General features: G+C 45.7%; 3 protein-coding genes across 4 annotated transcripts in view; 2 read left to right on the top strand and 1 right to left on the bottom strand.

The window, feature by feature from the left end:
- Ift52 (intraflagellar transport 52) overlaps positions 1 to 20874 on the top strand; it is a 21900-nt gene extending 1026 nt beyond the window's left edge. For both annotated transcript variants that reach the window (XM_051187126.1, XM_051187134.1), the window contains exons 2-13: positions 2747 to 2871; positions 3780 to 3867; positions 4698 to 4827; positions 5270 to 5345; positions 6641 to 6712; positions 7933 to 8059; positions 9616 to 9702; positions 11249 to 11317; positions 14447 to 14601; positions 17342 to 17429; positions 19546 to 19654; positions 19980 to 20874. In XM_051187126.1, coding sequence (XP_051043083.1) covers positions 2753 to 2871; positions 3780 to 3867; positions 4698 to 4827; positions 5270 to 5345; positions 6641 to 6712; positions 7933 to 8059; positions 9616 to 9702; positions 11249 to 11317; positions 14447 to 14601; positions 17342 to 17429; positions 19546 to 19654; positions 19980 to 20137 — 1278 coding nt within the window. In that variant the 5' untranslated portion in view covers positions 2747 to 2752 and the 3' untranslated portion in view covers positions 20138 to 20874. The remainder of the gene's footprint in view (positions 1 to 2746; positions 2872 to 3779; positions 3868 to 4697; positions 4828 to 5269; positions 5346 to 6640; positions 6713 to 7932; positions 8060 to 9615; positions 9703 to 11248; positions 11318 to 14446; positions 14602 to 17341; positions 17430 to 19545; positions 19655 to 19979) is intronic.
- Positions 20875 to 30656: 9782 nt separating this feature from the next.
- Mybl2 (MYB proto-oncogene like 2) lies at positions 30657 to 61679 on the top strand. The gene is made up of 14 exons (XM_051187112.1): positions 30657 to 30894; positions 34382 to 34475; positions 36283 to 36354; positions 37482 to 37574; positions 39118 to 39338; positions 43402 to 43561; positions 51218 to 51508; positions 53054 to 53473; positions 54317 to 54456; positions 56317 to 56416; positions 57897 to 58010; positions 58816 to 58917; positions 60545 to 60694; positions 61180 to 61679. Exons 1-14 carry the CDS (start codon positions 30875 to 30877, stop codon positions 61306 to 61308), a joined length of 2106 nt encoding a protein of 701 aa, XP_051043069.1. The 5' UTR covers positions 30657 to 30874; the 3' UTR covers positions 61309 to 61679.
- A 4432-nt stretch (positions 61680 to 66111) lies between these two features.
- Positions 66112 to 66931, bottom strand: Gtsf1l (gametocyte specific factor 1 like). The gene is given in 2 exon segments (XM_051188896.1): positions 66112 to 66246; positions 66248 to 66931. Coding segments are annotated over 2 exon segments (537 nt in total). The 5' UTR covers positions 66650 to 66931.
- Positions 66932 to 70382: the final 3451 nt, after the last annotated feature.

The raw sequence follows: 70382 nt of genomic DNA, 5'->3' as shown, positions 1-70382 counted from the left end.
GGAACCTAAAGCAAGACATTAAGAGGTTCAAGTCCATTCTCCACTACATATTACATTAGAGGCTAACCTGGGCTATGAGACTCTGCCTCAAAAGAAAATAACATGTATTGAAGGTATCTCATATCAGCTCTGAAAACATGGATTGGCGTTGGGCAGTCTTCTAGTGATTTAGGGAAAAATAATGATGCTCATTTTGAGCATCAAAATAAATTTCAAATAGACCAAGAGTGTTTTAAACTTCTAATTAAGATGTGTGTGTGTGTGTGTGTGTGTGTGTGTGTGTATACATGCCATTGAGTGCTTGTAGAAGTCAAATGAAAACTTGGAGAGATCATCCTATGGGTTTTCCAGGCTTGGTGGCAAGTGCCTTTAACTACTGAGTCATCTCTTCAGTCCACAAGACCTATACGAAATTGGGCCTGTCAACATTGTCTCATGGAGGGGGAAGGGCTTAGGAGGCCTTGTCCCTCACTGAAGCTCTCAAAAGTTGCTAGGGCAGGGAAAGACATTTTCTTCAGTGATATGATATAGTCACCCATTTCTCACATTCCCATAAGCAATCCTAACTAAACTCACTACTAAAAAAAAAGACATGAAAGTAGAGGGACAACTATTGGAAAAAAGAAGGGAATTAGTGGGAGGGGACAAGGCACCAAATGGGAAGTATATGATAAAAACGCATTATGTGCATGCATGAACTTGTCAAATTAATATATGCTAATACAATTTAATAAAAAAGAACTGTATCATGAAAATTCAAGAAGAAAACATTATTGGATATACTTATAAATCTTACCACAGCAAAAGCTTTTCTAAATGTGTCATGCTGTCCTGAAGCCAGAAGGAGAAATAGTAATTTTTTTGAATCTATAAACCCTGTGACCTGCAAATTAAGCCAAAGGTTACCAGAAGCCAAGGCTAAAGGCAAATAAAAATTTGAAAGTTTGGGGACATAAAACCCAATGGAAAAATGAGCAGAGGACACAGACAAGAAAATGAGAAGAAATACAAATGGCCAGTGGTCAATACTATAGTTTCCCCTTATCTGCAGGAGCTATTCTAAGACTGTCAGTGGATGCCTGAAACCACACATAGTGTCAAACTATGCATGTGTGTGTGTGTATATATTTGTTTATGTTTATAAGAACTAATATTACTGGGCCTGGAGAGATGACACTGGATGCTCTTCTAGAGGGTCTGGGTTCAATTCCCAGCAACTACCTGGTGGCTCACAACCCTCTACAATGAGATCTGATACCTTTTTCTTGCATGCAGGCATACATGCAGACAGAACACTCCTACATAAAAAACAGAAAACAACAAACAAAAACCCAGTAAAACTTAGGTGAATATCATTTCTCTCAAAATACCTTATTGTAGACTTACCTTTGCGATTGAGATAATACTTACTTGATATCTATGAGATAGTGCCTGGGTGATGCTGTAAAGTAAGGAGAATGATACAGGCATTGTGACATACATAGCATCAGGATATTGTTGCAATTCATTCAGTAAGAGCCCTGTGATAACCAAGACCATCAATCTGATAGACAGAATTGGTTACTGAGTGACTAATAGTGTGTATAACACTGACAGGCCACACAGAGGAATGTCTCATGTCCAGGGCAAGGTATTATAGGATAGTTTTAAGATTTCATCATGCTACCCAAAATGATTCACAATTTGAAACTTATTTCTGGAACTTTCTATTTAAATTATCAGACCACATTTAACTTCTGGTAACAACCCTTAAAAAAGCAAAATCACATATAGGGATACTATTCTGTTTTGTTGATAAAGAGGACAAAAAATAGTGTTGTATGGAAACAAATTGTTAATGGAAGCATAAATTATTAATGTTTTGGAGGGCAATTTGTACACATTTAAACAGATAGGAGTCTAATGCTGCAAAATATATAAAACACCACATTCAAAATGTTTTTAAGGAGATGGAGAGATGGCCCAGCAGTTAGGGGACATACTGCTCTTGCAGAGGGCCGTGGTTTGGTTCCCAACACATCAGGTGACATAAGTATTTGTAAGTCTACCTGAAGGGGAATCTGCCTTCTGGCCCCTGTAGGCACATGTACATACACATATATACATATAAATAAAAATAAAATGGATCTAGTTGGGCATAGGGATGCACACCTTTAATCCCAGCACTTGGAGGCAGAGGCAGGTGGTTCTCTGTGAGCTTGAGGCCAGCCAGGTATACATGAGTGTTAATGTTTTTAGTATTTTACTAACAAAATTGAAAAACATGTCACTAAATTTATGATTGATTGAATATTCATATTACGTCCTTAGAATACTATGTAGTTATTTGAAGGAATTAGTCTATATGTATTGACAAGAAGGGACCGTCAAATACATGGTGTGTTTTGGAGTAGCATTTATGACAAGATCTTATTTCATAAAATTAAGTTATGCCTAAGATGATCTAGAGAGCTATACTCTACACTTGACAGTAGTGAGCAGTGAGGAATTACTTGGGAAATATGAGGGTGGTGGTAGGCAAGGTCATGAAACTAGACTGGTATGAAAGCCAGAGAGCAGCCTGAAAGCTAGCTAACGCCAGGCACAGGCTGGATTGGGTTTGGCCTCTGGTTTTTCAGCTATGATTATGCACTTCACTCTCAACCTTTGAGAGTCATTAGGGTTTTGTAGGTAGGTGCAGCTGTGTATCCTTCTCCAGTGTTATAGGGCATTTTCAAAATGCTGCTTTTCTCATTTGCTTTATAAGGTAACCATGGAGAAGGAGGTGCGGAGTACCATTCTTTTCAATGCATACAAAAAGGAGGTGTTTACCACCAACACTGGCTACAAATCTTTACAGAAAAGACTTCGGAGTAATTGGAAGATTCAGAGGTGACCAGAATCTTCGAGGCTGCTTTCTAAGTGATAATGGTTGACTGATGGTAGACTTGAAGAGTCATTTCTTAACTTTGATTGCTTAGGTGGGAGGGGCTCAATCTAAAGACTATTTGGTCAATATTTTGAAGGTCAGACTAAGTTGCCCCTCACAAAAAACAAATATTCATTATAATTATAGGTATATAGTATTTTAAGATATCTGAAGTTTTCTCCATATTTTATACTTGATCTTAGCCAAAAGGCAGAGAAGTTATTCTCCATATTTTAAGTTGGTTTAAAACTTCAGTGTAGGGAAGGAAAAGTGAGTTAAATGAGAATGTCTGTTTTTAACTGTGCTTTCTTTAAATGTCTTTTCCCACTTGCGGTCATGGAGATTGAACCTAACCCTTAGCAAAGGCTCAGCAAGTACTCTACTACTAAGTTACAGCTCCAGTCCTTAAATGGTGTTTTTGTTTTGTCTTTGTCAATGAGTGAAACTCTGTAGTCGTTTGAATTAAGATTAGAGTCAGGCTTGGTGGCATATGCCTATAATCCCAGCACTTGGGAGGTAACGGTAGGTGGAATAGGAACTTAAGGTTAGCCTTGGCTACATAGTAAGTTTGGGACCACTCTGGGCTATATGAGACACTGTCTTAAAATAGATAAACTAATGGAAGAGTTGGTTGAATTAATGTTTGGAAGGCTTCTTTATACTTTAGTGTGAGTTAACTTGAATTTCTTTGCTTCTTGGGAGTGTCTGAACAGAGGCTAGGGCACTCGTGAGAGGGGCTCTCACTTGGGGGGAGGCTGTTCTAGGACACTAACCTCTCAGCCTTTGTGGTTCCATATAGTCAAGATGCTAAAATAATTTATAAATTGGTTTAAATTATGGATCTAACTTTCTCTTAAAATCATATTTCCAGCTTAAAAGATGAAATCACATCTGAGAAGTTAATTGGAGTGAAACTATGGATTACAGCTGGACCAAGGGAAAAGTTTACTGCAGCTGAGGTAAGGAATATTCACATAGAAACCACGACAGGAGGCCAGGAGCAAGCGTGGGCCTGAAGTCGTGGATCTGAGTCTTCCTTCTACACCTACTATGTTCCTCTTTGTGGTGATGAACTGTGGTAACCCACAGAGTCCTAAACCCATGGGGAAGGTGGATAAAGGTCAGGCACACGTCTTTGCCTTAATTTTACTTTGAACATAGGAAAACTCCTGTGTAGCCTAGGCTGGCCTCAAATCTGATCTTCCTGCATCCATCTTGAGTTGCTGGAATTACAGCTGTACACCACCATGTCTAGCTTATCTTTACATTTAGACTCATAAAAACAAAGGTGGCATTTATAATACAGATGGATGCTAGTCCAAGTGCTGAGTCCTCTTATAAGTATACACCACCATGCTGTTTTATGGGCCTGGAAAATGAACCCAGGACCTAGTACCTGCTAAGGAAGTACTTTTACCACCTTAAGCTACATCCCCAGTCCCTGTTTGAGCATTTTAGAGTTTTAATGCTCAGAGCTAAACTTGGAGACAGATCTTTTTGTGTGTTTTTGGTTTTTGAGACAGAATTTCTGTACATCCTACTGGTATCCAGGAACTCACTGTGTAAACTAGTCAGACCTCTAACTCACAGAGATCCTCCTGCCTCTGCATCTACTGAAATTAAAGGCATGAACCACCACACCCAGAAGAGATAGGTTTTGTATAGTGAGAAAATTGTATAGTATTCTAGGAACACTTAAATGGTTTATAGATTTGAAGTGTTTATTTTTAGTTATTCATAGCACAGCTATTTTAAACTATATTCATTGTTTGTTTTTCCTTTCACATAGTTTGAAGTCCTGAAGAAGTACCTTGACAATGGTGGGGATATTCTTGTGATGCTGGGAGAAGGGGGAGAATCCAGATTTGATACCAATATTAACTTTCTTCTAGAAGAATATGGAATCATGGTTAATAATGGTGATTATTATCTCACTACTTTTTATTGATTTGTGTGTACATTTGTGTGCCATGATGTATATATGGAGGTCAGAGGACAACTTGGGGGGTTTGGTTCTCTCCTTCCACCATGTGTGTTTCAGGGTTCAAACTCACACTGTTAGGCTTGATGGCAAGTACCTTTACTTACTGAACTGCCATTGGTTTGGTTATTATTTTAAACAAAGGTATTGACTGCTTATTTAATGTTTGTATCATAGCCCTCTTGACCTGCTGTTGCACTCGGGGGAAACTCTCCCAAGGTGACGTGGTCACCCATTCTGAGATAACTAGTACACTGAACCTTTGGTAAAGTGGGAGGGATTTCAACAGAGGTCTAGGTTTTTCTTTTCCAAATTTGGATGAGTCTCTATGTCAAGCTTGTTTCTAATCTAAAATGTACCTTTCTCTTTTGCCCCATAAGATGCTGTGGTTAGAAATGTATATTACAAGTATTTCCATCCTAAGGAAGCTCTGGTTTCAGATGGAGTGTTGAACAGGTAAGGGTGTTGACAGCAGAATGCCCTTCTTGTGGCTTCCGTTTTTCTCACATGCGTCTTCACTGTCGCACCTCCCTCTCTTCTTGGCCTTTTGACTTTTCCTGTTTGAGCCATCCTAGGCCCCGTGCCCATCATGGACTGACCCTGACTTCACCTCATAGAGACTGAGGCTGCATCAGCTTTCGTTGCTGTGGATCCTGAGACAGATAAGGGGCTTTTAGAATTGGAAAATGAATACATGAGATGACAGTCTCAGATGCCCCATGATCTTTTTCCCATGTTGAAAATTATTCATTCTACACTTGCGCTTGCCATATGCATGTACTCTGCTGACCCTAGTTATACAGTGTAGAATGTAGATCTAGGTTATAGTCCCTTTCTTTAGGACTGAGACAGTGTGGTTGCACACACCCATAATCCCCACACTTGAGAGTCTAATACAGAAGGATTGGCTCAATTTTGAGATCAGCCTGTGCTAAATAGAGTCCCAACCATGCCAACCAGTGCTACATGGAAAGACCTCCTTCCTTCCCTCTTTCCTTCCTTTCATATGATATATTCATTCTTTGAGAATTTCAGACAATGTATTTCAATCATATTACCTCCTACTCCTCCCCCTAATTCCTCCCAGATCTACCCCATGCCCTACCCCTCCCAACTTTGTATCCTCCCTCTTTTTTAAACAACACACAAAAAAGGAACTGAACCAAATATTTGTTTGTTTGGTTTTTTTTTTTTTTTAAATCAGTCGCACATAGTCCAGACTGATTTTGAACTCCTGATCTTGCTACTTCTTCTTCCCAAGGATTGAGGAGTATACCACTAGACCCTGTTTATGTGGTCCTAGGGATTGAACTCAGGGCCTTGTGTGTGCTAGGCCAGTACTCTTCTAACTGAGCTATATCCCCAGCCCAAGCCTAAGTTTTTTTGTAGTCACTTTGTTTTTTGTTGTTGTTTTGTTTTGTTTTTAGAGTTATCCTACGTAGCCTTAGGTAGCCTGAAATTCACTCTGTAGACCAGAGTTGTCTGAAATGCAGACAGATGTATCAGCCTCTGCCTCCCTAGTGCTGGAAATAAAGGCCTACACCACCATGCCTGGTCCAAGCCTAATTTTTTAATGATAATTTTTTGCAAGCATCTAAAAAGAATGTGGGTATGTGGGTGTGTGCTTTTGTTTACTTTTGAAACCTACCAAAGTACAGAGTCGTTGTGTCTAGTTTATATTTACTGTTAATGAAGGCAATGTAAAGTCCCCCAACTTCTTTGCTTACTAGATTGTAATGTTTTCCTTTTAGGGAAATCAGCCGAGCTGCAGGAAAGGCTGTGCCTGGAATCATTGATGAGGAGAGCAATGGAAACAATGCCCAGTGAGTGTTTCTGCAGCTCCCTGAGGAGGAAGGAACTCTCACTTCCAAAAGTTGCCTTTTTTCAAGTGAAGAGTTTTCTGATTATAAAAGTAATCCCACCAAAAGAACTCTAAAACCACCACCAGCAAAAACCCAACTGGGAGCTGGGGAGATGGTTCAGTGGTTAAAAGTGCGCACTGCTCTTGTAGGACCTGAGGTCAGTTCTCAGCATCCATATCAGGCAGCTTCCAGTTACTTGTAACTCCAGCTTCAGGGAATCTGAAGCCCTGTTCTGGACTGTGGGTACTCAGGTACACATATACACATAATTAAAAAGAAAGAAAAGAAAACAAAAACCCCAACCCATGGTACAGCTTAAAAGGAAGCAAAGTAGAATTCTGTACTGTAAATCCATGCTCCTCCTCTCAAGAGAACCATTGTGTCTTAAGAGTGTGGACTTTAGAGCCGTCATCGGAGGCAGATACCATTAATCCCAGCACTCGGGAGACAGAGGCAGGCAAATCTCCGTGAGTTCGAGGCCAGCCTGGTCTCTGGTCTACAGAGCTAGTTCCAGGACAGGCTCCAAAGCAATACAGAGAAACCCTGCCTCGGGGAAAAAAAAAAACAAAAAAACAAAAAACAAAAAAAAGAGTATGGACTTTAGATTTCCAGGTTACATTTCTGCCCCCCCACACACACATACACATATACATACATATACATAATGATTTAACTAAGAACTTTATTAATTTTTTTTAAATGATTGGATCAGATTAGCTACATCCTAATTCATCTAAATAGTAGTAAATGTAATTGCCCTGCTTCACATGACTAATCTGTTGTCAGAACTTAGATTCAAACCTGTGTGGTTTGCCCCAGAGGCTACCTTTTTTTTTTTTGAGACAAACTCTCCCTATGTGTTCCAGGTTGGCTGGAACCTGCTGTGTAGTATGAGCTGGCCCCCCCAGTCTTTTTGTGTCAGGCCTTTGAGTACTAGGATTACAGATGTATGCCACATGTCCTGCCATAGACTGTACATGGTTGGTTTATTATATTTTTACTTACTGGGGGGAGGGGCTGTGTACACATGTACGACAGCACATGTGTGGAGGTTGTCCTGCTACTGTGTGCATTCTGGGAATTGAACTCAGGATTGACGGCAAGTGTTATTCCCTGCCCACCCATCTCATGGCTCCTGAAATCCATTCTATAATGTCTTGGATGTGTTTGCTTTCTTCCAGGGCTCTCACCTTTGTCTACCCTTTTGGTGCCACATTGAGCGTCATGAAACCAGCCGTGGCTGTTCTGTCTACAGGCTCTGTCTGCTTCCCACTTAACAGACCCATTCTGGCTTTCTATCACTCAAAGGTACCGACTTCTTACATATGTATTCGGGGGGGGGGGTATTTTTGTTGTTAAAGTAATAAAACTACTTTGTGATGGGCACATGCTTTTAATCCCAGCACTAGGGAGACAGAGGCAGTCAGAGCTCTGTGAGTTGAGTTCTAGGCCAACCTGGTCTACATACTGAGTTCCTGGCCTGCCAAGGCTACATAGTGATGCCCTGTTTTGAATAGAAAATAAAACACAAAAAATAGTAATATTTTTTCCTGTGAAACATTTGCTTTTTATGAGATAGAATCTGGTCTGTTTTGCAGGCATATAGGCACATCCACAAGAGCCCATTAAAGGGGTATCAAGGATTTATTAGGCTACATTCACATTACACTCACATATACACATGAAGGTAAATAGCTGCCATGGTCCTCCACTCTGCCCAGGGGGGAGAGAGAGAGAGAGAAAGAGAAAGAACCCCCTTTTATTTAATGGGGTTACCTCAGTAGACAAGAAGCTCTGCCTCTGCCCGCCAGCCCAAGGTCATGAGTGGAACATACACCCACTACACTGTTTTCCCACTGAAAATTGGATTTATTTCTAATTATCTAATTGTGGCCGTGGACAGTGTCTCTAATATTTTGGATCACTGTTTGCAAGGTTTTGTCTTATTTTGTTTCCTTTTTTTTTTTTTTTTAATTTGCCTTTAGATGTATGGTGTGTGTGCGTGTGAGTGCATGCGTGTGGTCACATGCATCTGCAGTTGTGTGTGTGAATATGGGCACATGCATTCCATGGCACACGAATGGAGGCCAGAAGACAACCTTGGAAGCTGGTCTTTATCTTCGACTGTATCTGCCAGGCTACCTGGCTCATGAAGTTCCAGGGATTTTCTTTTTCTCTGCTTCCCATAACCACACAGGAGTGCTGTGGTTAAAGACATGTGTGCTACTGCAGCTGGCTTTGTATGGGGTTTTGGGGATTCAACCTCAAGTCCCCATGCTCACAGGACAAATACTTTACCCACCAAGCTATCTCTTTAGCCTTGGCTGCAGATACAGACAATTTTAGTAGCAGTGTAGTGTAAGAACTCACTCACTGAAATCTGATCAACACTGATCATCATCTGTTTTTCATATTTATCAGAAAGGCAAAGACACTTTGTTTTTAATTTGTTGAAAAACAGTAATGTAGGGGTTAGTGAGATGGTTCAGTAGTTGAGAGCACTTGCTGCTCTTTCAGAGGCTCCAGTTTGGTTCCTACTCAGGGGCTCACGACTACCTGTAATTCTAGTTCCAGGGAATCTGATGCCCCTCTCCTGCCTGCACAGGCTGTTATTGTATGCACACAGTGCACATGAATTCGTGTAGATGAAGCACTCATATACATAAATGAAAACCAAATCCATCTTTAAAAGTAAATAACAATAGCAGGTAATTGTTTTCATAGTTGATATTTTTAAAATGTTAAGTCTTTGTGTGAATTGACATTTATGGGTGTATCAGAAAGTTGCTAATGTGATAAGTGATAAATGATACATGCATTGTGTTTTGGGCTCTAAGTATCTGACATTGATTTGTCACCAACAGAACCAAGGTGGGAAGTTGGCAGTCCTTGGCTCATGTCACATGTTCAGTGACCAATATTTGGATAAAGAAGAAAATAATAAAATTATGGTAAGCTTTTCTCTTTCATCAAATTAATGTACTATGTAAGTGTGACTTCCATGTCATTAGAAAACACTGGTAAGCCAAGTGGTGGTGGCACACGCCTTTAATCCCAGCACTTGGGAGGCAGAGGCAGGCAGATCTCTATGAGTTTGAGACCAGTCTGATCTACAGAGCTAGTTTCAGGTCAACCTCCAAAGCTACACAGAGAAACCCCATCTTGAAAAACAAAAAAAAAAAAAAAAAAAAAAAGAAATAAAATAAAATACTAATAAGTATATTTATTACTCATCTACATGAGTTGTGTTGAACATATTAGATGCCAGACACTAAAAAATACAAAGTTGAGTTGGGCATAGCCCATGCTTTACAGAAGTGTATGGTATGTCGTCAGGAGAGTGACATGCAAATTGGTGAATCTAGAAGAGTATTGGGGAAGCATGCTAACTTGGAGTGGTGGCTGACTGGAAAGGCGAAGAAAAGGGCCCCCCTTGCAAGCTTACACTGAATGCACAGGGAGCTCTTGCAGGGTTTACAGCAACCTTGGTGGTGCTCAGACACCTCCAGATTGTGTGGATGGACAGAGGGAAGGAAGAGGGCAGCCAGAGCCAGTTACCCAGGCAAGCAAGGACGATGGCGACCTGAAGGTTGTGACTTGTGAGTGGAGCAAGGGCTAGCAGCATGGGTTAGCAAGGGTTGTGTATAGGACTGGTCGATGGTGAGGAATGAAGCAGAAGCACGGCCTTTGCTCTATCTACATAGCTGAAAGAGCATGTGTCTTTTGAGGATGGTAATGGGAAACAAGCATTTTTCTAGTGCCTGCTAGACCTGAACACTGGAATTCCAGCAACTTGCCTGCCAGAGAAGGGTGTGTACACTGAGCTTCTCTGTTAGTGGAGTGAGCCCTTCTAGTCTTACATTGTAGTGGAAGGTAGACTAAGGGTCTATAGTCGGAGTTTCTTTCCCACCAGGTCCTGCTGCCCTTCAGCCCCAAATAAATACACAGAGGCATATTAATTATTAAACTCCTGGACTGGTCATCCCACCTATACTTCCTGCCTGGCTACTGGCCAATCAGTGCTGTATTCATCAGCCAGTAGAGAAACATATATACAGAAGAACATTCCCCATCAGGGGTCTACCTGGTTCCAGTGCCTCTCACTATGCTCGGAAACCTAAATGTCTGCTTTTGAAAAGCTGTTTGTTTCTTTGTATAATTATGATTTTGTCTTATTACAATAGCCCAAGTTAAAAAGGTGAGCTTTTATAGTTTAGACTGTTGTCCTAGTAAACAAAGGTTGCTTTGGGATTGTGAACAGGTTTTAGTAAGTTTTGATTTGTTACATGTTAGGATACCCTGAAGTAAATGATAATAAGCATTGCATTAGATTGAAAAGAACTTGTTAATTCCAGAGATTTTTACTGACAGAAGGCTGACCATCTTTTTTTAAAATACTAGTTGTCTTTCCTCCCCACGTTAATTAATTTGTCTAGCTTGACCTTTAGCATTCCCAAATAGCCAGGTGTCTAACTGTATTTATCATTTTAAATGCAGGATGTTGTGTTCCAGTGGCTCACGACAGGAGACATCCACCTAAACCAGATTGATGCTGAGGACCCAGAGGTAGGAGACTGTGAATCATTAGAAGACTGAAATGGAAAATGGGGCCAGCTTCTTAGAACCACTTCCAAAGCAATAGAAGTCTCTTAACTCATCCGTGAGACAGTTGGAGAGAAAGCGATGCTGCTTGGGAAAAGAAGGGCACATTATATCAGTAGGCAAAATAGATAGTTAATCATAGGATTAATTGAAGTCAGTGCTTCCATATAAATATCAAGATTTAAATTTTGCTCTCTGGAAGATTGCTGGGCTAGAGAGATGGTGCGGTGTGTAAAGGCCTTTGTTGCCAAACCTGATAGCCTGAGTTCAATCCATGGGACCTACGTGACGGAAGGAGAGAGCCAACTCCTATACACTGACCTCTTACTGCTACATGCATGCCACTGCACATGTGTCCCGCATATACAATAAATAAATAAAATGCAAAGTCAATGTAAAAAGAGAGCAAGTTAGGATAGCTAGCCATCCTGGAATCACTCTTTGTGTTTTCTTTTTGGATATCTAAGCATTGATGACTGTCTGAACTAGGATTTCATGGAAGGCCTCTGGCCAGAGAAGTAAGAACAGATATAGCTGACCTGTTTCTATCCTCCGAGTTGTGTGCTGAGATGTGTCATGGCACAGTTAGTCCCCTTGCCATTGCGCTCACCCTTAGCCCACTGTCACATTGGAGACTGAAGTTGGTAAAGCTGCGGAATGTTCCCGGGAAGGGAATTTATCTGTTTCTTGCCTGGAAAAGAAGTTTGAGGATTGGGAGAAGTTGTTGGTTTCATTTTTATTTTTCTTTCTTTTTTCTTAGGCTGGGTTTCACTGCATGGTTTTGGCTAGCCTGGAATTCAGTGTAGATGAGGCTGCCCTGAACTCACAGATAGCCGCCTACCTCCGCCTCCCAAGTACGGGGGTTAAATTGACCATAGGGTCATAGAAAAAAGTGAGTGCATTTTATTATTTCTATAATGCTCAGGCAAGTCCCCCATGTGCAAGCTAAAGCTTTTGTGAAACAGGACTGTTTGGTTTGTTTGTTTTGTGGTGGAGGTCAAATCCTGAGTTTCCCATATTGGAAGCATCCAGTGTCTGAAGCATCCCCAGCCCTTCAGATGACCAGCTTCTATTGCTATTCTTTGTTTGAGACAGTCTCCCTGTGTGGTCTGTGCTTGCCTTGAGGTCACAGCAGTCCTCCTGTCTCAGCCTTCTGAATGCTGAGATCATAGGCTGTACTGCTACATCTTGTTACATATTGGTCCTTTTTTGTTTGTTTTGAGTATTTTTTTTTTTTTAAGGTTTAGTCAGTTTTCTATTGGATAACCAGTTAGGGGGTTCATCCCTGGGACTAGCTAATTCCTCCACTCTCAGCAGTAACAGTCATTAGCTGCCTGCAGTTCTTTGTCCCTGTGAGATTTGCTCCTTCCAAATCAGCATGTCTATTGATTGGTTTTGTTTAGGCTACCACTTTGTTGAGGTACAAAGAATAGCTTTCCTGTCATTTCTGGGAGACAAGGCTTCCTGGTCCTCTGGTCTTACAGCCCTTTACAGTCTTCCACTCTCTCGTCCTCCGTGTTCCTTGGGCCTTAGTGCAATTTTAAACTATTCCAAAGTGGTGGGATTACAGGCATGGACTAATAGCTAATAGATTTGCATAGTTCTGAGTTAAAGAGTCATAAATGGTGAATAATCTTTCTTCTGTCTCTCAGCCATGCTGTTCAGTTTCCCTCCAGTGACAGCAATCACAGTGTCTCATAGGTTCTTCAGAGATAGTTTCTACCTAGATAAGGTAGTCTGGGTGGGCACTTTCCTTCCCTCGTCTTTTATGCAAATGATACTACATGCATTACCCAGCACCTTAAAAATTACCACTGGCTTGGCAGTGAAGGCGCCTACCTTTGATCCCAGCACACGGGAGACAGAGGCAGGCATATTTCTGTGAGTTCGAGACCAGCCTGGTCTACCACAGCTAGTTCCAGGACAGCCTCCAAAGCCACAGAGAAACCCTGTCTTGAAAAAAAAATAAAAAATTTCAATTGGAGCTGAGCATGATGGCACACACCTGTAGTGCCAGGATCAAAACTTCAAAGGTGAATTTGGTTAAGTAGTGAGTTCCAGGCCAACCTGTGCTACATGTGACCCCTGGGGGGAAACATCACCAGTGAAACATTTTCCGTGTTTTTTTCTTAAACAGCCTTGTATCTATTCCTTTTTCTTAAAGATTTATTTTTCTTGGTGTGTGTGTGTGTGTATGTGTGTGTGTGTATGTGTGTGTGTCTGTGTCTGCCTCTAAATGTTTATGTAACCACATACGCAGATGCCCAGGGAGGCCAGAAGAAGGCATGAGATCCTGTAAAGCTAGAGTAACAGGTAGTTGTGAGCCACCTGACATGGGTTCTGGGAGCCAAACATCTTCCTCTGAAAAGCTCTTAATGCCAAGTTGTGTTTTCCCTTTGTTTATTAAACATCTTGAGACGGACATTTAGATTCTCCTGGTCTTTTACTATTACCAGCACAGAGCACTTGTGAGCAGTGCTGGGCGATGTTCTCGGCTAGGGGAGGAGGGCTGGGACACAGTGTGCTCGGGGAGGGTCTGGTCTGTCTGCATTGGTGTCACACTTGCTCATGCATCTCACAGGAGAGAGCAGACATGACCCATATGCAGGGGGGAGGGCTGTATGTTGTAGTGGGAGTTCATAGGCTTTCTCTTATCACCTCCAGTTTCTCACTGTAATAATAAAAAAAGTTTATTAAACAACCTTAAGGAAAATTGTTTTGGACAGTTGAAGTGATAAAAGGAGAATTACCTCAGATGGTGATGTGAGTAAATTTGAGAAAAAGTTGATTACTTGGTATTCAAGGTGAACGACTATGATAGCAAAAGGAGAGCAGTTGACTCAGCGTGGTTCCAGCAAAGTTCAACCATGTGTATAATGGGAGAGTTGGACTCAGCCAGCTTTGGGGTTCAGTCCAGTAGCTTTGTTCCTCTTTCGGCTTAAAGTGTCAGGTGGAAGTTGTCAGTGATGACAAGTGGTGAGATCTCCTGGCAAGAATGTAGAAGTTTTGTAGATTGAGGCCCAAGATGGTGGATGCCTTGCAGAGTAAACTCTCCCATTCATATGCTGAAATGAACTCTCTCTTGGCTTTTAGATTTCTGACTACACGATGGTACCAGACACAGCCACCCTTTCAGAGCAGCTCCGAGTGTGTCTCCAGGAAGGCGATGAGAACCCTCGTGACTTTACCACCCTCTTTGACCTGTCCATTTACCAGCTGGATACCACCTGCCTCCCCAAAGTCATCAAGTTAGTACTGAGGCTGTCAGGCCTGCACACTGCAGCCTCCTCTGTTTGGTTTGAAAACATGAGCCCGGAGACAGTAGTTAGAGATGGTGTTACATCACAGCAGATGTATCAGAACAACGTGTTCTCAGATGTATGGAGTCAGTAGGGAGATTGGCGTGGGGTGTGTGAATGATGTAGAGGAACTGCTACTAATCACTGTACCCGAGTTCCAGGATCTACAGGCCTACTTTGCCAACAACTTTTGTGGGTTTAGCATGAGTCCTGGGTTTCAAGGACCCCTTAGTAAACAGATATGTTTGGTCCCCTTGGAAGCACTTAAACAGCAGAGCGAGCACAGCGAGCACTGAGTCTCTGGGACTCGTCCATCACAGCCACGAGGCACATCCCACAGAGTCTTTCCCATAGGCTTTAAACTTCAGCTACTATTCCCAGCTCCACTGTGCACGGTCTTCATGTGCAGTGAGTCTCCACTCTTCCTGACTCCATAGTCATTTGACAGGCTGCTGCATGCTTGTGGGTGCTGAGTACAGCTCATGGGAAAACACACGCCTAGCGTGTGAGGCTCTCAGATACTGGAGGAAAATTTTTTTGACTGTTTTTAGAAAACAGTTTGAAGTGTGTGCTTCACTAGAGGTATTTTCTAGTTTCTCACAGATTGAACCCTGGCCCCCAGTCTCAGTTGCTCCCTTGCCAGGACCTGTACAATGGGTAAATTTCCGGGGCTTTGCTCAGACAATGAACTTGCTGCAGAGTGCCCTATCCCAGTGGATTCATTTCCTAAAATCATTTTTACCCCTGAGCGCACACAGCTCAGCAGATGAAGGTTCAAGAAGAGAAATGTTTGCTGACCAGGGTGCACGGCACAACCTTGTAATATCAGCATGGGGTGCAGAGAGACTGAGGAGTACGACTGAGCTCAGACTCAGCCCAGGCTATGTCTTGCCTGTCTCTTAAAACTCAACTTTAGAAGCTGCTTCAAGTCTCCCCACCTCCGATTCCTCTTGCTTCAGTAATTATACCACAGTCTAGAGTGTTTTGAGCCTAAATGAAATGAGTTCAGTGACCCTGCACTACAGGGTCAGAAAGCACCTGCTATGTAGTGGGTAGATGCTCGCCAGGAGTTATTTGTCCTCCCTCCCTGGGATTTTGTCCTTTTGTAGTAGCTGTAATTTTGCTAGCTAATGCAACTCCTTGTCCACTTTAATTATCTCCTTACTCTGTTCATGTATTTCTGAGACAGGGTCTGGCTTGTCCTGAACCCTTAGTCCGCACTGCTAGGAAAGGTTCTTCCTGGGCACCTGCAAGAGTGCAGACAGTGATTGAGAGTAGAGGCTTGGCTGATTGCCTCTCCAAAGCCACAGACCTCACTCCTGCCTCGGGTAGTATACTCACTGGCATTTGCTTCTCTCACATAATTTTGAAAGGCCACAGATGTGTGTTAAATGTCCATGTGAAGCTAGGTACAGTGGTGTCAGGCCTGTAGTTCCCATCCACTTTTGTGGGGCTGAGGCAGGAGGATTACATGTTGAGGACAATCAACCCCTGTCTGAACAAACTAAATGAATGGAATAAGGAGAAAAGTTAAATTGGGCTAGAGGTTGTGCTAGCTTGCAGAACTACGTCCAGTACCAAAGGACAAAATGAATGCAAGGGACAGTGAAGGCAAAGCAGAAGCCACAGCAGCCACTTGAGCTTGGCACGTGAGTCTCCGATGCCCTCACCCTTCTCCCTACCTTACTGTGACAAAGAAGGAATCTTCCCTCTTTTGCCAAGTTATAATTTGGTTTCTGTGATAAACACTGTTACCAAAAGCAGCTTGGAGAGCGGAAAGGGTTTATTTTATCTTATACTTTATTAATGATGGAAGTCAGGGCACAAACTCTAGGAAGGAGCTTGAAGCAGAATTGCAGAGTTGCTGAGGAATGCTGTTTACACTTGTCCCTCTGGCTCATGTTTTTTTTTTTTTTTTTTTTTTTTTTTTTTTAAATTTGGTTTTTCGAGACAGGAGGGTGTCTCTGTATTGTTTTGGAGCCTGTCCTGCAACTTTCTCGTAGACCAGGCTGGCCTCGAACTCACTCACAGAGATCCACCTGCCTCTGCTTCCCAAGTGCTGGGATTAAAGGTGTGCTCCACAACGCCTGGCAGCAAGCTTTCTTATAACACTGCATTGTCTGTTCACAGGATGGTACTGTCCACAGTGGGCGGGGTCCTCCTATACCAATAGTTACCAAGAAAATGCCCCACAGGCCTGACTGATAGAGGCAGTTTTTCACCCAAAGCTCCACCTTCCTAGGTGTGTCAAGCTAACAACCAAGATTAGCCATCACTCGTGTGTGTGTATATGTGTGTGTGTGTCTGTGTGTGTCTGTGTGTGTGTACATGTGTGCCCATATGTGGAAGTCAAAGAATAACTTTCAGGAGTCATTGTCTCTTTAAACCGTGTGTGTTCTGGGGGTCAAACTCAGGTCATCAGGCTTGGTGGCAAGTTCTTTACCTGCTGAGCCTTCTCACCAGCCCAGAACAGACTTTTTTGTTTGTTTTGCTTTGCTTTCTGGAAGTAATGAGGCTAGAACCCAGGCCCTTGCATATGTTAGACTATGCCCTGTTCCTGAGCTAGTTCCACAGCCATTTAGAACAACACACTTTGTGTATTTTCTGAATAGTGTTGATGTGAGCAATTAGCTGTGCTTTACCACAGTGTCTTACCTTTATTCCTACGTTTTTTGTCTTATTAACCCAGGGCTCATGAGGAGCTAAATGTGAAACATGAACCACTCCAGCTTGTCCAACCTCAGTTTGAGATGCCGCTGCCAGCCCTTCAGCCTGCGGTGAGTGAGTGTGGTTAGGGAATCTTGCTGCAGAGCTCTACTGCTTGCCCTCAGTGTGGGCACCTTCATAGAGTCCCAGTGCTCTACCTCTAAGCATGTTCAGACATCACATCTGCTAGCACTCCCTAGGGACTTTTACATGGGTAAGTGCCCAAGGAGTCAGAGCATGGTCTTTCCTAGCTATTCAGCGTTTCCATCTCGGGGGAGGGGAGGTTGGAAGGCATGTATGAGACTGCCTGAGTGACCTAATTACTTTTCTATTGCTTCGATGAGACACTATGACCAAGATAATTTACAAAGAAAGCATTTAATTGGGGGATTGTTTACAGTTTGAGGAGAGTCCATAACCACCATGATGAGGGGCATGGCAGCAGGTAGACAGGCATGACATTGGAGCAGTAACTGAGAGCTTACATCTGATCCACAAGTAGGAGATGGAGAGAGCACAAGGCTGAGCCTGGTGTGGGTTTCTGAAACCACACAGCCAAACCCCAGTGACACACCTCCTCCAACAAGGCCACACTGGGTAAAGCAGTAGAAAATCTTTGAGATGCCTTCCCCCAGGCATTGGGCACTCAGATCCTTAGTTTAGTTTTAAGAGCCTGGGGGCATACAGCCACTGTATGACTTACTCAGGAGACATGAACAGACACGTTCACCCTAGAGGGCACTGATGACAGACCAAAACCGTGATCCCACCCAAGTCTGCTTTGCTAAACCAGTGAGCTTTTGCAATGGGTTACTTGCATGAACATGGGTGAGGAGCTATTCACTGGAGAGCAGGAACAGGGTTACTTCTCAGTCAGCTGCATCACTGAGGTAAATTTTCAGGAAAGCTGCATCTGGGAGTATTCTGTCCACCTTGCAGGCACTTCCACCTGAGAGGAGCACCTGCCTCTCCACTTAATTTACTGTCTATTTACCCCTACCTACATGTGGGTCTTGTAATTTTGTGAGCTGCCTGAGCCTTGTAAGTTTCCTAATTCATATGAATCTGTTTTCCCTTCTGGGGGGATATTTTCAGTTTGAAGCAGCAGCTACAGAACAGCAGCCATATGCAAGGCATCATGCAACTTTTGAATACTTCATTGTTTTAGGTTTCTATTGCTTCAAAAAAACACCATGACCAGAAAGCAAGTTGGGGAGGAAAGGGTTTATTTGGCTCACACTTCCACAGCACTGCTCATCATGGAAGGAAGTCAGGACAGGAACTCAAACTGGGCAGGAGCTGATGTGGAAGTCACAGAGGGGCGCTGCTTACTGGCTTGCTTCTCCCGGCTTGCCCAGCCTGCTTTCTTATAGAACCCAGGGATGGCCCCACCCACCATGAGCTGAGCCCTCCCCCATTGATCACTAATTGAGAAAATATCTTACAACTGGATCTCATGGAGGTATTTCCTCAACTGAAGCTCCTCTTTCTCTAATGACTCTATCTTGTGTCAAGTTGACACACAAAATTAACTGAACTTGTGTTATCTTTCCCTGTTCCCATACATTTTGCCTTCAAATTGCTACCTTGAAATTGGTGATGGTGATGTTTATATCCTGGAAGTCATCAGGGTACTTGTCATGAGAGCTGGTAGTTACGACTCACCATGGGTCCACACCTGTGAATGTTTTTAGCCCTGTCTGCACTAATCTACATCTGCTTCTCCAATGACTTCTGTTCCTAAATAATGCATAATAAGCAGCAGGGTGTAATAATGAACACCTATAATTCACGACTCAGGATGCTATGGCAAGAGGATCGCAATTGTGAAGCTGCCCTGGGCTATATAGCAAAATCCTGTCTCAGAACAAAACTAAACAAAGGCATGATTATATAGGAACAAGTGTGGCGTCAAATGTTCTACAGAAACCTAAGCTCCGGGCTTGTGCTGAACTCATGGCGCTGTTGTATTGGCTTGGTCGGTTTAGTGGTGTAGTTAAAACTGTTTCTGTTGGTTGCTCACAAGAGACTCAGCTTTACTTGACATGGGCCTTATGGATGAGGCAGCTGAAGGTAATGGAGTTGGGATTGTTCCTCCCAGGGTTAGGGCTCAGTCAGCCTCTCATTGCTTATGCTTCTTGTTGTTAGGCTCAGAGAGACTTTGCTAAAAGCCTGCATTTCCTCTAGGTCTTCCCTCCTAGTTTCCGGGAGTTGCCACCCCCTCCCCTGGAGCTGTTTGACTTAGATGAAACGTTCTCCTCTGAGAAGGCCCGTCTTGCTCAGATCACCAACAAGTGTGCGTATTAGCCCATTACATTGTTTTTCTTGTGACTTTTATTTGCCACAAAGCTCTGAGACTTGCTGTAAGAGAATGTTTAAAGGTAGTTCATGAAGAACCGAATCCAAGCACATGGATAGAGTTGAACATGTCTTTATTGCATGAGAATGTGGTCCTCTGTCGTCTGTTTATCTAGTGAGTCAGAACATGATGCTAAGCAAAAAACTTAAGTCTCACTTTAGATCCTCATAGGCCCTTGGTTTTGACAAATTGAGTGCAGACACGATGTCTGCACTCGGGGAAGAGTGGAAATGAAGGGTTAATCAAACTGTACTGTGTTTAGGTACCGATGAAGACCTGGAATTCTATGTCAGAAAGTGTGGCGACATTCTTGGAGTAACCAGTAAACTTCCAAAGGATCAGCAGGATGCCAAACACATCCTTGAGCACATCTTCTTCCAAGTGGTGGAGTTCAAGAAACTGAACCAGGAGGCCCACTGACATGGCGGCCCTTCAGGTGATAGCAGCCATGTAGACTGCTTACATCATTCATTAGTTCTGCAAGTACTTACCAAGTTGTCTACAGATGAACAACACATAATGGTCCCTTCGACAGTGGAACTTCTGTTCTAGCTGGAGGGCACCAGCAAATAGTAGCAGAGTGTATAAGCAAGCACTTAGGGGGCTAGAGAATGGTAAGTGCTGTGGTGTGGAAAAAATAGAGCTAGGCCAGAGGGATCCAGTGGGCCAGCATTCAGTAGAGGGAGCAGAGTTGACCCAATACACATGGATGCCAGGGTCTTCAGCTCTGTGGGCAGTAGGTAGAATCCCCATCCTGGAGTTGTGAAAACTGCATCCTTGGGTTAGAATCAACCATCAGGCCAGCTAATTCCTACTGGTCCCAACAAATGGTGATTCCAAATGTCAAGTTAATGTTCAAATGACCAAAGAATTCCTATTCCAGGCTCTGAACTGAAATAAAATCCTATGTTTATTGTCTTATCCTGGAGCATGATATTGATACAAGTGGAATGACATTCCAGGACTTGTGGGGCCTGTGCTCTTGAAGCACCTTCTGACTGCAGACTCACTGTGGTTTTGAATTCACCCTCCCTGCTAAAGTGTCTGTACTTTGTTTTCTCAAAGCTGTGGGAGGTTTGTTCATCCTCTGTTGCACCCAGATGGAAGAGATGATTCATTTGCTGGAATTAAATCTATAATTGAACTTTTATAATTTATGAATTGGTCTGTCATTAATATCTTTTGTTACTCCTTATTCCTGCTCAAGATTTGAGTCTTTTATTGAAGATATACCTAATAATCAAACTTGTTAAAATACAGTACAGTCTTCTGGGCTGATTCAAAGTCAGATGAAAACCTAGCAGAAAATAACTGCGTAAGCTAAAGCTAATTTTGAGAAAATATGAAACAAGCTGAACTTATGGCCCATGACTTTAATCCCAGCACTCAGGTAGAAGCAGGTGGATCTCTGTGAGTTTGAGGCCTGCCTGGTCTATAGACCAAGTTCTGTATATATTGAGACCCATCTCAAAAAGAAAGATTAAAGAAGAAGAAGAAGAGGAGGAGGAGAAGAAGAAAGAAAGAACTAGCAAATGGCTAGATGTCTGTAACAGAAGCTAAGATGTATGGTTGCAAGTTCTGAACTGTGCATATGATCGTTGAAGCCATTGGAATAGCTTGTCAAAAAATGGACAGCTTATGCCTATAATTGCAACACTCAAGAGGCAGAAACAAGAGGTATTGTACAAGTTCAAGGCCAACCTGGTCCATTCAGTGAGTTCTAGGTCAGCCAGGGGTACGTGTGAGACTATCTCAAGAAAAACTGGAGGGTGGGGAGAGGAGAACATTTGTTAGGAATTTTAAACTGGGAAAGATTGGTGGTGTGGCTCAGTGGTAGAACATTGGCCCATAATGTTCAAGACCTTATTTTCAGCCCACAGCACCTCCCAAAAGCAGTTAAGAGACAGACCAATGGTGTGTGAACCTGACTGAATCCTGGCTTGGGAAAGTATCTACAAATCACATTTTGAGAGCCAAGCATGATAGCATACACTTGTAGTCCTGGCATTTGAAAGACTGAGGCAGGAGAATTGCCACCCTGAGCTATGGAGACCTTTTCCCACAAAGAAAAAAATGTGGGGCTGGAGAGTGGTTAAAATTACTGTTCTTACCAGGATCCCATTCCCCACACTCACATGGTGGTTTACAGCCATCTATAATTCCGGTCCAGGTGATCCATCCCCCTCTTCTGGCCTTTATGGATGCCAGGCATGCACATGGTACATGTAGGAAACACACACAAACACTAAATTTAAAAAAAAGGGGGGGGGGAATTAAGCATGCAGGACAGTCTGAGTGTTCATAGGATATGAGACAGATATGATAATGACAAAAGCTAATGAAGTACTTTGGGAACAAACATTCTTTACACTGATCTGTACCCTATACTCTGTGGCTTTGAATTCAGAACACGTGTGGCTCCTGTCTACAATCAAGCACTTACAAAGCTAGGGCAAAAGAATTGTTCAGGGTTGAGACCAGCCTGACATACCGAGTCAGTTCCAGGCCAGCCTGGGATATATAACACATCCCTGTCTCAAATCAAAATGATCTATAAGCCACCTCTAAATACCAGCTAGTGCAGTGTGCACCCCTGTAATCCTAGCTACTTGGGAGACTGAAGCAACAGGGTCTAGGCCTGGTTGGGCACATAGAGGAACGCTACCCCACAATAACAAAAACACACCTAAGCATCAGAGGGCTATTTTCCTCTGTCCTTAGGGTTGTTCATGTGCCTTGCAGAAATTTAGGGAGTGTTGTTTATTTGGCTGCTCAGTTGTTCTGTTTTTGTTTTGTTTGAGACAGAATTTCTCTCTGTAGCCCAAGCTGGCTTCCAACTCCTCCTCATCATTCTGCCTCAGCCTTCTGAGTGCTAGGATTACAGGTGTGGGCCACCCTAACTAGCTTGAGGTTTAGGTTTTCTTGGTTTTTAATTTAAGATGTAATTTTTTATGCCAGGCATTATGATGCATGCCTTTTATCCTAGCACTCTGGAGTCAGAGGCAGATAGATCTCTGAGTTAGAGGCCAGCCTGGTCTACATAGCTAGCTCTAGGATGGGCCAGGGCTACATAGACGAACCCTGTCTCAGAAAAAAAAAATTATTTTTGTTTTATGTATGTGCATGTTTTGCCTGCATGTATGTGTGTGCACTATGACTCTGTCTAGTGCCAGTGGACCCAGAAGATGACACCAGTTTTCCTGAAACTGGAAATAACCATGGTGGTGAGCTGGGCACTGAATCCAGTTTAGTTTTTAATTAAAAAACAAACAAACAAACAAAAAATATTGAGCATTGAAATAAATGGTGTAAGGGGAAAGAACTCCACCCTCTTCAGCTATCCAGCTCCCCTCTTTGCAACCAGTGTTACCATAAATAGAAATCTATGTTTTAACCTTACAAGAATGCAGGGCCTGCACTCACTGTGGAGAGGGGCGCAGTTTGAGGTCTCAGCCACTAGGGGCCGCCAGCTCCATCGACCCACACCGTCCAGCTGGTGAGGTCCAAAGCTCACTCAGCTCTGGAAAAGAGCCAAGGTGCTAGCATGCAGGTCCTCAGGCTCCACACTTCTAGTGATTCGGGAGAGACCCCTAGAGTTATACAAAAAGAAAGAATTTACTGTGTGGGTATATACACTTATCTTTTGAAGATTTGATCTTATCACAGGAGTATAGTTGTAAGGCTGCTATTTCTGTTTCGGTGAGGGATTTTGCTTGGGTGCGTTTGTTTGTGCGTTTGTTTCTTTGATTTGAGGTGTTTGTTTTTTTGAGACGGTTTCACTATGTAACCCAAGCTGATCTGGAATTACCATGTAGAACAAGCAGGGCTCAAATTTGCAGGTCTCTTGCCTCTGCCTCTGGTGCTAGGTTTGCAGGTCTGGGCCACCAGGCCTGGTTTATGTGGTGCTTGAGATCACATCCCAGACTTCATGCCTGTCCAGGAAGCACTCTACCAGGCCTCTTCCCAGCCCATCTCCTACACCCAGACTATTGCTCTATAGGCCAGCCATTGGATCTGTAAAAACTTGGCCTCTAGCTCCTGACTGCTGGGATTACAGTTGTGTACTTTCTTTCATTGTCTTTTCCTTCCTTTGAGACAGGGTCATCTCATGTTGCCCAGGCTGGTCTTGAACCCCTGGACTCAGCTGATCATCTCACACCAGCTTCTCTCCTAGCTGGTATTTCCTATAGGCCTATACCATGCCTATTCTATGCATGTGTTTAAGAAAGAGCTACAGGATAATGCAGATTTAAAAGTTTAAGGCTGGTCCAGAGTGGTAATGCACACCTTGACATGCAGATCTCTGTGAGTTCAAGGCCTGGTCTACAAATCAAGTTCAGGGCAGTCAGAGCTGTTAAACAGAGAAATCCTGTCTTGAACACCCCCACCCCCACCAAAAAAAAAAAAAAAAAAAAAAAAACAGTTTAAGGCTATCTACTAAGAGTATTCCAAGCCCAGGCTAGCCTGGGTTACATGGAAAGACTACCTCCCATCTTTTTTTGTTTTTGTTTTTCCAGACAGTGTTTCTCAGTGGCTTTGGAGACTGTCCTGGAACTCAATCTATAGACCAGGCTGGTCTCGAACTCAGAGATATCAGCCTGCCTCTGCCTCCCAAGTGCTGGGATCAAAGGTGTGCACCACCACCGCCCAGGTTTGTTTTTGTTTTTCAAGATGGTTTCTTTGTGTATCTTTGGCTGTCCTGGAACTAGCTCTGTAGACCAGGTGTAAAAGTAAGGAAAACTGGAAAGGATGGACTTTACTCCATCCTCAGAAAAAGCCACCTTGAGTAATTCCATGCATGGCACAAGGCTGATTCAGCTCCAGCCAAGGAACTGTAAACGTTTCCAAGGAGCACCCAAACTGTGCCCACCCCAGTCAAAGTGAGCCCATCCGGGTGTCAGGCAATGACTAATTTTGGTAAATAACATCTTGCAACAACTGTCCATGTGGCAAATGTTAGTAACAACTTTGAAATTCCCCTAGCCCCCCCACATCAGTGAATCCAAAGGTCACATACTTTTACCCATCTTGAACAGCTAAGGCACATACCACCCTGCTTGTGTTTATTTTCCTTTAAAAACCCCTTGCAGTTTAGGCCAGGCACGGTCTTCCTGAAGCTGATGTGCCAGTTTGCAGGGCAGGGTCTCTGCCGAGGCTTACAAGCCTTGTGCATTTGCATTAGTGAGTCGGCTCCTTGGTGGTCTTTTTGGGGTCTCCCGAACTTGGCATAACACTGGCTGACCTTGAACTCACAGAGATCTGACTGCCTTTGCCTCCCACCCCACCTTCCTTACTTTTTTTTTTTTTTTTTTTTGACACAGAATTTCAATATGTAGCTCTGGGTGAATTAAAATTTACAATCCACCTGCCCCTCCTCCCACATAGGATTACATGGGTGCATCACATAGACTCTTATGTTTGAATGCTTGGTCCATAGGGAGTGACAGTATTAGGAGATGTGGCTTTGTTGGAGTAGCTGTGGCCTTGTTAAGGGAAGTGTGTCACTGTGAAGGCAGATTTAAGGTCTTATATGCTTAAGCTACACCCAGAGTAGAATATAGTTCACTTCCTGTTGCCTATAGATCAAGATGTAGAATTCTTAGCTACCTCTCCAGCATCATGTATGCCTGCATGTTGCCTTGCTTCCCACCATGATGATAATGGACTAAACCTCTGAAAGTGTAAATCAACCCCAATTAAATGTTTTTCATTGAAAGAGTTGCTATGGTCTGTGAGTTTGAGATTCCTCTAGTCTACAAAGCAAGTTCCAGGACACCCAGAGCTGTTAGGCAGAGATACTTTGTCGCAAAGAAAAGAAAGAAAAGAAAAGGCCTTGGTCATGGTGTAAAATGCCATGGTCATTGTGTCTCTTCCCAGCAATAGGACTCCCTACTAAGACAGCACATCAGTATTTCATGAACTTTTTCTGGGGAGACCAGAATGTCCACTCATCCCAGACAGGACACCAACAACAGACCACAGCAACAGTTCTCCCAAAGCCCTTTTTGGCAAACCCATGAGTTTATTGGGCTTACTTGCAGAATTCACTGTACCACTGAGTCTTACCCCACCACAGAGACCTCTTTCCCCCAATAACTGTGAAGATGGAGTTTCCCGTGAGTTAACCTCCCATGCTGCATATGGGCAGAGGTACATATAGGTGGGAGGGAGATGTAGGAATGAGGGATGAAATCTCGCGTGAGGGTCTAATGACCCTCCCTACCCCTTCTATGAAGAATGTCAACAGGCCATTGAGGGTCACTTGGAAGTAGTCACAACTGCTCTGATAAAGATATTAAGGGCTGTCAGGCTTGGAGAACTGCCTTCCACGACAGCCACCATGCTTCTTTTCAGGGTCTCATGATGTAACCTTGGCTAGCTTGGGACTCACTATGTAGATCAGGCTGTACTGGAATGCTTGCCTCTGCCTCATGAGTGCTTCCTTAAAGGTGTAGGCTACTGTGCCCAGCCTTTGTCTTGTCTTTGTTTTTCCTTTCTTTTTCCTTCCTTCCTTCCTTCCTTCCTTCCTTCCTTCCTTCCTTTTTTCCTTCCTTCCTCTGTTCTTGTTTTCATTTTGCTGCTGTTATAATGCTAGAGATTGCTACACCAGTGCTGAGCCTCTGAACTATAGTAAGTTGTCTTCTTACTCTTTGAAAGATCTCACTGAGCTGCCCAGACTGGCCTTGAACTTGTTCTCCTCCTGCCTCAGCTTCCCAAGTAGCTAGGATTATGGGACTGTGTCACAAGATCTGGGTCATGTCCAGCTTTTAAGCATCTTTTGGGCTTTTGCTATTGAATACATTTTGAAGTGTGAGTCAGTAGGATTTATAGATGATCAAGAATTGTAAATTGAAAGGCGTCAAGAATGTAACCTCCCCAGATACCTCTCCTTTTGGTCTTTTCCTTTGCCTGCCTGCCTTCCTCTCCCTCCTTCCCTCCTTCTCCCTCCTTCCCTCCTTCCCTCCTTCTCCCTCCTTCTCTCCCTTTATTCCTTCTTCCCTCCTTTCCCTTTCTTTTTCTTTTGATGTGGGGTCTCCCTATCTAGTCCATGCTAGTCTTCTCCATCCTTCTGCCTTAACCTTCTAGAATGCTGGAATTTCAGGCATGCGCCACTATTTCTGGGAGAATTTTCTTTATTCTTTTGGTTTGAGGACAGGGTCTCCTTGTATCTCAGTCTGGCCTGGAACTCACTATTATAGTGCAGGCTGGTCTTGAACTTGGGATTCTTCTGCCTTGGCCCTCCAAGTGCAGGGATTAGATTTATGACACCATGCCTTGCATAGATTTTCTAATCTTTCTCTTCTTTGAGTATTCTTTGCCATTCTTTACATTGTTCACCTTGAAAATCCCTAAATAACCCAGCTCTGAAGAGCCTAAAGTGAACTGATTAGGTAAGTTTCCTTAGCTTCATTTTACCAGCCTAATACCTATGTGATCACTCAATTTACTGAATGGCTTTTGGTTTCAGTTTTCTTGTCTTTAAAATGTGGGTTGTGGCTGGGTGATAATGGCACTTTGGAGGCCGAGGCGGATCTCTGTGAGTTTCAGGCCAGCCTGGTCTACAGAGTGAGTTCCAGGCCAGCCTGGTCTACAGAGTGAGTTCCAGGACAGACTCCAAAACCTCACAGAGAAACCTTGTCTCCAAAAAACCTAAAATAAAACAAAACTAAATAAAATGTGGGTTGTGTATGTAGCTTATTTATAGGTAGAGCCTGGCAGACTGAAGACCCAGACTTTGAAGCCCAGCACAAAGCAAAGCAAAACCAAAACTGAAGTTGCTCAGTAGATGGAAGCCATGAATCCAGACAGGAAAGCAGGCGATCCTATTTGTTATTTGTCATCAATCAGTATTTTTATGATCTACCAGTTGCTAGGTCAAGTGTGTCTAACAAGAAGAGCTGATCTTTGTCTTCCTGACACAGGAACTGCCTTGAGTTTGGAGTCTAGGGTGAAGCAGATAACTGAATGGTTAAATGGTGAGAGCCTTTCCATCCCTGGAAATCATGTCCAAAAAAAGCCTCCCAGCGTCGTTCAGAATGTATGTTATCTAGAGACCACTCCCAGGTGTGATGGCACCCTGGATGCTGGGAGTCCTCTCCCCAAGGGTTGTGTGTTGGTATGCTGATAACCAGAGGACACACTTATGGAGGTCACCAGATTCCTTGTGACACTAGAGTGATCCACAACACTGAACCTCCAGGCTCCTCTAGCTGTGGTGTAGTGTTCAACTGTCCCCAATTCCAGGTCCTAGGCGGCCTCTGCATCTACTCCCTGCCTCTTTGCCTTAAGCACATATCTTTTGCAAGTTTCCAGGTGCTGTTTTTGCCCAAAAGGAGATTGGTAATCTACATGAGAGTGTGCAGCCTGCAAAGGAGCTTCTTGGACCTTACAGGACAACTGTGGAAGGCAGCTGGAGTCAGAATAATAATCATAATACTAAAAGAAGGGGTACAGGTGTTGTGAGAAAGCATGTGGGAAGCCCTGGGTCTAATCTCAGAAACAAAAACAATAACAGCCGGATGGTGGTGGCTCACTACTGGGGAGGGAGAGGCAGGCCTCTGTGAGTCTGAGGCCAGCCTCGTCTACAGTGTGAATTCCAGGACAGGCCTCAAAGTAATACAAAGAAACCCTGTCTAGGAAAATCAAAAAAAGTAAAACCAAATCAAAACAAAAACCCCCAACCTAATAGTAATATAATAATTACTATGTGTCTTATATGCGTATTTTTGATCCTATAGCTACCATATACCAAGTAAATATCTTTGTAGTGCATGGTTTAAATACCATAGCACCCCATAACAAACTAGGAGAAAATAATCTCCCACTTCTTATATATTTGGTTGTGAGCCTAGACTTTAATGGCTGAGCCATCTCTCCAGCCCAATCTTCCACTTCTGTGGCCTGCTTTGACCTGGCTATTCTACAGAAACTGTAGACTAGGGAATTACTTTGCAAAACAGACCTTTTGTAAAAGAAATTTACATTTGTAAGGGACATCCACATTAGATGGCATTCTTTACTGGGAGCCCAGCTACTACCAATATTTTTTTTAAGTGAGAGACTTATTTGCATGACAAGAACACCTATTTGCCATACAATTCCTTTCCTTAGCCCCAAGTAACTTGCGTCACCACCACCCTGCCCTAGGATCCCATTCCTTCCTGTAGCTCAGGAAATTTCTGTCATCTGAGCCTTCATATGATGTCATTATTTTTTGGGACTTCCATGGCTATGCAATTAATTAAATATGAGGGTTTTTTCCTGTTAATCTATTTCCTATCTGTTTAATTTGTAAACAAGCCAAAGATACTAGGGGGAAAGCCATTTTTTTCCCTTTACTATACACTCTAGAATTAGAGTTTGGCGAAGTCTTTGCTAACAGGAAGTACTAGAACTGGATTGTTAGGAAGATCACATTAATTAAAATTTAGTAATGGTGACTAATACATAGTTTTTTAAAAAGTCTAAGATTTTGATGGACTTTTTGTAGACGAGAAACCTGAGATAATAGGAGTTTGACTTTTGTCTGAGATAATGCAATTAGGGAGAGGAAGGCTGGGAATCAACCCCCAGGTAATCTGGCTGTGAGCATGCTAGCAATGAAGAGCCAAGGAGATTGATGGGGGAAGCCTTGAATTAAACAAGGTGGAAACTTGTAGTCTTCATTCTGCTGTTGTTTGCAGGACTGGACTGTGTTCATGTGGCCAGCAGGGTTTTTTTTTTTTTTTTGTTTTGTTTTTTGGTTTGTTTGTTTGTTTTTCAGACAGAGTTTCTCTGTAATTTTGAAGCCTGCCTTGGCTTCTTGTAGCTCTTAGCTCTTGTAGACAGGCTGGTCTCGAACACACACAGAGATCTTACTGCTTCTGTCTTCCGAGTGCTGGAATTAATTAAGGCGTTTGCCACCACCACCCGGCCAATGTATAGCTCAGGCTGACTTGGAACTCGTGATCCTCCTGCCTTGGCCTCCTTCAGCAAATACTACCATCAGCGGCTAGCAGTTTTTGGAAGAGAGATCTGAGGCCTGAAATGGGCCTAAATAAAAGGGGTTTGGCTGGGAATCTCCCAGGCTCCTATTTTCCCAGGAAGTCCCAGTAAGGTGACACTCAGTGTCTAGGTGGTAAATGACAACCTAGGCTGGAAAGTCCTTGCCAACACAGTTTATTTAAGCCAGCGAAAATTGAACAAGTCAACAGACGTTTACTCGGAGGTTTCCCACACCTGGTAAGAGAGGCTGCTAAAATTCCTAGATGCTGTCAGTGCAGTTGAGGAAATGCATACATCAGCAGGTGGTGGGTAAGGGACCCCAGGGGTGGGAGGGGAGGGAGGTGCACTCCAGATAATGGCCCAAGCAAAACCTAGGAGACGACATTTCCCCCTCTGGGGCTGGCGTGATCTGGAAGACTTTTACAAACTTAAATATGGAGTAAAAGAATCCCGAGAGAAGAGAGTTTAAGTATGGTGAGAGAAATGTTGCCATTTATAGCTGGTTCTCTCTGAGGCAGCTGAAAAAGCAAGACTTGCAAAGCAAAAGAGGCAAACCCAGAAAAAAAGGGAGCGCGGGGGCTGGGAGCAGTGGCTTGGACTGGAGCAGTGACAATTGGGGCGGGAAGTTTCCCCCATCTGACTCTCCTTATTCGGTTCTTTGCTATGTATATTGCTCAGAGTCTACCTAAGACACGCACAAGGCCGGGCCCTGCGCCTCACTAAGTCCCAGTATCTGGAGGTTCTCGCAAACCTGGGTATTGCATCTGCACAGCCAGACCCGCAGGCTCTGTCTCTGTGCTCCCTCAGGCTACTCCCCACCCCTCCTTAGTCTCCGCCCCCCGTCCTATAGGCCCCTCCTTGGGCTCTGGCGTGCGGGCTCCGCCCTCGTCTCTTGTCCACCCCGCCCCTTCCGTACGCTCCGCCCCCGCGCTCGCGCGCCAGGTCCGGGCGGCGCCGACGCACTTGGCGGGAGATAGGAAAAGTGTTTCTGTGCACTCCCGAGGCTGCTGCAGTTCCTGAGAGCGCGCGGCCAGACCTGTAGACACGCAGACGCCTCAGAGCGCCGCCTGGGGCCGGGAGCGGCCGGAGCAGCCCGAGTCCTGACCCCGGCCCGGCTCCCGCTCCGGGCTCGGCCGGCGGGCGTGAGGGCGCGGCGCGGCCCGGGCCGGGGGGATGTCTCGGCGGACGCGCTGGTGAGCGCTGGGGTTCTCGCCCCTCCCCTTGGGTCTGTAAACATGAGGTGGGGGTTCCTCGCGGGAAATGCACCCCGCGCGGCCGCTCGGTGCAGGGGCGCCGCCCGGTGCAGGGGTGCGCGCCACGCTAAGGGGCTCTAGGGACCCCTCGTCCGGATTCCCGGGCCCAGAGGCCCGGGAACACGAAAGCGCGGGTTCCCCCAGACCCGGTCCCGGCCCTGGGTGAGGTCCATCATCTCCCGCCTAATTGCAGGGTGGGGAAGGAAGGCTGGTGTGCGCGGTGTCAGCTGGAGGCTCACTACCTGGCAGGGAGAGTGTCTCAGTAGTCGCACCGAGTGGGAGGCAGAAGTCTGGGAGACACTTGTCGTTCAAGAGTGGCTCGAATTTGCTGGCTTTCTTTTCTTGTTTGCTTTCCGGGAAGCACAAAGCCCCTGGGCCCTCTGCCGGGTGTGAGGGGATTTATTGTCCGTCTCCTGGGGATTCGGCGGCCGGTTCGGGTTGGTTTCAGAAGCCCTCTTCCTGTCCCACGCTAGTTTTGGGCAGCTGGGGCTCAGCAGAGTCTGATGATGTGTAGCGAGACTGCTCTGCCTGCAGCCGCTGGGCCAAAGGCAGGAGCCGCGTTTCCCGCTTACTAGTTCCCCAGAGGGTAAGTGGCTGGGTGAAACCTGGACCTTTCGTACACCTGTATATCTGGGACCTATTTGCGGGGTTTTCCAGGTTCTCTTAAGAGTGGGGTAATGGGGTCCTGCCGTGTTCCCTCTTGGTTTCCAATCCAGATCATCCACGGCCTCAGATGGCCGAACAGAGCATAAGATACGGAAGAGAGACGACCAGCTTGCTTATTTTTAAGAGTTCTTATGGCTGGAAAGTATTTGGTTCGTGGGTGCTGGTCAGGGTGGGTTCCCGTGCCCCAGTTTCTAAGGCAGTTCAGTGTCCAGGAAGAGCGTCTGGGGCTCATTTGGAGAGATCCTTGTGAAGCAAGGTCTCGGTGCCCCTGCCTCCTCACAAGCCCCAGCCCCTTTTCTGCCACATGTTCTAACTCCCTTGTACCCCAGTGCCCCACTTCCCTCTTGGCCTCTGACTCACCTTTCCCTGGAGCACAGCCCAGAACGTACAAGGGCAAGAGAAAGGGTATGTGTACAAAAATGTTACTTTTTTTTTTTTAAACCACACACTGGCCTCTGCTTTTCAAGCTGTGATTACTAGGGACGTGAGGGTGTAAAGGTGTGGAGTCTGACACAGCACAACCCTGGTTGGCCTCAGTGTTCACATCTGTTAAATGGAGACCTTGAGACTGAGAAGTCGTGAATGCCGTCATCTCCCATCTGCCTAATAGTGTTCTCATTACACAGCATCAGAGCTTCCCTACACAGATACCTTTTGTTCTGGGACATTAGCTGAGCTAATAGATCCTTGTGCTGGGTACTGGAGAAGCAAACTCAATTATGATTTTTGCCTTCTGCTTTACAGTGGTAGGTGGTATATGCATTGGGTCAGAAATGACAGAATAAATCTGTTTGAGATCCAGAGACATGTGTTGTTAGGTTTAGAAACCTCATTGTAATTAAATTTTAACATTCTTCAGTAGACAGCTTCTCTTTGCAAGCACTCATTCATTCATTCACAAATCCACTCATTCCTTGGGCAGATATTTCTTAAGGCTTTCTGTGCTGGATTCCAGTTTGTGATGGTGGTGCTGACCTTTGCGGGTGCTATTAAGACCAGAGGCTGGAGCTGAGGTCAGGGCCTGGTTTTCCAAAGTGCTTTGGGTGTGTAGGAGTGACTGGGAAGCTGTGCTGTCTTTGGGGGGAAGAAAAGGGAAGGGTGTGTAGACGATAGAACCTTGGTAATTGTCTGGTTTGCTTATCTGTTTTCCCAGTTACAGATAGATGACTGACCTAGGAGTATACTTAACAACCTGTGAATATCTGGTTGTTTTCCTTCCTTAATTATCCTCCTTTGCGGTTATGCGCACTTGGGTGTAGGTACCCTCAGAGGTCAGAGGCCATGGATCCACCTGGAGCAGGGAGATGGTGGTAAAGGGTTCCGGAAACTGGTCCTCATCAATTCAGTCCCTAACTAGCATTCTTAGATGTTCATAGTGTGATCTCCCTTTCCAAAGAATTACACTAGATAGTAGGATTTTGGTAGCAGTTAAATGAATTTCATGTTTGTTTGCCCCTGCAAATGTAGACAGGCCCATCTGAGTCTACAGAACTGAGTTCTAAGATAGCCAGAGCTACACAGAGAAACCCTGTCTTGAAAAACAAAACCATAACAAAACCTTCCATGTTAGTTTCTTAAAAAGCCTTCAGAATTCAAATGATTGTGTTCTGAGTTTTTTCTTTTTCCCATTAATTATGCCCACATGCAGGCAAAAATTGGAAAGGGACTGGCAAGAATGAATAAAGTTTTGGGTGTGGTGGAATATGCCTTTAATCCTAGATAAAAGGAATGGAAAACGTTAGTGATGACATTTTAGGTGGATTCCCTAAGTGATTAGGACTTTAAATTTTTTGTTTGTTTTGAGACAGGGTTTCTCTGTTTAATAGCCCTAGCTGTCTTGGAGCTAGCTCTGTAGACCAGACTGGCCTCTGCCAAATGCTAGAATTTAAGGCATAGACCACCATTGCCTGGTGGGATTTTTAAAATTTTGAATGCTTAACTCAGCTGTAAAGGTGCATGCTGTTAATACCAGCACTTGAGAAGCAGAAGCAAGTGGATCTCTGTGAGTTCGAGACCAGTCTGGTCTATAAGAGCTAGTTCCAGGACAGGCTCCAAAGCTACACAGAGAAATCCTGTCTCAAAAAAAAAAAAAAAAAAAAAAAAAAAAAATTGCAGGCTTGATGATTGCATGTCACCTTGGAAATATCCAGTGCCAGGTACTGGCAGTATAATAAGACATCCTCAGCAAATCACCAAAAAACACAAACCTGAGTAGGGCAGATGGCTTAGCAGGTAAAGGTGCTGGCACATTCACATAGGCGTACAGATGTACAGATAATAATGTAATTTTTAAAGCCCATAAACCCATTTCATTGAGATAAAACAGAAGGTTGAGTCTGGGCATTGTGGGGCACACCTTTAATATTAGCACTGGTAGGAGGATCTGAGTTTAGAAATAGCTTGGTCTATACAGCAAGTTCCAGGACAGCCAGGAAAGAAACCACATAGAGTATATCAAAATGAAACTAGTATAAAAACAGACCAGAAGGCAAAAATCTACCTATATTTTTTGGCTTTTTGAGACAAGGTTTTATGGTACCCAGACTAGGCTTAATGATGCAATTATGATGGCCAAACTCCTGATCCTCCACCCCCCCCAAGTGCTGGGATTGCCAGTGTGGCTCACCACACCCAGCCTACACCTACTTTTGTGAAAGTAGAAAAAGGCCTGCCACCCCAAACCTGACCCTGGCCGTACACTATCGTCCCCGGGTGAAGATATGTAAACATGCTCCCCATGACCTTTAGCTTGCTTCCACAGTGAGGAGCTGGATGAGTTACACTACCAGGACACAGACTCAGACCTCCTGGAACAGAGAGACAACAAGTGTAAGGTCAAATGGACACATGAGGAGGTGAGCCAGGCTACTCCGGGAACGGAGGCGCGGGACGGAGGCGCGGGAGAGGGTTAATGGCTGCTGTTGGTGTCTAATGTTCCCCCATCTGTGGACAGTGAAAAAGTTGATGGGCCATCTATTTCTCTTTAGCTCCTCAGAGCATTCTCAGACTCTCAAATCTGAGGATTGAGGGTGTTGTCCACGGACATTTCTCGTCCTTTATCTTAGTCTTCTCTCTGCTATGTCCTAATTCCGGAGAGGAGGTAGCTCCTAACAAAAGGTTTATTCACCTCACCATTCTGGGGTGCGTGTAATGGACGTTTTTTTACTGGTGGGGACTGTTCCTGGGCAGTTTAGAGCATCATCACACAACAAAGGGGATATGTAAGAGGCAGTGCCAAACTGGCTTTTATAATAGACGTAATAACCCATCCCCATCGGTCCGGGTACTAATAATCCATTTTGACAGCAGAGATTATATGACTTCAATACCTCTAATCCTCATGAGACTACCTCATCATACTGCATAGTGCAGATTAAGTTTAAACATGAGTTTGGCTTCTAGGAAGCTAAATCTGCAGCCCTTGTAAAAAATGATTATTACTTGTTTAAAAATTTAAAGCAATAATTTTATTTTATATGTATGGGTATTTTGCCTGCATGTGTATAGTTTGCACCACTCGTGTACCTGGTAGAAATAGGTCAGAAGAGGGTGCCAGGTCCATTGGACTAGAATTGCAGGGGGGCTGTGAACTGCACTGTGGGTGCTGGGAATTGAACCCAGGTCCTCTGGCAATGAGCAGCCAGTACTCCTAACCACCAAGCCATCTCTCCAGCCCCTTTTAATGTTATGTATTGTTATTTTTGTGAAAGAGGGCTGGTGTGTGCTACAGGTTTTCTTTTCCTTTGCTGTTGTGTGTGTCTATTGAGATAACTTTTGGGGGTCAGCTCTTTCCCATTGGGCCCTAGGGATTGAAGCCAGGCTTATCCACTGAGCAGTCTCTGGCACTTTTTGGTTTTGAGACAGGGTTTTTGTTTTGTTTTTAATATGTGGGATTTATCGGAGAAACAGGATTTTTAATGTATGCTGGGCGGGCCTCCCAGTTTGTTACACAGCTGAAGATAGAGTGCAGCATACGCTGGGCAAACATTGTAGCAGCACAGCTGCATCCCGGGGGATGAGTGGGAAAGTGAATTGCTGTTTGTTTGTGGAATTTTGTTGTTTTTGATTTGAGGTGGATTTCTTGTATTCCAGGCTGCTGTGGAATGCTAGCTAGCTATATACTTTAGGATGGCCTTGAACTCCTGATCCTACTGTCTATTTCAAGTGCAGAGGTTAAAATAGACACCTCCCTTTTTTCAGTTTTCTAAAATTTCCCCACAGTGGCAGCTCACCGATACTTTGTAACAAGCACGGTGGGCCTCGATCAGCTGCTGTAGTGCCTATTCATGGTAGAACTCTGAATAAATCATCCCAGCCCTCCACCACTAGGATCCTGCTTCCCCTCTTCCAGTCTCGCTCATTTTTTTTTTTTTTTCTAATTTATTTTTTAAAACCTGTCTGCCAACCATCATGAAGAGTTAATCACAGTAGCTTCCAGTATATCCCCCCAGCAGTGAGTGGCTATTCTTGTGTTTGCCTGAGGCTTTGATTACCATCTTCCTCCCTGTCAGGCAGATGTGTTGCTGCCTACTACTGTGACTAAGACTTGGCACTTAGTAGGCACTCACTTCCTGAGTGAACATGTGAATATGGCAGTATCGTGGCACCTGTAAATCTTTGCACACATGTGAGCTAAACCCTGTGTCTTTCGTACACTGGCAGGATGAACAGCTGAGGGCCCTGGTAAGGCAGTTCGGACAGCAAGACTGGAAGTTCCTGGCCAGCCACTTTCCTGTGAGTACCCTCCCCCCAGGCAAGGACCCTGAGTGGCCTGCTGCAGAGGTACTTAGAAAGCAGAAGTAAAGCCTGGAGGCTGGGCGGTGGTGGTGCGCTCGCACCTTTAATCTCAGCATGCCTGTGGGACCTGGACAAAGGGCAGAGGCAAGCTGATCTCTGAGTTCTCTGCTGAGCTAGTTCCGGAGGGTCAGGGCCACACAGAGAAAAAAAAACCTGGTCTTGAAAAGCCAAACTAAGCAAAAAACAAAGCCAGAAGGCATCCAGTGAGAAGATTCTAGGCAGCTGCTTTAGCGTAATTGGGGTCCTAGGCCCAAAGGCATGTTTGCATTTCTTCCTGCAAAGCAGGAGCACCTGGACACTGAGCTTCGGGCTATCAGCTTGACACTGAGTTGGGGGGGGGCACCCTTTGAGCAGACTTCTGGCTGAGGCCCCTGCACAGGTGGCTGGTGCTCCTCCCTCCCAGGACTGCAGGCATCTGGACAGCACAGTGCTCAGGGCTGTGACTTAACTGCTGGGGTTCCCTAGGCATCTCAGGACGAATCATCATATTTTTCTGTGCCCGCCCCCAATCCTCTTTCTCCTTTTCTTCCTTGTAATCTGCACTCTATAAAGAATAAAAATGTGGGGCTGGAGTGGTAGCTCAGTGGTTAAGAACACTGGCTACATTTCCAGAGGATCCTGGTTTGATTACCAGCACTCACAGCTCTCTGTAACTCCAGTTCCAGGGCATCCAATACCTTCACACAGACATGCATATAGGCAAAACACCAATGCACACAAACTAAAGATAAATAAGTCATTAAAAAGTAAATAAAAATGTTCTCCAAGAAGAAAGCAGGAATCACTAGTAAGTCCCACAAAGCCTTTATGGACTTTGAGACAGTGCATCCCACACACGTACTGGGTTCAGAGGGTGGGAGGTTCCTTGCCACAGGGCCTGCGTTTATCCTTTGAAGCAAAAATGATGCAACTGTGTTCTGGTAGGTCAGCCTCTAGTATGTGGTGGGTGCATGGCATAGGACACAGCTACCTGACCTGTGTATGCTTGCATTCTGGCCTCTGAGCTTAGGGTTCAACCAGACTTCAAGGTTACTGCCCCATAATTATTTCTGTTCTTGTCCCAGAACCGCACAGATCAACAATGCCAGTACCGGTGGCTGAGGGTTTTGAATCCAGACCTTGTTAAGGGACCATGGACCAAAGAGGAAGATCAGAAGGTATGTGCTGGCAAAAGGACTGTGGACACAGTGACACAGTGGACTGTCACCACTGCCAGTGAGTCAGGCACTGTGAGATGTCTAAACATCCACTCCTCTCCACTTTCTTTAGTCCTAAGTGTATTCAGGGGTGTGTGTGTGTGTGTGTGTGTGTGTGTGTGTGTGTGTGTGTGTGTGTAGGCATACACATGTGTGCATGTGTGTGCTTCTCAGACCGGAACCTTCCAAGTGCTGGGCTTACAGTTGCTGCTTCACCCCATGAATTACCCAGTTTTCAACGGTAACCTTAGCTGTCATGTAGAACCTGGAAAGGTAATGCTCAGTGCACATAAGGGGCTTGCTCAGCCAGTGGCAGCTACCACTGGTGCTATAATATGATAGATGCTTCGATAATGGTTACACCACACAACCACAGACCTTGTTTAATAGTGCTTCAGATGAAACCTATTGCATGTTGGTCAAACTCTCCATCTCCACCACTGAGCTTATTTATCTCCCCTCTAACCCCTTCCCTAGGATTTTTTTTTTTTTTTTGAGACAGGGTCTTGGGTAGCTTGGGCTGATCTTCCTGTCTCTGTCTCCCATGTGAAAGGATTATAGGTGTTTGCCACATTTGGCATTTTCATATTTTATTTCTTTAACGTATGTAGTCTTGTCAAGAGGTGGGTTATTCCCATGTTAAAGGTGGGTAAACCAAGGCACATAAAGTACTTGACATTCCCCAGACCATGATCACTCCTATGTAGAGCTCTGGTGAATCTTAGGTGGTGTTAGCCCATATGATGCCATTTCACCTTGGTAGGCACAGCACCCAAGAAAAGCAGGGGTGAAAAGCATTGTCGTGGTAGATGCATACTCCCGTTCAAATGGGATGTGACAACTGGAAAATTTTAATCACAGCAAACTGGGTGTGGTGGCACGGGTCTGTAACCCCAGCACTGGGGAGGGGGAAGCTGAAGGATCAGGCGTTAAAGGCCAACCTGGTGGACATAGTGAGACCCTGTCTCAGTTTTTTTAACTACACAGAAATGAAATAGAATATTTCCACATAAAAATTCCGTTTTTCTATAAGCATCTACTCTTCCCTGCTTGTGACAGTGTGCACATGAGGATATGTGTGTGTCAAGAATTGAGGGAGCCTGTCGATAGTGGTGCACGCCTTTAATCCCAGTACTTGGGAGGCAGAGGCAGGTGGATTTGTGAGTTCTAGGTCAGCCAGGCTACACAGAGGAACCATGCCTCCGCATAAACAAGGAATTGAGGAGGGCTTATGGGTAGATATGACTCTTAGGTTTGTGTCCTGAGCAATCTAAGAGTTGATTGAAGGCTGAAGTCTAGCTCTAGGTGCCACGCATGACCTGGGATGCTCCCCTCCTGATTTCCACAGCACTGCCCAGAGGACTTGGCATAGCCCTGTAGTGTGACGGACACACACACACACACACACACACACACACACACACACACGACTACCCACTGGATATGGCAGTTGCTGTAGTAGAGGTGTTTGAGGGGCTGCTCTGTCACTGATGTTTTCTTCAAGGTCATTGAGCTGGTCAAGAAGTATGGCACAAAGCAGTGGACGCTGATTGCTAAGCACCTGAAGGGCCGGCTGGGGAAGCAGTGCCGTGAGCGATGGCACAATCACCTCAACCCTGAGGTGAAAAAGTCCTGCTGGACCGAGGAGGAAGATCGCATTATCTGTGAGGCCCATAAAGTGCTGGGCAACCGCTGGGCTGAGATCGCCAAGATGCTGCCAGGGAGGTGAGTTGTCTTGTAGTAGGGAGGGTGCAGGTGGGGTGCTGTTCCAGGACGTGAGGCCCATGCTTGATGGAGTGACCCAGAATACCCTGATCAGTGCCTTGTCTCCAGGTCTCCCAGAGACGAGCATCAGAAGGAAGAAAGTAGGTCTAAAAAGACAGTACCAGAAAAGGCAGATTGTATCCTGTTAAAGGGGGTATAATGGAAACACTGGTTTCTATCACCATTTCCCACTTTGTACTAAATCAGATTTTAGAGACAGGGACTTACTTTACTGTGCATGCCATGCTGGTGTTGAGCCTAGGTTGACTTCAAACTTGTGACCTTGGCCTCACGAGTGCTATGGATGTAGATGTGCCCCACCATACCGAGCCAGTCTCCATCCATATTTGTGAATGATTTGTTTGGTTGGTTTTTTGAGACAGGGTTTCTCTGTATTGCTTTGGATCCTGTCCTGGAACTAGCTCTAGACTAGGCTGGCCTTGAACTCAGAGATTTGCCTGCCTCTGCCTCCCAAGTGCTGGGTTTAAATACATACAACCACCAATGCCAGGCTTGATTTGTTGTTTTTAAAGTATTACTTCTGGGTTCTTATTTTTGTTTTGTTATGTGTACAAATGTTTTGCCTGCTTATGTGTCTGTACCATGTACATGATTGATGCCAGAGGAGGCCAGAAGAGGGCGTTGGATACCCTAGGACTAGAGTTACAGTTGTGAGCTGCTCTGTGGGTACTGGGAATCAAATCAGGATCCTCTGGAGGAGTAATTGGTGCTATTAGCTTTTGGGCCATCTATCTCCTAGCTCCTGTGATGTTTTTCCGAAGATGGAGGCTTCTGTCCTACCTGGTCCCACAGCTGTTTAGCCCCAAATAAACACACAGAGGCTATATTAATTATTAAACTGTTTGGCCAATGGATTAGGCTTCTTATTGGCTAGCTCTCTCTTAATTATTACCCCATTTCTGTTAATCTATGTGTTGCCATGAGGCTGTGGCTTACACATAACCTTTGACAGCATGGCCTCTCGTTGCTCGGCATCTCCTCTCTGCCTTCCTCTTCCCAGCCTTCCCCTGGTTTTTGAGTAATAGTAACAGGATAGATCACAAATTTAGTCTTTTGGGACTCTGACACTCTTTGCTTCCCCGATGCCCTGTTATATCTAGTTTCCTTTCTGTTGGTGTGATAAAGCACTGACCTAAGCAAGTTGGGGGGAGGTAAGGGGTTTTTTGTTTTTGTTTTTTGCTTTCACTTCCAGGTCACAGCTGAGGGTAGTAAAGCAGGAATTTGAAGCCCAAACCAGGGAAGAACATTGCTTACTCACCTGTTTACTTCCCTGAGTATATTTCTAGGCATATACTCAGCAAACTTTTTTGCTTTTTGAGGCAGGGTCCTTATATAGCCCTAGCTGTCCTGAACTCTCTGTAGACCAGGTTGGCCTTGATCTCACGGAGATCCACTTGGCCTCTGCCTCCTGAATGCTGGGATTAAAGGCGTATACCTTTGCTGTAACACTAACACTGTCAGTGTTAATTAAAACTAACTAGATGCACATACCATGATGTGGTCCTACACCTTTAATCCCACCACTTGGGAGGCAGAGGAAGAGTAAGGCCAGCCTGGTCTACAGAGAGTTCCAGGACAGCCAGGGCTACACAGATAGACCTTGCCTCAGGCTAGCTAGATACCTATTAAATCCCATGACTTCAATTTTGAGTTAGGACAGTAGAGCTTTTAAATTAGGCATGGAATATAAATAGCCCGTTAAGAAAGGTAAAAGTAGCTGGGTAGTGGTGGTGCAGGCCTTTAATCCCAGCACTAGGGAGGGCAAAGCAGGTAGATCTCGAGTTCTAGGCTAGCCTGGTCTACAGAGTTAGTTCCATGACAACCAGGACTACACAGAGAAACACTGTCAGGAAAAAGAAAAAGAAACAAACAAAACCAACCAATCAAAGAAAGGCCGAGGCAGGACTGGAGAGATGGATTTCAGTTCCCAGCATTCAGAAGGTAGCTAACAGCCCTCTAACTCAGTTCCAGAGGCTATAACGCCCTCTTCTGACCGATGCATGTGTATAGTCCAGGCTGCGCATGCAAGCAGGAGTACCCATTCCCTTGTGTTCATGACTGCCACCCTGTGGTTAGAGTCCACCTGTTTATTGTTTTAGTGCCCCCCTGCCTTCATTGGCACCCTGAGCTTAGTCCTCAACTTTATTTCACATTTAATAGATGATTTTGAGTAGATGTAGAGTTTGAAAATAATTTTTGTTGGGAATATTGAGTGTCCCGTGATCTTTTCCTTTTTCTCTTTGATTTTATTTCCTGAGAAGTTTCATGGTTTTTACCTCCCAGTCCTTTGCAAATTATTTTAATTGAGAACTTTTGCTTTCTAAATTCTCTTTTTCTGGATGGGGTTCTTAACATATGTTTGCAACTACTTGTTTCACTATTGCTACTGTGTTAAAAACATCAAAAGACAAAAATCTTCCCTGCATTGTGTGTTTGCCTAAAGCAGGAGTTCTTAGCTTATGGATTGAGATCCTTTTGTTGGTCAAACAACCCTTTCACAGGGATCATCTAAGACCATTGGAAAACACAGATACTTTACAATTCATATCAGTAGCAAAGCCACAGATATGAGGTAGCAATGAAAATAATTTCATGGTTAGGTCTCACCACAACATTGAACTGTACCAAAGGGTCGTAGTATTGGGGAGGTTGAGAAGCACTGGCCTAGTGTTTCTCTTTGTTTTGCCCATCCATATTGGTTATTACAGGAGGTTTGCTTTGAAGGAGTGCCGATCTGTGGTTGGCCCTCCACAGTTAAGAAGCACTCGTGAGCATTATTGAAGCCTACTGCATACCTCTGGTGCTTACCTGCTGATGCGTTTTACTGCCAGATTTGTCCGCTGGCCCTTTGGGAGGACACTGTAAGAATTAATGCTTTTCTCTGGAGTTACTCATTTCCCCAGAGATAGATGATTCCTTTAAGGAGCTGTTGCCTGTGGTGCCCTGGCAGGGAGAAGGGGGTTGGGAATCTCACCTCCAGGTTGCAGATTTCCATGAAGCCCCAGTTTCTGCCCTGTGCACTGTTTCTGTCCACAGTTGCTGGGTTATATCTGCAGTCAAATGCTTTGGCACTGAGCTGTACCCCCAACACAGAAGCTGGGCTATTTTAAAAGAGGAAACATTGGCTCTTCCTGTCAGAAGGTCAGGGCCAGGAGCTAGAGGTTGGACAGCTGCTCTGTTTAACCTGTGCCTATCTGTGCTGCTTATTCAGTCTGGTGGCTCCAGTCCTGGGGCTGTTGGAGTTCTGGGAGGAGCCTTGGGGTGAATTGATTGTAGCTAGAATCGATTTGGTTTGGACTCCTAGTCTCCTGGCCTGGCTGTTGCTCACCTGACCTCTTTCTACCTTCTGATAACTTCTAAAATCTGATTTGCGACCAGTTGTCTCCCTATTTCCTGTCCTTACTTTACTGCTGTTTTCTTGTGTTTTGTTTTGAGTCCTCTGTCATGGCAGTGTAATCCTGGGAGGCAGAATAAAGAGGAGGCCTGTTATAAAGTGTCTTCTTGAGTTTGAACTGCCTGTTCTCATAACTTTAGTCCCCGTGTGTTGTCTTTGAGGGTCTGCCTTGTTCTTGGTTGAGGACTCAGAGCCCCTTCCCTGTGTGGCATGGTTGGCCTTCACGTGCCAGTGGCCTCACCTCCATTTGCCGTCACCTTGGTTGCTTGATCCTGATCCTGAGCTATTCTGACCCCACCCCCACACACACTGCCGCCACTCTGACAGTTTTGCATCTCTTGCTGCCCTGCCCTGTTGTGAGGCCCACTGGCATGCTGTCAGTTCTCAAAGCTGTTTCTTCAGAGACTCAGTCTTGCCTTGAGTTCTGCATTTGCTTATTTGACGGAGATAATGTGGGGATTTGCTAAGCCATCCAGGGCTACACACAGTGAGACTCATTGTAGAGCTGACCGGTGCATTCGGGGCATTCGGCCGAAACTTCACTAAGAGGCAGAGAAGCCTCCAAGAGGAGGAGGACTTTGGGTCAGAGGTCCCTGGATTTCCCCACAGAACCGACAATGCTGTTAAGAATCACTGGAACTCCACTATCAAGAGGAAAGTAGACACGGGAGGCTTCCCAAGTGAGTCCAGAGACTGCAAGCCTGTCTACCTGCTTTTGGAACTTGAGGACAAGGACCGCCACCAGAGTGCCCAGCCCCTGGAAGGCCAGGTGAGTGGCTGCCTGTGGCTCATCAGTCTCTGGGCTCCATTCCAGGGTGATTGGTTTGCTTTATTCCCTGTTACCTGACCCTATCTCCTCAATACCTTCCCCAGAGCCACTCACTCATTTCTGCCCTGGGGTCTGAGTGTGGCCATCATGTTTCTAGGTCTTTCCTTGTGATAACCTATCCCTAATTTGCCTGCAAGACAGGCAAGCAGTCACATAATTTTGAGAAGTGGTTGGAGAGTTCTCAGCCTCCTACCCCTTTCAGTAACTTTTTTCTTAAAGGTCTTTCCAGGCTACAAACTGAAATTGTGCTTGCTATTCTTAAAAATTATTTTTATAGCTGGGTGGTGATAGTGTGCACGCCTTTAATCCCAGTTCTTGGGAGGCAGAGGCAGGCAGGTCTACATGAATTCCAGGCCATCCTGGTCTACAAAGAGATACTCTGCCCTCCCCCTCCCCCAAATAAATAAGTAAGTAAATATTCAGTTGTTAGAACCCATATGGGGGACAACTTGTTCATGGTGTGTGTGGTTTTTGTTTTGTTTTGTCTTTTGAGACAGGGTCTCTGTAGCTCTGTCTGTATCAGAATTTGTTATGTAGACCCGGCTGGCCTCAGATGCATGGATCATCTGTCTCCCCAATACTAGAATGAAAGGCATGTACCGCCATGCCTGGCCTTTGGGGGCCAACTTGTAGGAGCTGGCTCTCTCCTTCTACCACCTGAGTTTCAGCTCGTTCTACCTGCCAAGCCATCTCACCAGCCTGTGTTTCCAGTCTGAGAATTCTTACATGTGCATGTAAGAGCCCACAGAGATGAGGTGAGGGCATTGGATCCTCTAAAACTGAAGTTACTGAAAGTTGTGAGCCTCCATGTAGGCTCTAGGAAGTGAACCGGGATCCTCTGCAAGAGTGGTAACCTACTCTTAACTGCTGAGTCATCTCTCTAGCCTCTTATCGGCCATTTAAAAAGGATCAGACCTATTGATAGAAAATGTTCTAGCATTCAGCATATGTTCTGAATTACGATAAAAAGCACACTGGTGTATTTGTAGCTACTTCACCACCATTCCAACCACATGCTCACACACCACCATGGCTCTCCACTGCCATCTAGAAGAGCATTGGTTCTCAACCAGTGGGTCCTGACTGATGGTATGGTGGGAGGTTGGCTGGCCATTTCACAGGGGTCACCTAAGACCATTCGAAACTCAAGCGTATTACCATCTACCCAGAATTCCTTTTTTTGGGGGGGGGGTCAGCCTTTAACCTCCCAATGTCTCTGATGTGCTTTCTTATTTCTACGGTTATAGACATTGAAACTGATATGTGCATGCACTACATCTCTGCTCCCAAAACAGATGTTTTGGGTTTTTGGGTTTTTTTTCTTAATGATTATTATTTGCACTAGGGAGGCAGAGGCAGGCAGATCTCTGAGTTCAAGGCCTAGCTGGTCAACCAGAGTGAGTTCTAGGACAGGCAAAGCTACAGAGAAACAAAACAACAAAAAGATACTTGTATTTGTGTTCGTGTATATGTGTGTGAGTCAAAGTAGGCACATGCATAGCCATCAAAGGATTACTTTTGGGGGTGTCAGTTCTCTCCTACCATGGGTTCTGGGAATTGAAGTCAAGTTGCTAGGCTTGAGTAGCAAGCACTTTTGCCCACTGAGCTAACTTGCTGCGGTCCTGACCACTCCCCCTGTGTTGCTCCTTTTGTCTGGTTTTATTTACACGTATAAAATAGTGACTTATTAGAATGGCTTACAGGTTTTCAGACTGTGGTTCACCTAGTCCAACAATGCCTGTCTACCAACAGACAGTCCAAGAATCCATCCAGTAGTTCTGTCCAGAAGACAGATGTCCCAGTTGTTCTTCAGGGTACACTGGAACCCTGAAGAAGTTGACGCTAATGCCATTGAGGGAGTGGACTTGCCGTTGAGAGTGAGAGCAAGCAGGCAAAGGGCAGAAGCTTCCTTCCGTGTCCACTGTGTAGGCTGTCACCAGAAGGGTGGTTTAGATTAAAGGTGGATTTTCCCACCACAAAAATTCTGAGTTAGGAGTGGTTCTTTCCACTTCAGATGATTTAACTAAGAAAAATCCCTCACAGTGTATCCAGCTGCTTGGGTTTCAGTTAATTCCAGCTGTAGTCAGGTTAACAACCAAGAATAGCCATCATAAGTCCACCGAATATCAACCTTACACATACCTCCTTAAGTCAGGCTTAGTTTCTAAATGAAAGCAATAGCCAGCTTATAATTACATCTAACAAGATGTAACTATCTGTTGTACAACCACAAATGCATTATATGCTTTTAGAATAGGTAGAAATGTCCCTTAATTGATGTTATATGATAAATAAAGGCATTGGTTGTGCATGCCTTTAATCCCAGCACTCAGGAGGCAGAGGCAGGCAGATTTCTGTGAGTTCAAGGCCAGTCTGGTTTACAGCATCAGTTCCAGGGCAGGCTCCAAAGCTACAGAGAAACCCTGACTCGGACCATTCTGGCCAGTCCATTGGATAGATGATAGATTGGATAGAAGTAAGTCCTGTCATTTCTCTTTCCAAACAAACTGTATGACCATGTGTACTGTTTGTTGTTCTTTAGTTACAGGTATAAGAATAAAAACTGGAGAAGGGGGGTGGAGGGTGGTAGTCCCGAGTGAGGGTCCCAAGTGAGTGGGGTCCCAAGGTAAAGGACCACGTGGGAGAGCATAGCAGGTTTCATAGCAGGTGAGGGTGACCCAGGCGGGAGGGAATAACACGCCAGGCAGATAGAGCTTAAATGAGTTTATTTAGAAAGGGGAGTGAGGGAGAAGGGAAGAGACATAAAGGCACCGGGAACAGAAGAGAAGAGAGGGGGAGAGAAGAAGAGGGAGGTAGCTGGTGGCCAACAGAAAGCAGGAGAGAGCTAAAGAGCGTAAGTGGGCAGGGGTCTGACTTTTAAAGGCTCCTGTACACCTGCCTGCAGACTAGTACTTATGGAACCCTGGGCTGACCAGAGTACTGCCTGAGTGCGTTCTGCCAGGAGACAGGGGAAGGCCAGTGTAATGCCCGAGTCCTTACATGTACTGCCCAAAGTTCTGCCCACTGTGAAGATTTCCTGTCTCTGGTGTCTTTCAGCCTTGTCCCAGAAAGGGGCTAATGCTGCAGCTATCCACTTCTGGGTGGTCCCTGCATAACGGGCAGAAAACCAGGCCCTAATCTTCCTCAGTCAACCGATCATAGGGAAACACCCCAGGAGGCTACAGGTGAATGTTTGGTAGCAGACAGCACTGTAACAGGAGTAGAGACCATAGGCACGTGGGCAACTTCGTGTAGTCTTACTTGTACCTTTGTGACTTTCTGGGGCCTAGGCATATATGAACTTTCATTTGACAATAAATTGCTGCTGTGCATGTCCAACTTTTATGACTTGGAAGGTCAGATAACACCCAGCTTGTGATGGGGCCCAATAGCAGGCCAAGAACTGTCTCTCAAAGGGAGGATACTTGTCTGCAGACAATAGAACCTTGCTCCTAAATCGCAAAGCTCTCTTCTGTGGTTCACCTATAGAGGCCTATCAAAATTCCAGATGACACCCTATCTGCCACTAACACCTCAAGTAACCATTAGGTCTGCTGGATCTGGTGGTCCAAGTGGTAGAGCAGCCCACACAGCAGCCTAGACCTATTGAAGAGCCTTCTCCTGTTCCAGGCCCCAGGCCCCAGGCAAAGCTAGCAGCTTTCAGAGTCTCTGGATGTATGGACCAAAGTGGTAGCTACCTCGTGTGATACTTTGTGGAAGAGACAAGTGATCAAGAGCCCTTCTGAGTTATGACACAGGGCTGGAAAGTTAATGTGTAAAAGCCATACTGCTGTCTTGCCTGCTGAAAGCAAATAGTTCTGAGAAAGCCAAGCCGCATACCATGTACCTCAGGAGATGTGTTAATCTGCTCAAGTAAGGACGCTACATCTGGTACAGCTGCTGCAATTGGAATCACTACTTGATTGAGTTTTGATGGTCAGCTGCCATTCTCTACTGCTGGTTTAGCAGACAATGAAGGATTAATATTCTTTCAAAGGGAAAAAGGCAATATTGGGGGGGGGTGCATCTTCTGCTGAAGGTGGAGAGACTTCCTCAGGTGAGATAAGCCCTTGAGAGTCTGAGGGTCCAAAATTGTCAGCCTCACTAGGGTCCTTCTAGACATCCCCATCCCAAATTAATGGAATTCTACCCTTTACCAATTAGTGACCTTACTTCAGCTTTGGACACCCTCCAAGGCTGGGACTTGAATTCTTGAATTTTCTTTGTAATTTAGCCATTATAGTGATGGCTTGATTTTGCTTGGTTTTCCATAGCTTGAGTTCTGTAGCTACTGGGGAGAAGATTTTCTTCAAGGCCATACTGAAAAGTCTTTAAACCTGTAGGTTGAGTACTCTTTTGGAGTAGGGAGGGTGAGCTTTCACAGGGGTTGCCTAAGACCATCAGAAGTCATAGATATTTACATTTACTATTCATAACAGTAACTAAATCACAGTTATGAAGTAGCAACGAAAATAATTTTGTCGCTGGGGGTGATCACAACATAGGAACCATATTACAGGGTTGGCGCGTTAGGAAGGTTGAAAACCACTGCTCTATAGACAGTCTGTGTATCTGGAGTTGGTCCGTTTTACCATTTAGTTCATTGTTGTCCTTCACCAAATTCTGAGATGTTAGAAGTTGTTTAATTTTTATCAATTCATCTGGAGGTGTTAAGAGCAACCAACCACCAGCACCATCATTTTCTTTATTTATAGTCTCCAAATACATTGTTTCTCACTACCGATGAATCAGTGATCAAATACATTTGTCTCCTTCCGTTTGTAAAGTCGCTCACACCACAGGCTTTCAATATGTTTCAAGCTTCCAGGAGAGATTTCAATCGTTGGAAGCCTTTAGTAGCTGCAGGTGTCAGCAAACTGGAAAGCTTGTTTTCAGATACTTAAAATTCATCCTTTTGGGGCGATGGTGGCGCAGGCCTTTAATGCTAGCACTGAGGAGGCAGAGGCAGGTGGATCTCTGAGTTCAAGGCCAGCCTGGTCTACTGAGCAAGTTCCAGGACAGACTCCAAAGCTACAGAGAAACCCTGTCTGGAAAAACAAAAAAAAGAATGCATCTGGCTTATAAGCTGTACTTCAGCTAGTCCAACAATGACTGCCAACAGAAGGGCCAAGAATCTAGCAGTTCTTCAGTTCACACGGAGGCTGGAACTGTTCATCTGGTCTTCATTTACAGCAGAATCCCAAAGAAGTAAGCTCTAAGGCCAGTGAAGGAACGGACTTGCCAGGGTGAGTGAGAGCAAGCAGGCGAAGAACAAAAGCTTCCTTCTTCCATGTCTGTTATATAGGCTGTCACCAGAAGGTGTGGCCCAGACTAAAGGGTTAAAAGTGCTTCTACCTCCTTCACATTATTTAATTAAGAGAGGTCTTTCACAGGTATACCCAGCTGCTTGGATTTTAGTTAATTCCAGATGTAATCAAGTTGACAACCAAGAATAGCCATCACTATTAAACTGTGTCGCCATAAATTTGATTCCCTGATGTCAGATGCACCTATCTATGTAAGGGGACAGGATTTGAAATTATAGAGAAGGATGCAAGTGTAAGGACTTCTCTAGCTCCAGCTCTCTGGAGATCCCTTCACCAAAGAAGTTTGCTTCTGGCAGTTTCTTGCATGTCTAAGCTCCCTGAGATTTCCGAGGGAAAGAAAAAACACCCACCCGGGGAGCCGAGAACACGATGGGGAGCGGGTGCTGCTAAAGGCCCTGCACACCTTTCTTCCTTTGACACTGGAACATGTCTGAAGTGCTGGCCTTGCTGGAGCGGCCCTGAGTGCCAGATGGGCCCAGAGCACAGGAGATTAGCTCAACCTTTTGTCTCACCCATTCTTCTACAGAGGATTTTTTTTTGTTTGATTTTTGTTTTCGTTTTTTAAAAAATAATGTACTTTTGTTTTGTACGTGTTGCTGTATGTATGTCTGTGTGTGACTGTTGGATCCTGGAGTTAGACAGTTGTTGTGGCCTGCCATGTGAGTGCTGGGAACTGAATCTGGACCCTCTGGAAGAGCAACCAGTGCTCTTAACCCCTGAGCTATGTTTCCAATTTTTTGATTACATTTGTTTACCTTGGATGTGTGTGTGGGGGAAGGGGCATGCATACCACTGTGCAGGTAGAGGTGAGAAGGGCACCCTGCAGTTTTCCTACCATACGTGTCCCAGCGATATGGGAAACGGATCATCAGGCGTGGCACCGAGTGCCTTTACCCCCTGAGCTGTCATGCCGGCCCGGCCTTTCCTTTTCCAGCAGGTCTCCCGTAGCCTGGGCTGCCCTCAAGTTTGTGGGAATTGTGGGCTGGGTTCATTTACTAGGTTCTGTTTTGAGAATTATTCCTGTGAAGGACTTTCAATTTCTATTTTCCTGTCGTACTGTTGGGAAAAGCACCCAGAAGGGTTTCAGGAACAGTGCTAGGTGTTCCCATGTGTTCTTGGGATTGGTTCCATCCCAAAGGGCCTTGCCCATGCTAGATAAGCACCCTCCCACAGACCTGCTGCTCCAAGGCTTAGCTCATTTTTCCCATTTGCCAGACTTACTGTACTACTCTGTGTGTCCATTTAGGATTTACTTTATGTAGAGCTGGGTGCCTGGGCCCACACTTTTAGTCTCAGCACCCTGGAGATAGGCTGGTCTGTCTAGAGACAGGCCAATTAGGACTATATAGAAATTCTGCCTAAAAATAGAAACAAGGCGGAGAGTTATTACATGTTTATTCCCTGAATGTTCTGTGCTTCTGAATGCATTTCCTAAGATAAGGGCATTCACTTACACTCATTGTATGCCTGTTTCTTTTCTTTGTTTCTTTTCTTTTTTCTTTTTCTTTTTTTTTTTTTTTTTAATAATTATGAAACTGTTGGCCATTGGCTATGGTTTCTTATTGGCCAGGTCTGACTTAATTACTAACACATTTTCTATTAATCTAAGTATTTCCACGTGTCCTTGGCTCTCTGGGAATGCCAGACCTGCATCTCCTTTGCCTGTTAACGTCTCTGCAGAGAAGAGTGGTGTGTCTGTTTCTAATTCAGGAACTTTCACATGAATTATGAATCTGGTGATGGTAGTAATATGATTTGTTATTTGCTAGCTTTAGGAAATATTTTTTAAAGAGTGTGTGTGTATGTGTGTTCGTGCATACATGTATCATGTATGTGTGAAAGTCAGGTTACCGTTAGTTTTCTCTACTATATGGGTCTTATGGATCAAACTCAGGTTTTCTCTCCAGCCGCCAGTACCCTTATCTGCTGAGCCATCTCTAGCCCACGCAGTCTTGGAATTTACTATGGAACTTGTGTAATCTTGCCTTGGCCTTGCACTTTCTGGGGTAACAAGTACTTCCATACTCAGCATTGATTCAGGACCTCTGCCTCATCTGTAGTCCAGTCTGCTTCTCCCATGGAGAAGGGTCAGCCATTTATCCGGAAGTCTCATTTGCCGGTGTCATACTGATAGTTTTTCAGGTGTACAGTATAGTTGGAATGTCTCTCAATTTCTGTTCATCTTGAGTTTGGTTTGGGTTGTGTCTTTAGAAACTACAGCATAGTCCTATATCAACAAAAATATACAGTGTGCCCTTGGATCTGACAGGGAAGTCTTATGAGCAGCTGGCCCCTGGCGCCCTCTACTGTGAAGGAAGAGGAGAACAGTGAGGAGGAGGCTGCAGTAGCTGCTACTTCTGCTGTTAAAGAACATGAGCCTGTCCCTACTGATCTGGGAGAAGTGCATACCCCAGAGTCCCTGGAATCCCTCAAGCGTGAATATCAGGAGGACTCCTCACCAGAAACCAGCTTGCCCTACAAATGGGTGGTAGAGGCGGCAAACCTCCTCATCCCTGCTGTGGGGTCCAGCCTCTCTGAAGCCCTGGACTTGATTGAATCGGTATGTTGGTCCCAGCATTCTCTTGTGAACTTGCCTTTTTGTTATCCTCCTCCTCCTAGCATTTATTGACCGATGGAGGTTGCACAGCTCTGACCAGGCTGGGGACACCAGTGAGGTCATTGTAATCCTTGCCCTACAGTGTGGAATGGGGTGAAAGGATACAGAGGGCACCAAATTGGCATCATAGTTAAGTCTCACTGGAGAGGGCCCTGGAAGTGCCAGAGGTTATGGTTGCCTCCAGAGTAGCAATGCTATGATTATTGCTCCAGGTGTTGTAGATCATGCTCCTTTTGTGGCTTTTTTTGGAGAGACAAATAAGTGTCTGCTCACCCCAGATACGGTACCAAGGACAGATGGAACAATTTCACACAGCTCTAGCATGGTGAACTAATGAGTTCCTGGAGATACTTAGAGGATTGTGGGCATCCTGCAGTCCCACAAGACAGCTTCATCATCAGACAGCTGACCCAGCATGACCGATAGATTCAAGCTGCATCCCTGGAGCTCCCAGCCCAGAGTGCATGCATCCCTCAGGGAGGAGTCTCTTCACCAACTGTTATTCACAGCTTTATAACCTCAGGGAGGGGCCTTGTGGCTCTTGTAACTTTCCTCTAGGAGGGAATGTGTCATTTCTGAGAAAATAGACAATGACTTTGACTGAGAGCCTGTGGGCGGGGCCACCCCTCTGATGTGCTATCCAGCTTTAGGCTGTATCATCTAAGAGTTAAGTCCTGACTGTGACTCAGACCTCAGACTCTTTTACAGTTTCCTTCAGGGAAGGGTGAAGAGCAGGGACAAGATCTATAAAAGCTGCTCTTCATCCTCTCCAGCATTCTCCCAGGCATTCCTGCAGCATTTGCTTTCTAGTTCTAACGATGCCATCAGTTTTCCCGGCCTCTGATCTCTGAGATCCGGGTATGGGGCTGAGGTCAGCCTAGCTGCAAGCTAGTTTTTACTCTCGGGAATGAACTGCCCCTGGCTCCAGCAAGTGCCAAGAACCACAACTTGTAAGTGGTCTCTGGATCTATGCAGGGTCACACCTCAATGATCAAAGTGGAACCTTTTGTTTCCAGAAGGCTTTGGGTAAAGATGAAGCACTGTGGTGATTCTCTTTGGAGCTTGGTGTGGGTTCCTTGTTGTAAAAAGTAGGCAAGGGAGCCAGTGAGATGGCTTAGCAGATAGAGAGGCACTTGCCACCAAGCCCAGCCAGCTGAGTTTAAGCCACAGGACACATGGCAGTAGGAGAGGACTAACTCCTTCAAGTTGGCCTTGACATTCACGTATAAATAAATGTGATGAATTGATTTAAAAAAGCTAAGTTGTGCTTCCTAGCAGGTTGCTATGGGGATTGTAAAGCTGTTGATAGGCAAGCGTCCCATTCAAGCTTCGGGATAATCTGTATACATAGAACATTGAGGAAATGAATGTAAATGGTAATGTAATGACTGATCCCAGGGATAAGGGACTGGATTTGACACTGGTGTATTTTCCCATAATGAATGAAGTCCTGCTGTATTAGGACCTTCTAACCTTCCTTTCTGGCAGGACCCTGATGCTTGGTGTGACCTGAGTAAATTTGATCTTCCTGAAGAACCATCTGCTGAGGGCAGTGTCAATAGCAGCCCAGTGCAGCCCCAGACATCGCAGCAGCAACAACAGGCACCGTCATCCCGCCAGACCCCCACCCGAGGTCCCAGCATGACTGAATATCGGCTCGATGGCCACACCATTTCAGACCTGAGCCGGAGCAGCCGTGGGGAGCTGATCCCCATTTCCCCCAGCACTGAGGTTGGGGGCTCAGGCATTATTAGCACACCACCCTCAGTGCTCAAGCGACAGAAGAAACGGCGTGTGGCCCTGTCGCCTGTCACAGAAAACAGTGCCAGCCTGTCCTTCCTGGACTCCTGCAACAGTCTTACCCCGAAGAGCACACCTGTCAAAACTCTTCCCTTTTCTCCTTCCCAGGTGTGTGGGTCTCTTGGCTTCCGTATATAAATATCTAGTGTTCAGTGGGGTCTGGCACAGGTACACACTAGGTAGAGTATTTGCTGAAGTATATCCCCATGCTCAGAGCTAGGGACCCAGTGCTAGATGAGAAAACCAGACCCAGCCCTGCCCTAATGAGGCTTATACTCTGGGTTATAAAACATCCAGATGAGTGATAAAATGAAGTCGAGGCTGTGATGCCAGGAGTGAGGCTGGGTAAAGACTTTACTTAATTGTCCAGTTGTTTTAGTTCATCAAAATACTTGATGTGAAAGTAATTGAAGTAAAGGCAATTTTATTTTGGCTATGTTTCCAAGATATAGTTCACCTTGGCAAGGACATCATGGTGACAGGAGCTGAAAGCAGCCAGTCACACTGCAGCCAGTCAGGGGATGGAATGATGTCTGTTAGGCTCCCCTTTTCCTTGCCGTTCAGCCCCAGGAGCCCAGGCTATGGTCTGGCACTGCCTACATTAGGGTGGGTCATCCCCATCTGATTTAACCTAATCTAGAAAAATTCCTTGCAGACATGCCGAGGTTGGCTCCCACGGTGATTGTAAACACCATAACTAGGGATCCAGGGGGATTTTCAGGGGTGGAAGAATTTCTTCCATTGAGAAGGCTACAGGGCCTCATTGGGTGATGCAGGGAAGACAGAAGGACTGAGTCATACTTGATGAAAGAAGTCTTTGTCGGTGTCCTGCAGGTCAGGACAAGGGCTCACTCAACCTTACAGTGCAGGCATGGGGAGGGCGTCTACAGATCCGTTCCTCTGTCCCTCAAAGGCCTTATCTTGTCACATGTGCTGTCTCTTCCCTGACAGTTTCTGAACTTCTGGAACAAACAGGATACCCTGGAACTGGAGAGCCCCTCGCTGACGTCCACTCCAGTGTGCAGCCAGAAGGTGGTGGTCACCACACCCTTGCACAGGGATAAGACACCCCTTCACCAGAAGTATCCATCGTGAGTGTCACATGGCCATCTGCCCCGCCCACCCTGAGATCCCGAGGAGTGACCGATACACCTCTTTGTCCTTGTCTTAAGAGCCTGGTTCTTTCCCTTTTCCCCCTCACTTTTTTTTTTTTTTTTAACTTCATAGTCCTAGATCTCAGACACTGTTCAAATTGCTGCCCCAAAAATACTAATATTCTCCCTCCTTTGGTAAGCACCGTGTATAGATCTGTTGTGTTTGAACCCAGAAGAGTCCCTGAGCTCTGTCTGCCTCAGGATTCTAGAGCACTGCGGTTAGTCCACCCTCAGCCTGCTGTGAGGGAGGGCCTGTACCGTGTGCCCACTTCCTCTTGTGGCTTAATTGAATTCCAGGTGGGTGTCTGTGCAAGGAGCTAGGTCAGGAATTTTGCACAAGATAATGAGATGACTTTTTAGAAGCAATTTACTAATCCACTGGTTAGAAATCACTCGATAATAATAATGATAGTCTTGTGAGAAGTAGTTCTTAACATTCAAAGGATAATCTCGAAGTTTACATCTGAGCTCTTTAACAGGGATACTGAACCATGGCATGCCTTTTCCTTCAGCCCAGTCAAATGTGACTAGAAGTCTGTGTTGTCGATCATCCTGCTGTGTAATTGTGTATTTCTGTATTTTACATTTTGTTCTGTGGTGCAGCTGAACTATCTAGAAGTGGATCTTTTAAAAGTTTATTAAGGGGCAGAGCAAGGTCAGTGTGGCTGTGGTGGTACACGCCTTTAATCCCAGCACCCAGGAGGCAGAGGCAGGTGAACTTCTCCATAGAAAGTTCCAGGCCAATCAAGGCTATAGTGAGACTCCATCTCAGTAAGAAGAGTTAGGACTCATCCAATGGGGCTGATGAGAATCAGGGAAATTCACTTCATGTGACTGCTAGGCTCCACCTGGGTGTCCTCTCCCTGTTTTGTGGCTAGGAAATAGATAACTAAATGTCACAAGTCCCCAACACCACTGTTTTTATCTCTGTCTTCTGTTGGTGAGAGGGTATATCTGGTTCTTGGCTGTTCCCTTTTGACCAGAGGTTGGAAACTTCTGCTTTATCTTCAAATGCAGATGATTATCACAAATTCCTTTGATATTCTTATCTTCTCTTCCAAAGATTCTTTGTGATGTTTATCAAGGCATACTAGGCAAGAATTATTTAGGCTTAAATTTCCAAATGGGTGAAGTTTTGTTGCTAGAGGTTTTATTTCATGCTTCCTGTGTTTGGGGTGTGTTATTGTTTGAAACAGGCTCTCATGTGTCCTACACTGGCCTCAGACATAGTGTGAAGCTGAGAATGACCTCGATTTACTATGCTCAGAGCTTTCCCCTCATGCCATAGTGGTTGTGGCTTAGTGAAGGGGACTGCCAAAGCTGAAAGGTGGGAGCCTGCCTTTGTATAAAGAGCAGTATGCCCCTGAGAAGTGAGCAGATAGACCGAGGACATGGGGGGACTGCAAATGTGTTCTTTGCATATTTCTGCCCACACCATGATGATTTGAGAGGACTGGTGGATATCATGGCCATGCCACCCTGTACCTAGTACTACATACTTTCTGTAGAGAAGGCATACAGGTTGTCTCTGGGAAGTCCCAAAACTGTACTTTGATGGGGCAGCACTTTCCATCATTGTCATGGTCTCCTCCCTCTCCTCCCTGTCCTTTCTTTGAGAATAACCCCTTCTTCTAGTTTCCTGACCTAGACTTGTTCAGGAAGGCAGGCAGTCATCTTTGGACCAGTGTGATAATAGGAAAGAGTATCCGGGGGGGTGTGTGGGACATTAGCCATGACAGGAATGTGGGGGTCTCTTCTCTGTCCTTTTGCTGAGCTGCCTCCTCTGGCCCATGGCAGGTTTGTAACCCCAGATCAGAAGTACTCCAAGGACAACACTCCCCACACGCCAACCCCATTCAAGAATGCCCTGGAGAAGTATGGACCACTGAAGCCCCTGGTATGTGGCTTGGTTTCCGGGTACCTGTACTTGGCAGGTGGAGGAGGCGGAAGGTCAAAAGTTCAAAGTCATGCTCAGCTACCTAGAAAGTTTGAGGCTAGCCTGAGCAGCATGAGACTCTACTTAAAAGTGGGGAGGGAGGGGGTGCAAGGTATGGTGTTCCATGACCTGTAATCCAGCACTCAGGATGCTGAGGCCAGGAGATGGTGAGCCAGTCTGCACTGCTACATGGGGAGGGGGACTGGTACATGTGGCAGTCACTGGTGCTAGCAAATACCGCCCCTTTCTGTGGGAGGAGAGATGCTATCTGTTGTTGCCTACCAGGCTTGTTCTTGGCCATGGTAGTTCGTGATCAGGGCCTCTTATGTATGACGTTGAAGTGTCCCTGTCCTTTCACTGTCAGAGCTCACTCGCTGTCCTAGTCTTTGCTACCTGAGGGTGGAGAAGTTGCTTAGAGCTTCTGGGCCTGAGCAATGGAAGCAGATGACACCCTAGTGTCCTAGTTAGAGTGGAACAAGGACAGACGGTGCCCGGGCTTTTAATGTGTTCAGGTTCTTTGTTCTTGAGGCAGCTTTTGTCTATGAAGCCCAGTGTCTTGGGTTTCTGTTGCTCTGGCAAACCACTGACCAAAAGCAACTCAAGGGAGTTGCTTACAGCTTACAGTTGGAAGTCCATCATTAAGGGACGTCAGGGCAGGAGGCAGGAACTGCTGTGGAGGCCATGGGGCAATGTTTGTGTTTGCTTGTTCCTCGGACTTGACCAGTTTCTTTCTTGGACACCCTAGGACTACCTGCCCAAGAGGGCACAGCCAGTGGCGGGCCTTCCCCTATCAGTTATTAATCAAGGAAGTTCCCTCACAGATTTGCCCACAGCCCATTCTGTTTGGTTCAGGTTTCCTCCTGCTTTGGCATCACATTGCTGGAGTTACAGACAAGCTGTGAAATTCCTGGGTTCAAGTGATGCTTCCCCCTTTACCCATGAGTAGCTGGGACTTTGGGGAAGGCCGGGCTCAAGAATCTGGATTATAATAACTGCTGTGGCCTGAGTCAGGTTCTATAGGCATGAAAATTGCTGCACAGGGGCTGAAGAGATGGCTCAGAGGTTAAGAGCACTGGCTGCTCTTCCAGAGGATCCAGGTTCAATTCCCAGCACCCACATGGCAGCTTACAGCTGCCTGTAACTCTAGTTCAGGGGCTGTGACACCTTCACACCAACATATGTACAATAAAGTATTTTTTAAAAAAGAAAGAAATTGCTGCACAGGACTATGTGTGGGTGTCAGGCTGCTCTAGACTGGTAGACCTTCAGGGTCAAGGTCTTCATCCATTTGTCTAGGGCAGGACCGGTAATGGTTATGAGCAGTGTGTGTGAGGTCAGTGTCCTGGTGTAGGCTCCTTTGCTTGCTTAGTACTGTCCACGTCTCTTAGACCTACACATCCTGAGCCGGCTTCATGTGGGTCACTCTTGCCTCCACCCACAGCCCCAGACTCCACACCTGGAAGAGGACTTGAAGGAAGTGCTACGGTCTGAGGCTGGCATTGAGCTCATTATTGAGGATGATGTGAGGCCTGAGAAGCAGAAACGAAAGCCTGGGGTGAGTGGTTTGAGGACTCTTACTCTGCCTAGGCAGTTGGCATAATAAGAAAGAGAGTCAGCCCTGAGGGCAGGGAGGACCCGTGGAGTGGCTGACAATGCCTGACAGGAGTTCATGTTTCAGAGGCCCTGGCTTCTTTCCAGGCCCTCCTCTTTGATGCATTTTCTTATCCAGCATTGTGAGTGGCTTGGGCAGGGGTGGGGAGTACATAGTGGTCAGGCGAGACTTAACAGAGCTCAGTGGATGGAGACAGGCACCCAGCACACACCTCTTGGCCTTGTGAATTCATGTGGGATGAAGGGAGTAGAGGGACAGATTGCAAGTGTTCTTTTCAGGTGGTAGTCAGAGAGAACTAGGAAGAGAGTGGGTACCTTGGTCATGAAAGTAGTGTGGGGGTTTCCATCAGGCGAGGTGGGATTCAAAGGCCACCTGGTGAGATGCCAGACTCAGGGTCTGCTTCCTTCCTATTGCACTGCCTAGCTCTTGTAGCCACAGGTGGCATCAGGACTCTCCTTGCTTTTGTCCTTTTTTCCTAGACTGCTTTCCCTAAGGAGAGATGATAGTCAAAGCTGGGCAGTGAGCCTGGGATAGACCCACAGTGTCTGGCAGGATAATGACCACCTGGGTCAGAGTCTAATGTGGCCAAGGTCTCCTTGTCTTCCCATATCCCTAGAGTAAGAGCTGCTGGCTATGACTTGAAGATTCCACTCTGGCAAGTCCTGATTGAGTGACTGGTCACTGAGACATTGACCGTGGGGCACCTGATTGCTCATACTAACCATCCTTTTCTTCCCCTAACCCTTAGCTGCGGCGAAGCCCTATCAAGAAAGTCCGAAAGTCCCTGGCTCTTGACATTGTGGATGAAGATGGAAAGCTGATGTCTTCACTTCCCAAAACTCTGTCCTTGGTAAGGGGCTGACAGTGACCACCTGCCTCAGGTCTTCAGGAACCTTCTGCCTTTGGAGCTGTCTGGTCATGGGGAGGACCCTTTAGATGGGGTGGTTTCTGGTTCTGCAGTTGGCCCCAGTGTTGGGAAGAATGGCAGGAGATGGCAGGTCTGGGCACCCAGCATGAGTGAACTTCATTGGGAGTTTTGATGTGTCTTTCCAAGGAGGTGCATTGCTAGAATACTATGGTACCAGCACCACCCTTCCCACTGAGTGTCAACCACATGTGCCCCGAGCACAGCTGTGTGGTTGAGGCACATTCATTAACCCTGAGCAGCTGCTGTCTGGCCTACAGGCCAGCCTTGCTCTTCTGGGCATAAAAGTCACTGCCTTTAAGAACATAGGTGCATTCCTAGCCCCTTGGAGCTGATGGGATGTGGCCTGGCTTGATCTGGTGTATAAACTGATGGCGTGGCAATTCCATTGTATGGTTAAGGGGAAAGTTTTTTTACTGTAGGTAGGCGAGAGAAAGAACAGACAGAGATATCTGGAAGACCCTAGAGCAGAGACAGTATAGATTGAATATGGACAGCAGACTAGACATGACCAAGGGCTATCTATCTGTGAGAGGGGAAGTGACAGTGAGGGAACTGGGACTCTGGAGTAAAGGCGGAGGTGAAAAGGGCTGGGCTTTGAAATGAGTAGCAGGTACTTGAGACACTGAGGGAGCCTGGAGACCAGCATAAATAAGCTTTGATATACTGATAGGCACTGCGGTAGCCATATCTCTTCTGCCTGAGGTAAGGGAAATGATTCCTTTTGGAGGGGAACCAGCTTCACAAGTTCCTGAGGAATGCTGGCTTTTATCTACCCGCCAGAAATCCTCCTGTAGTCTAGGTTGAGCTCTGAATGTACAGTCTTTTGGAGTTTGGGGAGTTTCTTTTGGACCTGACACCTGACCCCAGTAGAGAGGCAGTGAGCAGGGGCCGGAGCATGAATGAAGGATATGAATAATTGCTAAACATATCTTATAGGTAGGGCTTCTAGTAAAGCCTTTTTTTCAGGGAACCCTACCAAGAGGAGGGACTGCCCCTACTTGAGACACACTTTTTGTTTTGTTTTAAACAGTGCTGGGGGTTGAGCCCAGGGCCGCACCCACCCTGGGTGAGGCGGTCTGTGGAGAGATGGGCTGTGCTGTGATGATGGCTGTGGGAAATAATCATCCTTGTGAACTTGGCTTCCTGGGCTCCAATGGAACGTTAGAAGAGCAAGCTAATGAGCAGAGCAAGGGGGTTGCTTTATGGGTCCATGGCACATTCCACTTGATGCTTATGGGTGTTTTTGGACCAGGAAGCCCAGAGCAACGTAACAGGAGCTGGCATTGCTGGGCTCTGAAAAGAGCAGTTCACAGATATTCCTTTAATCCTTTAAGTAAAAAGATTAAGGGAACGTGTCTAAACTCTCTATCTGAAAGGGAAGAACTGAGGCTTAGTGGGTGAACACCTTGCTCCAGATTTCACCGGGAGGGAGGGGGCGTGGAGTGGGGGGAGGAGGTGCTGGCAGTGCCTGGATACCAGGTTGTGTTTCTGTTTCGTTTTGTTTTTTCTCCTGGCAGCCAAGTAGTGACTAACCTGATTTTGATTTCAGCCAACAAGTGTCCCATCCAGCTCCTCTAGCTTCACCCTGACAGGTATCAAAGAGGACAACAGCCTGCTCAACCAGGGGTTCCTGCAGGCCAAACCCGAGAAGGTGGCGGTTGCCCAGAAGTCCCGGAGCCACATTCCAGCCCCTGCCCCTGTGAGTCTTGCTGTGAACAGGTCCTGCTGCCCTTGAACCCCAGGGCCACACTGTTCTGTTGCATTCCTGTGGCTGTTTGCTTGCTTAATTTAACTCTGAGTATCTTAGCCCAAAGGCTACTTCCTTCAGAAAGCCATGGCTGACCTCACCTGAAGAGATGCCCCAGCCCCATTTCCTTCGTGAGGCCTGGGCTTAGCCCCTCACTAGGTCATTACCCGTTCTTGACTGCAGCTGGCCTGGGCCCTTGCATCCCAGTGATCTCAGCTGTGACTTCCCAGGTGGTCAACAGTGCTGCATACTTTTTCCTGTCTCAGCCTCCTGCTTTACTATGAAGCCCACAGATGAGGCCTGGCTTCCCCAAGATCACCAAAGAAAATGGAGGGAGCGCAAGCTGGCTTCCAGCATCCAGAGGGAGGGTCCCCCCACCCTTACTAGCCAGGACCACCGGGATTTGTTACTGAGCTAACTCTCTCGCCTCCTCCCAGATGACCAGCGCCTGGAAGATGGTGGCCTGTGGGGGCACCAAAGACCAGCTCTTCATGCAAGAGAAAGCACGGCAGCTCCTGGGCCGCTTGAAGTCCAGTCACACATCTCGGACCCTCATTCTGTCCTGAAGGGGCTTGGAAGGCACAAGCCCGTTCTCATGTTTACAGGGGCTAGGGTGGGGGGGTGAGGTATGCATTGAAATCACATCCAGGTGATCTGCTTCAGGAAGTCGTCTGCTGCCAGCCCCCAGACTACTCAGTGGCGGCGGTAGAAGTAACACACTATATCCTGTTCTCAGGTCTAGCCTCGGGAAGTTCCTGGTGCTAACAGAACAAAGTCCCACTCCTGGGCCTGTCTGTCCTGTCTCCAGTGTCACAAGAAGCCCTGTTAGTTTCTCCCAAGCTCCCATCTGGCCTGGCCTCATCTCAGACCCCTTGCTTAGGATAGGGGACATGGCTAGGGGTGTTGCTTTTCTCATCCCCTGTTGGTAGATTCTTTCTACAATAAAATGCCGTTCTCCCTATGCAGCCCTGACTGCCTTCTAACCCTAACCCTTATGCCTTAGTGGCTTTTTCTTGACATGTAGGCATGTGAACATTTATACTCAGAGGCAACAGCTTTGTCCAGTGGTATCTCTGCAAGGCTCCCAAGAACTCTTGTTGGGGTGGAAGCTGCTGGTGGGTGGATAGAGACAGGTACTGAAAATGGTTGTTGGGATGATACATTGAGCTTTGTCTAAATACACCATGGCTGTAAAGTACTTGGCTGGGACCATGGGTGGCTCTTGGCCTCAAGGAGCTGCTGTCTTAAGCTGAGCCAGACAGGTAAAACTATTAATGAGAAAGGGCCGGCAGTACCTTCCAACTCTGGTGGCCAGTGTGCAGAAGGCTGCTTAGCCCTGGGGCCCTATATCTGGGGTTGCCTCAGCAACTGTCCAGGCTGTTGCCTCCTTTGGTTAGGTTCAGTGGGTAGACCATGGCTGATGAGCAATCACAGCTTGAAGAGGGAGGTGGCTGAGCCTAATGTCTAGAGCAGGAAGTGTCCAGTAGCTTGCATGAGTGTGTGTCCTTGGGTTAGAGGTTGGATGAACCTGTGGGAAGCCTATACTTAGTCCTGGTTGCAGGGGACACTAGTGGCAGATCCTCTCTGATAGGGCAAGAGATAACATCTGAAGACATGACTGAGCCAGTACACCAGAGTTAGGACACTTCCCTGCTCTTGGGCAAGGGGTGTTGGGGCCAGGCTGTGTCTGCTCTCCCCAGGCTGCCTCCTATAGCCCATGTGGCTGAGCCCCATGTTCAGGTAGGCTGTCTCCAAGCTGTACCTGCCTCACCCCTGTTCTGTAAGTGTGAGCCCCATGCTCAGGTAGACACTGTCTCTGAGCTGCACCTGTCTCACCCTGGGCTTAGTGCTTTTCTCACTACTGGGACCAACCAAGAAGGGACGTAGAGGAGGAAGAAGCTATGTTCGCTCCTGACCTGCACTACAGAAGGTGAGGTGGCAGAAATAAGGCCACCGGGAAGCCGAGTAAAGGCTACTGGTGCTTATCAGGCTTTCCAGTCTGGGCTCTCCAAAAGCTGGTACTACCTGCATTTAGGGTAGGTCTTAACTTTTAAATGCCTGGGATTTCCTCAGACATACCCAAATGTGTGTTCCTAAATGTCAACCAAGTTAACAATGAAGAGTAGCCATCATACTGTCTTTGCCTTTTTCCCTTTTTTCTTTGCCATAAAAGACTAGGTGGAGTTTTCTGTCCCATCGGCCCACTCCCAAATACCACACAGAAACTCAGTATTACAAATTCTTCACTGACAGCTCTTACAACTTAACCCAGCTGTAAACCCATGTGTTGCCCCAAGGCTTGTGGCACTTAACTCTCCTCGGCGCGTCTTGCTTACTTTCCCTGCGCTCCTTCCCAGCCTCCTTTGTGTCTGGCTGACCCACCTGTACTTCCTGTCTAGCTACCAGCCAGTCAGCTTTGTATTAAAGCAATCCAAGTGGCATCTTCACAGTGTACAAAAAGATTATTCCACAGCATGTCCTCTTCCTTGGGGAAGAGGTCCAAACTGCATTGTTTCCAAAGGTTTCCACCAAGACTCTATAGAGTATTGAGTCTGACTGCTGCTGGCTGGAGAGGCAGGTCCAAAGACCTTAGAGAGGAGCCCAGGCCCCTGGAAGTCTCTGGTTATTTATACTGATGAGCTGTAAGAGACTCCAGGCTTTCTACCCAGGTCCCTTTCTTGCCTCTGGTTTTATTGTCAAGAACTACACAAAGGGTGAGCCCACTGGGGCTAGAAGGATCTAGTGCCTCTTGTGCCAAGGGGTCAGCTGGAGGTGAGTTTGCAGAGACCTCGGCTGTGGTAGGGCCTTGCAGCCTTCAGTTTTGCATTTATCCAGAGGTAATGTGATGAACTCTGTGCTGGGGGCAGAATATGAATATGATGTAGGAATAGCCTTAAAGTTGGGCAGGAGTGAGCCAACAAGATCTGAATGGTGGCCTGTATGTAACATGGCCCCAAGGTGAACATGACTGAGCTATGCTTAGATGTCAGGAAGGGTCCCTTGGGACTCTGGGAGAATCTACTGAAGGAGGCAAACAGGATTCCTGCTGTCTTTGAGACTAAGCATGGGAATGCCCTACCTTCACAGACAGCTGGTTACACTTTGAGGAAGCAATCCATATTTTAAATTGCTAATTGGTAGTTAACTATGTAGACGGTACAGTCTCCTAGTACTTTTGGGACAGGGCAAGGATTGAAGCAGGCCTAAGCAGCAGCTGATGGCTAGCTAAAACCTGGATTCGGGCCAGCCTGCAGTGAGGGAGAGGCTTTGTCAGTGAGGCTTGGAAGGATGGCATGGAAGGCTGAACAGCGCTGTGACTGTTAGCGTTGATGGAGGGAGAGCTTCCCTGACCACTCCTTTACAATCATGAGCTCATTGCCTTACTGATAAACAGCTGATGGGAACTTCCCACACCTGGCATCAGGTGACAGCTGGGATGCATCCCAGACCTCTGCCAAAACATTGTCACATCCAGCTTCACTCTGTTTAAAGTTTTTGATATTTTACATGCACAGAAGACCTGCCATGGCTGTGTGATTAGTTCCCAAACTCACCCTCCTCCTCCGGTATTCACATCCCAGCAAACAGTGGTGCATTTCATGAAAACCAAAGCAGCCGGTGTAAAACTATCCATAAAAACTAGACTTCATTTGGATTTCACCTGTATCTGTATTCAACCCAGGGAGTCTCTTTGCCCTTAGCATATTATGTAAACTTCATTATGGAAGACTTCAAGTTTATATTAAAGGCTAAAGGGAGCAAGTGGTAGTGTATGCTTAGTATGTGCAAAGCCCTGGGTCCCTACTCACACTAAAGGGAAGGATGCCAGAATCAGTTTATATAAGAGATGATAGAAGACCTGTTATTTATAACCAATTTACTCATGGTCCACAGCAGACTTTTCTGGCCTCATACAACTATCCTCCCACTGGGTTCCCATTGACGGTTCTCTGCTTGGTGCACTTAGATTCTTGGTAAGTTTTATTTATTATGTGGGGCTGGTGAACACTTGCTGTTCTTCCAGAGGACGCAAGTTCAGATTCCAGTATCCCTGTCGGGCAGTTTCACAGCTCCCTGTAACTCTAGCTTCAGGAGCACCTGTTAGAACCTGATACACATTCACATACACACAAGAATAAAAATCTGAAATTGTTAATAATGTAGATGTGTTTGGGAGGCCTTGCTCACAGTGTGCATAGAAGGTCAGAGGTCATGTAGAGTTGATTCCAACTTTACGTGGGTTCTGGAGATTGAACAGGTCAGCAGGATTGTGCGGCAACTGTCTTTGCCCACTGAGTAGTCTTGTCAAACACCAGAGCCTTCGGTCTCTGGAGATAGGGACACGATATTAATTTTATGGAAACAATTGAAGAGGCAAGGGTGGTGTGGGGTATGTCCAGGTTATGCTTTAAAAAGTGACTAGATTTCCTCCTAAACTGGGTGTGGTGGACACCTGTGATATCAGCGGAAGCAGAAGTTCACGTCCAAGTTCAAGGCCAGTGGGTCTATATGGTTAACTCTAGGCTAGCTACCCAGTAAGACTGTGTCTTCAGAATTAATTCTCCCCTAAGAACTTCCAGGAAACCTAAATATGGCTTCTGGCTGCTAATTTTTTTTTTTTTTTAAATCTGTGTATTTAAGCCAGGAAATACATTCGCATGTATGCACAGGCAAAGAACGGGGAGATGCCTTCCTTAGTCCTTGGTTCCCTCACTGTCTTCCTTTGAGGCAGTAGGTATTAGATCTTAAGGAGGAAGCTCTTTTATCGAGTGATAACCACTTTAACCTCCGTGGGCAGATTCCTATATTATGCCATGCAAATACATCATGTTTCCTCTCTGGCCCTGTAAAAATGGCATACTATAATGATTTTTCTAGGCTTGCTTTTTAACAGTGAAACTCAGGCATTGGCAATCTACATCTGTATTGGAATATGGGGTCTCTGGCTGATTCATGTTATAGAACCAAGTAGCTGCCAGAGAGACTGCAAGGTGAGCAGAGCCTAACTATAAACCTTTCTGAACAAGCAGTGCCCGGTGTCCAACATCTATCCACAGTTTCTACCCCTGGCTTGTGGTACCTTCTCTCATTGGTAAAGCTGAGCAGTTCCCTTAGTAGGCACTCCTTATGGGCAAGTCCATGCCGCTATAAATAACACCTTGATGAATAACTGTACTCAGCCTCATTTTCTACATGTGGTTGTCTGTGCAGGGTGAAGTCTTAGAGGTAGAATTGTTTGGTCAAAGCCCATGTGTAACGATCATTTTCCTAGCTACTGTCAAAGTGCTCCCCAAGGAAGTTGGTGCAACTTAACATTCTCACCTATGTTATGAGACCCACCTCCACAGACTTTTAGCCTTTTGGAACAATCAACAGCAGGGCCAGTTACTTTGCAGGTTTTTATTCCGAGATTCTCGTCTATCCACCCATTCGAGAGCCCTCTTCCTCCTGCTAGAGGTTTGCCCTCCTGGTCCTGGACTGAGAATCTTCTGGGGGTTGGTCTCCTCTTTGTGACTCTTGTGTGTCACTTTCACAAACAAGTTTTTGGGGGACAAAACTCTTAAGGACGAACATTGGGTGGCAGTTGGCACCATCAACATTCCATATGTCAGGGTTGGAAAGCCAACGGACCTGTAGTGTGTCCTCATTCTGCGGCTGTGGGAGACTCACATGCAGAGGGCTCAGGGTATCCTCCTCCTCCATGGAGCTTCTGTTGACACAGGTAGCTTCATGTTCAGCCAGCTTTCTGATAGGGACCACGTGGCAGGCATTGTATTTACAGCTGGCCATCTTTTTGGCTTTCTTGGGGTTCTTCTTCCTGCATGATGCCAGGTGATACTGGAATCTGCTGAGTGGAATGCGGTGGTGAGGGTTATAAGGACAAATTTCTATGGATTCTGGCTCCATGGGGACTTGAAACCAAGTGTCCTGCTGCCCAAAGTACAAACGACACACCTCTCAAGGAAAAGCCTTTTGTAAGAAAGATTGTACTGTCTTCTGCCAGGCTTTGGCTCTTGGGACTCTGGAGTGAAATTCTTACTCTTCAAGTTCTGTCAGCAACAGCTACGCAGAGAATGCTAGCAAACAGCCACAAGAGAAGTTAACTCAAGCAGATACCAAGAGCCCAAAACGGTAGCTTCCACAGAGGTGAAGTTTAGCAGGTTACAACCCTTTGACTGGAAGGGCTGATACGCTGTGTTGTTCAGAGACAGAATGGGTGGTCACAATGGGCATCTTATGACATCAGGAAAAGACTGGACTGGCCGTTGCTGGGGGGGGTGTGGCTTTGAGAAAAGCTGCTATTCAGATTTGTTCATGGCATAAACATTGCCATTTGCATCTTCTGACTTTATTAAACCCAGTATACATTTTGGTTTAAATCAGTTTTGTGCTGTCCTTCAAAAGTATCTTTTCTACATGATTGATTTGTATGGAGTAACATGTGGTGGCGTGGAGTTCAGAGAACAGCTTGCGGGAAGGACTTGATTTCCTTCCTCCATGTGGGTTCTGGGATCAAATTCAGGTTATCAGGCTTAGCAGCAAGCACCTTACCCCAATGAGCCTTCTTGCCAGTCCTTCCTGCCTCCTTTCTTCCTTTGCCCCTCCACTCTGTAACTCCCTTCTCCAGACCAGGTTTCAGGTAGCTCAGGTTGTCCTGGATCCTGATATATAGCTGAGGATAACCTCCACCTTGTGTGCTGGGATTATGGATGTGTGCTACTACTATATCTAGTTTACATGGAGCTGGGGACCACACCCAGGACCTCATGCATTAGTGGCAAGCAGTCTATTGACCGAGTTGCACCTGAGCTCAGTCCATATTGTCTGCTCTCTTTGGTTCATTTTTTTCTTCTCTCTCTCTCTCTCTCTCTCTCTCTCTCTCTCTCTCTCTCTCTGTCTGTCTGTCTGTCTGTCTGTGTAGACAGTGTGAGATCTGAAATCCTCTTGTCTCAGGCTCCCAAGTGCTATAATTTCCGGTGTGTGCAGCACACCTGGCATCATCCCCTTATTTTAAGCAGAGGGTAGGCAGGGTGGGACCTTTTGTTTAATCATGGTGTGTGTGGGGGGTGGCAGACAGGAAGAGGGAGGCATAGAGCCTGGGGGACACAGGCTGGCTGCCACAGATCAGCAGCTAACCATTGAACTGTAAGGCCAGCAGGAGGGCACGCAGGAAAACCCTTCACACGGACCTAGAAGGGGCTAGTGGCCTTGTGGATAAAACGGTGGACAATTTTACTGCTTGGTTCCTTTTCTACCTTGTGTGTACCATCTGTTACCCTAAAAGCTACAGACAATTATATTTGTAGTCTTTACGGTTTCATCTGAGCTATTGGGTCAGATCCTAATTGGATCTAATATCCGTTCTCTTCCTCTCTTTTTTTCGTTCTCTCTCTGTCTCTCTCTCTCTCCCTCTCTTTTATTTGGGTAGATTTAGAATGTGTAGCCTTGCTTCTGGTCATTGTGGCTTCTGTTTTTAATTAATTAATTTTTTTTAAATATAAGTGAGTGTTCTATCTGCATATGTGCCTGCATGTCAGAAGAGGGCATCGGATCCCACTGTAGATGGTTGTGAGCCACGGTGTGGGTGCTGGGAATTGAACTCAGGACCTCTGGAAGAGCAGCCAGCGCTCTTCACAGCTGAACCATCTGTCCAGCCTTGGTCATGGTGTTTTCTCATAGCAACACAAGAGTAGTTAATAGACATCTGTCTCCTCCACCCCAGCACTGGTGTTACAGGAGCCAACAGCCAGCTTTTTTCTGTGGGTGCTGGGATCCAAACTCAGTCCCCATGTTTGCATAATTTGAGTGTTTAGAATTTAATGCTTCTAAGGTTCTGGTTGATTTTTCAAATCTGCCACACTGTCTTGAATAGTTTCTTGCTCTGTAGACGGATATGTTGAGGTTTGCAATTTCATTTTGTAAAGCTTGGTAAACAGAGTTGATTAAAAACTGTGTGTGAAGCCCATGTGGACCTGTTTTTGCAAGCTCATTTTGGTTCAAGGGAAAGAGGGCCCTATTATGTAGCTTAAGCTAACCTTGAACTGCCAATTCTCCTGCCTCAGCCTCCTAAGCACTGGGATTACAGATGTGTGCCACCATTCCCAGCTAACTAGTTATATTTAGTAGCTTAGTGTTCATTGTCTTTGGGAAATTCTTTGTAGGGCAAATTCTGTTGCTCTAAAGTAAGAGAGATGTGTCTTCCTCTGAAGAAGCTTGCCACATAGAGATGCAGAGCTGGTGACCGCCTCTACCCTGAGTCACAGCCTCCTTAGCTGAGCATGATTCTGTACCTCTGATGCCTTCTGGCCTCAACAGAGACAGCAGACTCACATGAGCCTTGAACTTCTTACAGGATCTGAGTGTCAGGAGAGAGACCACATTGAGTGGTCATATTTTAAATCATACCTAAGTACAGAAGTAAGTTACAGTCACTCTGTATTAATGTATACATACAATGCAATTCTAAATAACAGCTGTGGGAGCTTTACTTTATGGGCTTGATCTTATTTTAGATCAAATCTCTGCTTGTTATTTTTTTTTTTTTTTTCTCCAAAAGGGTTCAGGGCATGACATCTTCCAGGATGTGTGTTTCCAGGTCAGGTGTCAACAAACTGTGAGCTGTGGCCTGAGGCCAGATCTGCCCTTGTAAATAAAGCATGACATCTTGAAGCCTCCCCATATGTGCTTGTTTAAACATTGTCTACTGGTTGCTAGGAGTTCATTTGAGTAGTTTTAACAGTCCAGATGTTTGCCAGCTGGCCCATTATAGAGCTTGCCACCCCAGTTCTTGCCAAATTTTGTGATCAGCATGTGTGTTCTTTCCCACTCCCTGATCAATAATGGCTCAGAAAGCAGACTAATTGCTCAGGTTTAAATCCTCCTGGCCACTAACTTTTGTGACTTGGGTAGCTGGCATGTGTGCGTTCGTGTACATGATGGATTCATGGTACCTTGAACTTTCTAATCTCTGTTGGTGATTTTGTTCAGTAAATTTAGCAGTTTTCTCTATGTTGGACTTTGTGATTATTAATATTGTCAACCTGGCAGGATGTAGAATGGTATAGGAGCCTACCTAAATATGGGCTGCACTGTTCCATTGGCTGGCATCACAGAGCGAATAAAAAGGAGAGACAATCTGTGCAATAGTGCTCATCTCTCTCTGCTTCCTGACTGCAGATGTCACATGACCGGCTGCATCCACCTGTCACATGCGTCCTTTGCCATGAAGGACTGTGTCCCCACAAACTGTGTTAAAATTAACGCCTTAAGTGGCTTTATCGGGAACTTCTGTTGCAGCGTGAGACAAGTAACGGATACAACGAAATTCAATATCCTTCTTTATGGGCTACTTAAAATGACATTTACCCATGTCTTTCCACACCTTGGCCCTGGCGTTCAGCCCCTACAGGGTCTTGAAATCATTGTCTCTGGCTCCACTGTTAGAGCTGACATGCGATTGAGCATGGCGGCTTGTCTTTGTCTCTTATGGGTGGAGGGCACAGCAACATGATCTCTACTGGCCTCACAGAAAGACATGGGAGGGGAAACCCAGGCTTAGACACAGCAATCGAGAGAAGGCAGTTTTCACAGCCATGCCACCTCATTATCCTTGTGGGTACCACTAGGACAGGCAGGGTCA

This window comes from Phodopus roborovskii, unplaced genomic scaffold, assembly GCF_943737965.1.
Source record: "Phodopus roborovskii unplaced genomic scaffold, PHOROB, whole genome shotgun sequence".
In the NCBI taxonomy this organism is placed as follows: domain Eukaryota; kingdom Metazoa; phylum Chordata; class Mammalia; order Rodentia; family Cricetidae; genus Phodopus; species Phodopus roborovskii.
Note: the sequence above shows the minus strand (reverse complement) of the source record. Positions and strands in the feature narration are given on the sequence as shown.

What these genes read in the sequence shown, in the direction of transcription:
- Mybl2 (XM_051187112.1), top strand. Translation starts at nt 30,875, where the DNA reads ATGTCTCGGCGGACGCGCTG. An exon ending in TTCCCTTTTCTCCTTCCCAG is followed by an intron (nt 53,474 to 54,316) that starts GTGTGTGGGTCT and finishes CTTCCCTGACAG; the next exon opens with TTTCTGAACTTCTGGAACAA. An exon ending in CTTCACCAGAAGTATCCATC is followed by an intron (nt 54,457 to 56,316) that starts GTGAGTGTCACA and finishes GGCCCATGGCAG; the next exon opens with GTTTGTAACCCCAGATCAGA.